Consider the following 72089-nt stretch of genomic DNA (forward strand, 5'->3'; position numbering starts at 1 on the left):
ATGAGGAGGTGATAGGACAGAGGGGGCAGAAATTATTGGGTGCAGGGTGTGGGGAAAATGGGTTACCATAGGTTGAGACCATGATAATTTCAGGTGTGGAGAATCTCTTGTAAGGATAACTCCCATCGTCCCAGTTCATAAAAGCTGGTGGTGTAGGGGAGGATTCAGATGGTGGAGTTGTGAAGCAGCCATTGAAATCAAGCATCTTGTGTTCAGCTCTTTATGCCACAGGGTGGTCTTCTTTGGTGGTGGCTGTTCATCCTGGCGGACAGCTGGTTGGTAGTCATACCAGTATAAAAAGCTGTGCAGTGATTGTAGCAGAGTATGTATGTGACATGGCTGCTTTTGCATGTGGCCTTGCCTTGCCTCTGATAAGGTAGAATAAGACTGTGACGGGAATAGAATAGGAAGTGCTGGGTGGGTAGATTGGGCAGAACTTGCACCTGGGTCTTCCATAGGGATATGATCCCTGTGGCAAGGGATTGGGATTGGGAGTGGCATAGGGATGGACTATGGTGTTATGGAGGTTGAGTGGCCGATGGAACAACACTTTAGATGAGATGGGAAGGATCTTGGGTAGGATTTCATTAATTTCAAGGCATGATGGTAGGTAATCGAAGCCCTGACAAAGGATTTGTTTCAGCTGATCCATTCCAGAGTGGTATTGGGTAACAAATGGAATACTCCTTTGCTGCTGGTTTTTGGTGGTGTTGGGATGATTGAGGGTGTGCAGATAATTGCACAGGAGATCTGTTTGGAAACTAAGTCTTGGGGTATAGTGCCTGTCTGTGAAGACCTTGGTGAGACCCTCATCATATTGGGCAGGGGAGTTCTCACTACAGATACCCTATCTCTGGGTGCTCAGGCTGTATGGGAGGGATTTTTTGCTATGGAAGGGATGACAGCTGTTGAAATGCAGGTACTGATGGTGGTTGGTAGGTCTAATATGGACAGGTGTGTGGATCACATCCAGGAATGTGGCATGCTAGATTGAGGAGGACCAGTTGAAGTGGATGGGAGAGAAGTTGTTGAGATTGTGAAGAAATGAGGATCTGAACCAGACTGGGTGTTTGGAAGGCTAGAAAGGTCTCCTCTAGATGGGTCATAAACAGGTTGACATAGGAGAGTGCCATGTGGGTGTTCATGGCTGTGCCACGGACGTTTTTTTTTTTTTTTTTTTTTTTTATACGTTCCCTTCAAAGGAGAAGTAGTTATGACTAAGGATAAAGTTAGTAAAGTGAATGAGGTAATGGATTTGGAGTCTTGAAGGATGTTGGGAAAGATAGTGTTCAATAGTGGTAAGACCATAAGCAAGAGGCACGTTGGTATATAAGGGAGTGACATCAACAGTGACAAGTACGTATCCAGGAGGTGAAGGGGTGGGGGTGGTAGAGAGTCGGTGAAGGAAGGGGATGGTGTCTTTGACATTGGAGGCCAGATTATGAGCAATTGGTTGCAGGTGTTGGTCAATGAGGGCCAAAATTTTGTCAATGGGGTCACAATAACTAGCTACAGTGTGGTGTCCAGGATTGTTGTGAATTTTGGGCAACATGTTAAAGGTGGGTGTGTGAGTCTCATAGGGGTGAGGAGGGAAATGGATTCTAGGGAGAGCTTCTGAGAAGGGCCTGAGACTTTAAGCAGGGATTGGAGGCTGTGTTGGACTTCTTGGATGTGATCACTGTAGCCATACACAATCTCAAAACAAATCCTGACCTTATCATCTAAACTGCAGACAAAGGGCTCTTCCACCACTGCCATTATGAATCTCGGTGACCACCTGGCTGTAGGCCTCTGCCAAGTATCTGACTCCTCCACCTTGAGAAGCTGAACTTTTGGGAAGATCTTGATAAGAAGACTAAAGCTTACTATTAGTTCCACATTCTCTTTAAACCACCAAACTAAATAATAATTTATTTAAACTATCAGCTCAATAGGGAATGCTTCACATTTTCACATGATGGAGTGACTTGTCATATAAACATTGCATATTGTGCTGGCACACCAATTAGTCCCTCATTTAAACTATCAGCTCAGTAGGAAATTTTTCAGTTTCACATGATAATGACTTGTCATAATAAATATTGCATGTTGTGATGGCACACCAAATAGCTGTCCTCTTAATTCTGCTTTATTTGTTAGAACTGAAATAAGGAAACTTTAGGATCATTTGTTCCAATATAGTCTTCCAGCAGATGTATAATTATCACTCTAGAATTACCTGATGAGGTTCTGTTTCTGTACTCTGCAAGTTATCCCATACTGTATAGCAAAGGGTACTGCTGGTTTCCTTCCCTGTTCTATTCACAAGTGATGCAAGGGAAGAACAAATGATGATAAAACTCCATATGAACTCCAATTTCTGTGATTTACTCATCATGCTAATTTTGTGAGTCATGTAGGAAGAAGCAATATGTTGCTGTACTCTCCTTAGAACATATACTTTCAGAATTTCGACAGTAAATCTCTCTGGGATGTTCATCTTCTCTCTTCTATTGTTTGCCATTGGAGTCTGTTGAGCTTACTAAATGATCCCAAGCTGAAACATGCTGCTATTCATTGGATTTTTCTATTAATCAAATGTGATAAGTGTTCCAGACTGATGAGCAAGTTTAAGAACTGGTCTAGCAAGTGTTTTGCAAGCCTCTTCTTTTGTGAATGAATTGCAATTTCTTAAGATTATTTCAATAAATCTCAGTCTGGTATCTCATTTGTTTCCCTTTAGGTCACTCTGGAATGTTACTTCTAGGTATTTTACACTTGTTATTGCTTCCAGTGTTTTATCACCAATAGTATATAATTGAAAAGTAAAGAATCTCTTTGCTTATTTATGCTCAATATGTTAGGTACATTTATTTACATTCAGGGTCAATTGCCAGTCCTGCATCAACTGTCAATCCTCTGCAACCTACTCACATACAGTAGTATTGTCTGCTAAAACCCTCATGAAGCTTCTAAAATTACCCATAGATCATTTATATATATTGTAAACAGTAATGGCCATATAACACTCCCTTGTGTTACTCCCAAAGTTACTTTTATGTCTGTAAGTTATGATTGTTAAGAGCAACATGAATTCTGTTTGCTCAGCAGCACTGAATCCAGCCGTATATCTGGTCCATTATTCTGTAAGCCCATATTTTGTTCACTAAACAGCAGTACTGAACTGCATCAAATGCCTTCCAGAAGTCAAGGAGCTTTGTATCAACTTATGCAATTGATTACGGCTCTCTTGGATGAAAAGGGCAAGATGAGTTTCCAAGATCTACGTTTGTAGAATCCATTTTGTGTGTGTGGGGGGGGGGGGGGGGGGGGGGGGGGGGCGGGTGGGCGCACGCGTGCGCGCTGCAAATGTGTGAGCATAAAACATATTTCATAATTCTACAACAGACAGCCTATCAGCGGTATAGGCTAATATATGTGCATTTCTCCAATTATACTTGTTGGAAATAGGAATAACATGCACTTTTTTCCAATCAGTTGTTGCCCTTTTTTCAATACTCTTACAGATATCTCATCTGGTCCAGGTGCCTTCCTACTGCTGATTGATTTTTCTACTACTTGACCACTTATCTCAGAATCTGCCACTTTGAAATTCATGCAATGATTGAGGAGGCGCCATATTGCAACCTTCTGTAGCGATACAATTTCATATGACCAAATTAAGTATTTCAGCTTTATTTATGGTATCTTCAGTTTCCAAGCCAGTATAGTTACTGGGCGACTGAATAGGAGATTTCAGTGCAGTTACTGACTTAAAAACCTAAAACTTCCTGGGATTATTAGCCACATCAGTTGACAAAGTTTTACTTTCACATATGTTGAATATTCCTTGTCTTGCTGTCACTATGTTCATTTTGTACTCATTCAGTTTTTCTTTGTGGCTAGAACACTGGACTCGCATTCGGGAGGACGACGGTTCAGTCCCGGGTCCGGTCATCCTAATTTAGGTTTTCCATGATTTTCCTAAATCGTTTCAGGCAAATGCCGGGATGGTTCCTTTGAAAGGGCATGGCCGACTTCCTTCCACGCCCTTCCCTAATCTGATGAGACTGATGACCTCGCTGTCTGGTCTCCTCCCCCAAAAATAACCCGTCTCCATTTTGCTTTGTCAACTAGATTTTGCGTCACCTAAACCTGTGATGGGGTATTCCTTGCTTTCTTAGCAATTTTCTAAACTGCTAATGAACCATAGCGAGTTTTTTCCATCACTCACAATCTAGCACATACTTGTAGTTATAAGGGGTATCATAGAATCCTTCAAATTTTATCAACTTGTGCTTCACCTCTTAACCTTGCAAGATGAACAGTGAATGCTGACTATTCAGAGGCTGTGCATTTTCTTTCCTGTCATTCTTGCTAAGCCAAAATATTTCCTACTATTGCTAGAATGACATAACACCTTTAGTTATTGATGCTGTAAGAGCCTTGTGATTGCTGATGTCCACCTCTAGATAACTCGTTCAAAAAGTTTGGGTCTTTTTAATAGGTGATGTAAGATGCCCTCATGTGACAGTTGTCACACTATCTACTCAAAATAATTTTCAGACAATGCACTCAGAAGAATCTCTGTCTCTACCTCAGTTTTAATTGTATAACTCTTCCATTCTGTAGTTGGATAATTATATCTATGACAATAGCATGATCAGGACAGTTACTTGTGTTATTCTTGAAGTTTTTTTAAACACTCTGCCACTACTGCTCCCGAGGCAAGTGGTGCATAAAAGCTACCAATTACCATTCGTAGCTCACCTTTGTTATTTACTTTTGGAGTCTCTACTAACCTCATTAGAAATTATCAAGTTCACTATGGCAATAAATACCCTACCACTACAGGTGTTTGTTGTATCCTGAAATACATTCCAATCAGGATTTAGGATTTTGTTGTGGGTCACTTCTGGTTTCCACCGGCTTTATTAAGAAATACTAATTCTGGGGTGCTGCCATGGATACTCCTCTGGTTTACTGTTACTATTCTTTTTACATTACTACTCTTTTTTCCACTCAACAATAACAAAAGTTCTTGTCCAGGCCACTACATTAAAGTTCTGAAAATAAATTATAACAAGACTAAAACAATGTATAACCAACATATTTTAAAGAAAAATAGTACAGATTAACAATGAAGTCTTAAAAGTAGTTGAGTTTTTGTATTTAGAGCAGTTGAGCACAACTCAATGAATGATGGAAGAAATAAGCAGAAGGGTAAACATGGATTGATGTGCATTTTGTAAACTAAATACCTTTCAACATTAAGCTTCCAATGTTTATGAAACAGCAAGCTTACAGTTGGTGTGTCAACTATTCTGACTTATGGCAGTTATTCATGTACTTTCATGTGAAAACTATTGAAAATGTATTTAGGGTTTCTGATTGAGTGGTAGAGACATGCATGTTGTGGATAATGAGGAGAGACAGGAAAACAATAAAATAAATCAGCAAACAAACTAAACAATGTGATTATGATTAATGAAAATGAAACGAGACTGGGCTGCGTATGTAGCCATGGAAGTGAACAATATATAAACAAATCAAGTTATTATCATATTAAACAAGTTAAGAAAAGACAGAGACAATCGTAATCATCTATTGGTAGGTGGGCAGACAACTAGAAAATATGGAGGAAATCATAATACATGATCATTTAAGTGTTCTGTCTGTCTGAGTAATTGAATACTTCATTTTGGTTTAAATTTTGTAAATATGTTTGCTGTGTAGCATACACATACAAATTTTTGCTTTTCAAAAATTTATATAGTTTCATGTAACTTCATTATATTTTCTAAATTTTCCACATCTAATGTTGGAACTGTACACACAGTATATCTTACAGCTTAAATATCATTTGTAGTCCATTTCTATACAAAAGAGTACTGGGTTGTTGAAGAGGGCATAAATGGTTTAAGAGCTATATTAAGATGGAAATGTACAGTGCAAGGGTGGAGGTTAATAACATTTAGTATTAATGTTTTAGGTAGTTCTGACATTGGCAATTAAACCAATGTAGAAGTGATTTTGTAAATGTTTCACCAGAGTGCACTAAAATTTGTAAGTGTCACCATCTAGCCAAAGATTCATGAATGGCCGGCCGGTGTGGCCGAGCGGTTCTAGGCGCTTCTGTCTGGAACCGCGCGACTGCTATGGTCGCAGGTTCGAATCCTGCCCCTCGGGCATGGATGTGTGTGATGTTCTTAGGTTAGTTAGGTTTATATAGTTCTAAGTTCTAGGGGACTGATGACCTCAGTTGTTAAGTCCCATAGTGCTCAGAGCCATTTGAACCATTAGCCATTCATGAATGAATAGAGGAGATACATGCCACAAAAATGTTCCATTACTAGAATGAGATTTTCACTCTGCAGCGGAGTGTGCGCTGATATGAAACTTCCTGGCAGATTAAAACTGCGTGCCCGACCGAGACTCGAACTCGGGACCTTTGCCTTTCGCGGGCAAGTACTCTACCAACTGAGCTACCGAAGCACGATTCACGCCCGGTACTCACAGCTTTACTTCTGCCAGTATCTCGTCTCCTATCTTCCAAACTTTACAGAAGCTCTCCTGCGAAACTTGCAGAACTAGCACTCCTGAAAGAAAGGATATAGCGGAGACATGGCTTAGCCACAGCCTGGGGGATGTTTCCAGAATGAGATTTTCACTCTGCAGCGGAGTGTGCACTGATATGAAACTTCCTGGCAGATTAAAACTGCGTGCCCGACCGAGACTCGAACTCGGGACCTTTGCCTTTCGCGGGCAAGTGCTCTACCAACTGAGCTACCGAAGCACGACTCACGCCCGGTACTCACAGCTTTACTTCTGCCAGTATCTCATCTCCTACCTTCTGCAAGTTTTGCAGGAGAGCTTCTGTAAAGTTTGGAAGGTAGGAGACGAGATACTGCAGAAGTGAAGCTGTGAGTACCGGGCGTGAGTCGTGCTTCGGTAGCTCAGTTGGTAGAGCACTTGCCCGCAAAAGGCAAAGGTCCCGAGTTCGAGTCTCGGTCGGGCACACAGTTTTAATCTGCCAGGAAGTTTCATGTTCCATTACTGTTATAAGGGGTGATCAATAAGTTTCAATCTGAGGGTGTTGCTGCAGTATATATTCAATGCAGCTCACCTCCTATGTGGTATACAGAGTGCTTCAAACCTTTTGGGTGAAATTGAAGCAGGTGACAGTGGGTCCACAACTGATCATACTGAGATAGGGAACCAATGGTTGGAAGTGCCTATTTGTGTTATAGACATAAACAGTGTACACTGACGTAGCTCATAGACTTCCAGTCTCAATACATGTATGGCAATGGCGCATGAAGGTCTGCTGCACTCTGTTGAAGACCCCTGGTGTGTGTTTTACCAGGAGACAGGCAGCTTGGACTCTAGCAAGTCTTTATCATTTTCTATGGGTGTTCCATACACCAATGTCTTGATATAAACCCAGAGGAAAAAGTGCAGAGATGTGAGATCTGATGATTGCACTGGCCTTGGGACAATGGTGAGAGTACATGTTCAGGTGCTCGCAGACATTAACATTGAAGTGGGCTGGTGCACCATCTTGTTGGAAATCCCATCCTTTAGTGGACAAGAAGGGATAGAGTCTCCAAGAATTGTAGCAGCACATCTCGCAGGAACACCAGGTAATGTGGACCAGTCAAATGGGAAGGCAGCAAATAAGGTCCCATTACGTGAGCTTGGACAATGCCTGGCCATACGATTATGACCACAACAGTTGAGTCCCATAGTGCTCAGAGCCAGAGCCTGCCCATACACTGACAGAGAATCATTGCTGGTGGTGATGTAGGCAGCATGGGGATTGTCCTCACTCCAGACATGGCTGTTGAAAACACCATCCTAGCTGAATGAGGCCTCATCCAAGTACAATAAAAACTGTACAAAGTTTGGCACTACAGCACTGCAGTGGATAATACATTGACAGATGTCAAAATGGGGCTAAAAACCTGTTACTCCCAGTGCTTGCTCATGTTCTTTATTTTAGGGGTGTAGTACTGTTCCTCCAGTACTCTCCTATGAAGTGCGCATTTCACAGGTAAATTCTCAGGTGCTTATTGCTGGGTGGTTGGCCACTCAATCCAATACTATCTCCTTAAGGTCTGGTGTTCACCCATGTCTGTAACAGGAACCTGGGCTGGCTCTATGTAGCTTGAATGACTCGTCTTTCATAAGTTGGTATCCACTAAACTTCCAGTTAGGATGACACCTGAAAGCATTCTCTGCACATTCTTGTTGCCTTACAGCCACTACATCCTGTCACACCATACATTAATCACGTCTGCCAACTGCTGTCTGTTTGGCGGTCAGGGGTGTATGCTGTTTATCAATAGTTACCTGTCCCAGTGTACAACAGACACCCAGGGTCTTAGCAAGAATGCAGCAGAACTGCAGGTGCTTTGAGACTGGGGTTCATCACCTTGAACAATTACTGTGAGCTATGTCGTTGTTATGTTGTGCACACTGTGTATGTCTGTAACACAATAAATATGCTTATCTGACCATTGGTTCCCTATCTTAATATAATATGTTGGGGAACCACTATTACCTGTTTCAGTTTGAAGCAAAAGTTTGAAACACCCTGTCTAAGCACCGACATATAGGTGAGATATTAGTGTGGCATTAGTGTTTTTCTGATATATGTGGTAAATGCGGTAATGTGAACTATGGTGACATTATTACCAAACGCATCCAAACAGGACCAATATGCTGTTTTCTTTTCTTGGCTGCAGAAAGACAAACACTGGAAGACATCCATCGGACTGGGACTGCATGTCTGTCGAAAATTAACATTGTGGAATGGTGCACCTACTTCTGTGCTGGTCATGATTTGACACAGGAGGCCAGTAGATCTGGGAGGCCAACATTATCCATTAGTACAGACAACAAGTAGGTAGTTGATGAGGCGATTAGAGCAGACCCATACAACTATTACACCTTGACCCATGCAGCTATCACACCTTCGGTCCCTTAAAAAAAAGCACTGAAGCGTCAACAATCCCTGTTGGATGAGTGTGTGTAGTAGGCAGTTACAGACTTCTTCACACAGCGGGACACGGGGTTTTACCAAAAGGGTATCTTTAACCTAGTGTGTTGGTATGATTGCCTCAATGCCATACCAATTCTGGGTCGTACAGCCTTTGAACAGAAACTTTTGATTGCCCTTTATGTTAGCAAGTTTCTTTTTGTGAGTGTATTGTGCCTGAGTTCTAGAGAGCTTCATTTTCTTGCAACTGACTGCAGTATACCGCGAGTTTGAAAACAGCACAATATGAATTCAGTGTGCAATTTATTAGGCTTAGGCTAGAATCTGGAACATGAGCTTGAAAATGGCCGACACTTAATTAGAGAAACCAATACAAAAATGACGCGTTTCTCGGATGTCTTTAATGTGGTATTATATCTTTTAAACAACATAGTTTCGTAATACACACACATAAATATGAAACCCAACAAAAGCGGTACGCTAGCTTCGCAAACCCTTTATGTGGAGGTGGTTCAGTTTCCTTGTATACGCCATTCACAGCACAAGAAGGTACGTTGCCCAAGACGCGACGCACACTAGCGACTGCGACGGGTCGCTATGTGACGTCAGAAGTTGCCTGCTGGCGCATGCGCAGTTCGAGTTTGGGATGCGACGCGCGACTGTTGCGACAGCTGCCGCAGCACTGCACCAGTGAGCAGTGTTGCGACGGAAGTCGCACGACACAAAGACGTACGGCTGCCAGAAAGATATCGAGCCAGTCAAGGAAAACTGAAATGAGCCACTCACAGGATGTGATGCTCTGTGAGCTGGTCTCGCAACATCCTTGCCTTTACGATTTGAAGAACCCTAAATATAGAGACACTATGTTCAGAGACAGAATTTGGGAAGAAATTGGTGCACAGTTGAAACTGGCAGGTGAGTGAAATATATAATATTTTCCCATTAATGCAAATTTTTCAGGCCTGTTATGAAAATCAGTATAATCCATGCAGATGTAGAATTAGAATGATGAAAATGAACTTGAAGGTCAATTTTCGCATTACTCTTTTTTGTGACGATAAAAATTGAAAACGGCAAGTACATTATAAAATGAACAATCTAAAGTACAACGAGAAAGTTACGTTTTACAATACCTCCACCTTGAAAGTAAACGGTAAATTGGTGTCTTGATGATACCTTCTAGTTGTGAAAAACCACCACCAGATTGTTGTACCGCTTTCTGTAATCAATAGATGTTCGTTTTTGAGGAAGGCGTTTCTCAACAGATTGCGCAAACAGTATGCTGCAATAAGTAATTTGTCACATTCACTTCAATTCATTGGTAGAAGATGGTGCTCAAAAAACTTGTGCCGAAAGTGCACTACTGTTTTACAAGGCCCTTCTGGTCTGACTCAGTTCACAATTGAAATTCGTCTTTTGTAAATCCTGGAGTCATCTTTTGAGTGCAGCTTGGCAAGATTAAATGTTCATGTCAACCATAACGATGTATGCTGTCAGAATATAAGAATATGGAAGTTCATTTGGATGGGAATAAAGATTCAGTCAGCTATGAAAGTTGCCTTAGCTTGTTCCAAAAGTTTCTGCATGGGAGAAACTGACAAGTATAATTTGGGGAAATTTTGTGAACAAGCACGGACATTATTTCTTCCACATTTCTGCCAATGTATACTGTAGACGTTCAGAATCAAAATTCTAGAAATGTTTAAGGTGTAACCCTATCTTATTGTCAAGAACTTGAAACAATGCAATGACGCTAGCGTGCGCTTATTGTTAATAAACACATCTTTCATTGGAATTTTAGGTGAAATGTGCAAAAACAGATGGAGGAATATTCGGGACTCGTATCAGAGAAATAAACGAGAAAGAAAGCTTGGAACAGGTTCAGATGCCTCAGCAAAACCAAGAAAATGGGTTCTGCTTGATCACTTGGCTTTAAGAAACCTACATTTCGTGGCATTTTAAATGAAATTGTCAAGAGCATATGGAGAAATATTAGTAACTCATACCGGAGAAATATGACATAAAATGGTTTCATTAGGTCCAAAATGTGTCAGCGAAACAAAACAAATGCATTCTCTATCGTGTGAAGACCACACGATTCTCGTTGCGCGTCGACAGAACTGGCGGCTAGTCGCGACGCTCCCGGAGATATATGAGCCCAAATCTCGGAAACGGAGATCGATATCTTTCTGATCTCAACTTTAAAAATAATTTCGATATGTTAGCTTCTTTTCATCGGCAACGATGTATGACCTAACGTGAACCATACGTAAAGTAGCCAGCGACCACATTTTTCACTATACGCAATTCAAATTTTATGCAGTAGGTTACTTGTAAATTAAGTACCGGAATAACTGTGACGAATATCCGAAAAATAGACACCTCATTATCAAGCTGTGATGTGAAACTGTAAGATACGCAAACATTAATTTTTTGTGCCTTTTACTTTCCTCACAATTAATAGAGAACTAATATACAGCGAAAAAAACACGCAAAACCGGAAGAGATACTTTTCAATTTTTTAAAGTAAAAGGAGAATCTGTATCGAAAAACTAACTCTGGGAGCCGATGTAACTTTGTTGCATTAACATACAGTATTTTTTACAGCAAGAAATTCGGAATTCTTATTTTTCTTATGTATTTGAATCCGCCGCCGCCGACCGGAGCTTGGGAAACAGCGACGACTCCAGTCGTGTTGCGGCCGTGTCGCCGTCTGCCAGGGTGGGAAAAGAGGAGGGGGCAGCGTCGCAGTCGCAGCCAACTGTCGCGTCTTGCACAACGTAACCGCCTGCGATGCGACGCGACGCGATGCAATGCGATGGAGCGTTCACATTGCACACGATACAGTGCGCGCGCGTTCGCGATCTGGCCAGCAATTCAGTAGTCTCGGCACGATGTCGTGTTTCCTCGACCCAGTAAATTATTTTTTATTAGAAAACAGTGCTCTGAGAATTCTACGCAGTCGTGAATGGGTGCATGAAATCAACAAGGAGAGGAGGGCTTTAGGAGAATTTCATCATTAGTACAGTGACTTGAGAAAAGATGAGGATAAATTTTGGAGTTGTTTCAGAATGAGTACAGAGACATTTGATTATATAGTGTCGTCTGTTTCAAATAGATTACAGAAGCAAAACACAAATTTCAGAATGGCTATTACCCCTGAAGAGAGAGTTATGACCACCATCCGGTAAGTACAATATTAAGTTTACAGCAATCTTTTATTATGAAAAATTTACAAATTGTGACAGATTCAAACTTTCTTTTAATAAATTTTGACATAGTTGACAATGAGAAGTAAAATACACCACAATTCACTCACTTAAGTATCAAAGTTTTCAGAATCCTGGTGGCTTGAAATAACAATGTCATCAGGTTGAATTTCAGAAATGACTATTTCATTCTGCGGATTTCCATCAATTACGGTTTCAACTGGATTTTCAGGTGCATAGGGTGACATCAACGAATGTGCAGTGGGAGTGGTTGATTGCTCCAATTCTTCCAAAAGAACCTGCATACTGGCTCTCAACTGAGCTGCTGGTGATAGTTTTCGAATTGCTGGTTGGTTTCATCAGGTGAAACACACTCTCTCTCTCTCTGTAAGAGCTGGTGAAAATGGTACGTCGTCGTTGTGTTGCGATGCTGTTCTTTTACTGTGATGAACATTAGTCTTCGTCTTCCGTGGCGTCATTATGTCAGTCAGGAAGGTCATTAGCTCGTACCACGGCCAATTGGATTGGAAAGGCGGCATGCCACCTTCGTGCCCTGAACGTTCAGCACGAGTTTTTTTGAGTTCAGAGCGGAAAGTGTCACGTAGGTTCTTCCATTTATTCTTCAGTACCTCGCCTGAAAATATAGACGTGAAATTCCAAAATGACAGAGCCAACAGTAGTGCTTCAAGAAGAGCGCGGAGTGTCAGAGAGGTCTTCAAAAACTATGTCAACAGTCATTAACGCAAATATATTTCATGTCGAAATTATCGAATACTGTAACTATTGTGAACGTCATTTCATTATCAAAATACTGTAATAGTATCTATACACAATTAAAATTAGAAAATAAACGAAGTTGTTTGTGTTACTTATTTCTGGGAGTCTTGTAGCTATTTATTTTACTTTTTTGTAGTTACTCTCTGTTCCACAATCTTCAACTATTTCATTCCATTCTTGACGAACAAAATCCCTATTGTGGTAATATTTATTTTTCTGGTCCCACAACACGGGGCGTTCACGCACACTGTTGATTAGTCTTTCGATGTCCACGGCAAGCAAGCAATTACTTCAGACGCAAGCGCAAACAAGCAATCGCTCCAAACACTCGCGCGAAACGCAAACTCGGTTGCGACTACAGCGGAGTCATCGCACCGCATCACAGCGCTCGGCCCTGCCTGCAGTCTAAATAAACGGGCACCGTTCTGTTGCCACTGTTAAACCAAGCCTGCCCATTGTCACGCGATTTCAGCACTTCATCGCTCCGCTCGGCTCGGCATCGCAACGCGGGCAGTGTAAATTTAGCCTTATGAACGCCGCATATTGAAGCAGTGCGCGATCTGCGCTTTCATCACTTGGGGGGGGGGGGGGGGGGGGGGGTGTCCTTGTAATACGTATCATGCACACGTGCTTTCATCTCATCTAACTGCAAATCCACTTCATGCAACAACGAGTAACTGAAATGTCACCATAAAACACACGTTCATATTCGCCTAAAGGCCCTGTGTCTGAATTTAATAATGCTGCATCCGAAAAGAAGGCAAAGTCTTCGAAGCGGTTTTTTTATATAGTCTACCAAAGACATAAAAAAAAATCTTGCGCAGTGTTTGAAATTTATTATGTCCGTAGCAAGAAACTTCTTTAATTACGACTCCTTTCAATCTGTGCTTTTCCTCCAACTCTTGTACTTTCATCCTTATTCCCGACGAGTCGTTGGCCTTCAGTGTTTCAAGAGTTTTTATAGCCATGTCAGTTTCTTGTTTTACTTCAACGGCTGAAGAACATCTGTTTTGCATAAATAATGGCAATACTTGGAGAACTTCTATGCGTAACTAATCTTTATACATATACATAAAAGGCGATGTCCTGACTCACCAAGACTCGTCATCGCCCATCACAAACTGCTACGGATAGGAACTTGAAATTTGGCCAGAGTATTGATCTTATACTGTAGGGGTCGTTTAAGAAGGGATTTTTTCCTCAATTCCGCCCCTAAGATGAGTGAAATAGGGGATGAAGGGTTTTTGAAAATTTAGATATTAAGGCAATTTTGAGCTAGACTTACGAAAATTTTTATTTGGTTTCTCGCTCAGAAATAAAGAAATACGTGTTTGTTCATTTTTGGAAATGTAACCCCTATGAAGATGAAATAGTGGGCGGAAGTTTTTTTTAAATAAAACCTTGTTAAAGAACTTCTGAAGTATTTTCAAAGCTACATCTAAGAAAATTGAAAATTGGTATTCGACTTATCAGTTACTAATAAAAAAAATACATGCTTAATTGTTTTTGGGAATTCAACCCCTAATGGCGTGAAATACTAAATGAAATGTTTTATGAAAATATTTATATGAAAATTTGAATTTGGCCTCCAAGCTAGAAATAAAAAAAAGTGTTTAACTCTTTTTGGAAATTCAACCAGTAACGGGGAGAAATAGGGAATGAAGGTTTTTGTAGAAATATTTCATTATAGAGACATTTTAAGATAAATCTATGAATATCTCTATTTTACTTCTCTGTTTGTACTAAAAAAAAAATATGCATTTCACTGCCTTTGGAAATATAACTCCTAGGGGTTGAAATAGGGGATGAAACGTTTTATGAAAATATTTCATTGTGAAAGCATTTTTAAAGTTAAATCTTTGAAAATTAGTGTTTGGCTTCTCTGTCGATAAAGGAAAAAAAAATACGTGTTTCATTGTTTTCAGAAATTCAACCCCTAAGGCTCATCATCACCCAGCCCAAACCACTAACTACAGAAACTTGAAATTTGGAGAGGATGAGGATCGTATACTGTGGGCATTGTTCGAAAATCCACTTCTAAGGGGGTGAAAAAGGGGTGAAAGGCTTTTTGAAAGTAAGTCGCTATTAAGTCAATTTTGAAACTAGAACTATGAAAACTGGTATTTGATTTCTCAGTCAGAAATTTTAAAAATAGGTATTTCAGCATATTTGGAGATTCAGCCATTAAGCAGGTAAAATAGTGGGTGAAAGTTTACTTTTGAAAATAAATTATTATTAAAGAAACTACTACAGCATTTTGAAGTTACATCTATAAAAATTGGTATCTTTTGACTTCTCAGTTAAAAAATTCGTGTTTTAGGGGATGAAAAGTTTTACGAAATTATTTCATTATGAAAGTACTTTCCAAGCTAATTCTATGAAAATTTTTATTTGGCTTCTCATTTAGAAATAAAAAAAATGTTTCACTGCTTTTCGAAATTCAACCCCTAGGGAATGAAAATTTTTAGGAAAATATTTGTTTATGGTAAATTAAAAGAATTTTAAAGTTAAATGTATGAAAATTGGTATTTCAATTTTCGGTTAGATATACTAAAATGTTAGAGAATGAAATCTTCTATGGAAATGTCTCCAAAAGAACGCAAAAGACATGATGTACAAAAATTTTGGGCTTCAGCTACTACAATCGCTTTTTGGTCAAGTACATTCGGACAAGAGCATGCTTCTACGGCCTTAATGAGCGTGAAAAGCTTACAAGGTGTTGTAATTTGTGAGCAACATAAAAATTCGGTTACAGGAAAACAAAAAAAATCTGTGCTACAATACATTGTACTCGAGCGAAGCAGTAGGCGCCAAGTTAACGTGGCCGGCACGAGAGTCCACAAGGTCACGGCAGCAGGGACTATGATCCGCCCGCCTCTCGGCTTTGTTGCCTTGTAGGTATCCTTAGCGGTGCGGTAGGTCAGAGCAGCTGAAAGCGCGTTACCGTGCTATATCGAGTCTTCACGTCTGATCTCAGTGCCTTACTGTCTTTCGAAAGGTGCTCTGACGTGTATTCGGTGGTGAACAAGAATGCAGGAGCAACGGCCTACTTGTAGTATTCATCCGGTCGGTGTGCGTAAAGGGCGGAAAGACATTCGTAAACAATCGAAAGTTGTTATATCGAATGTATTCAAGTTTTTTACTGATCTGGCCGACAATGAAGAAGCGATGAATAACTTAAATTTTGCGCAAATTCATAAACTTAGTGCTAAAGCGTGTGGTGTTTCCAAGTCTACTGTAGGCTGTATTAGCAAATCTGTGTCATCTGCAAAATCTCCAGACATGAGTGTTTCGATTCTCCAAGAAAGGGATACGAACGTGAACGGAAATCAACCGAATTTGACGATTTTAACAAAGAGCTCGTGCGTAGAACTGTACTTTGATATTACGACAGAGGAGTGTATCAAAAAATGTTCAAATGTGTGTGAAATCTTATGGGACTTAACTGCTAAGGTCGTCAGTCCCTAAGCTCACACACTACTTAACCTAAATTATCGAAAGGACAAACACACACACCTATGCCCGAGGGAGGACTCGAACCTCCCCCGGGAGAGTATCCATATGCTAAATTACTTGGGCCCAGAGACAGTTCTTCGTCTTCGCCACTCCCTTGGTGTAATGACGGACGGAAATTGTTAATGAAACCCAGAGTTGCCAACCCCAGAAGATAAAATTATGGCATTTTGTATTTAAAATTATCGTTTTTTTTATCTAAAATGATGGTACATAGATAATCTTAAAAAAACAAAAACAATAATGCTGATAATATGACATACACAACATTTGTTTTCAATCGCAAATGGCAAAGTCTTCTCATCTTTTAAAATTTTTATCCATAAAACCTCCTAATTACGAATCAAAACGTCTCTAATCGCGATGCTAAGTACTAAAAATACGTTCAGAACCAGATCTCGGAAGTGTCCAAAGCATCACAGATTTTATGCAAGGAAAATTCGCTAACCCCGATCGAAAAGTAGCACTGCGTATGTAATATAATTAAAAATAATAATATAATTAAACTCACCCTAATAAGCATCGTTGTCGAACTCCACATCGGCGTCACTATCCCGATGAGATTCCTTGTTCTTAGCATAAATGTTCGACGTGTTCATTGATGCAATCATTGCACTGGTTGGTTCGAACTGTACACAATTCTTCACACGCTGGGCAGTGAGCATTACTGCGCCGACTGTACCCGAATGTAACTTATTTCTCAATGGTGTCTTCACTAGATTCATTTTTGAAAAGACCCACTCACAATCACCACTAGAATATGGTAAAACTAATATATCTAGCACAAAGATTCCTATTTGGAGGAACTCTTGGTTACCATGAAGGTCTCTAGCTTTCTTTATGAACACCCAAAATTCGTCCACCTCTTTAGACCGTAGATTTTCGGGAAATTCTACATGTGGCAATGCTCTCAACTGATCATCAATCATTTGCGTAAGCCTTTTGTCTTTTGGAGAAATCCTCTGAACCGACTTTATAAGTGGAACAAGCGTTGACGGCCTTGCAGCAATTTTTGACAATGCTATTTCTGGCGTTACCCAATTCAACATTTTTAGATCAGAATTGCTGAAATTATACCGCTTTTCTTTCTCACAACAAGATACTATAAGAAACTGTTGCACTCTGTAGTAGAAATCAGTCACTTTAGATTTTTGTGAGATGTTTTCAGATTGGCTCATGAAATCCATCACGCCTACACCTAAATACATTTGCGTCTAAGGCACAAGTTGGGCTGGGTTTGCTGGATATATGTCTGTCAAATCAGTTTTATTGATATAATCAGGAGACATATAGCAGAGAAGGATTTCTTTGTACGTTTTGCACATTCTATCATGCAAAGAGCAAATTACTAATTTCTCGCTTTGAAAATATTGATTCAGAGACACAAATTTCGGTAGAATCCACTCGAGAAATATAAAAAATACACGTACAAAGTTGTCCCTGAATGCCTTTGCTAACTGTTCAGCTGTATACAGGCTTTCTTCTTCCCACTTGCAAGTGAAAAATAATTACAATGCATTCCATTGTTCTAGAATACGTGAAACAACAGTTAACAAAGATAACCATCTTGTTTGACACGGATGCAGTATCTTGTGAGGTTCGACATCACAAAACTGTTGGTATTCCACAAAACGGGCTATTCTTTTTGAACTATGCTTAAAGAATGAATATGTATCCCTTGCTGTGTCTTCACATAGTCTTGGTAATTGTTTGCAAGCCTCACTTGCACACAGGTGCAATGAACGATAAATACCAGGAAAATCTCTAATTATTCGACTAGCAACAGAATTATCTTTCCCCATCATTGTGTTGCACCCATCCGAAGCAAATCCTACTAAATTTTCAGGAGGAATATTATGTACTTACAAGGCTTTACGTACGAGATCTTTCAAACGATTAGCAGTGGCACCTTCATGAGCGGCCTCTGCATTTTTCTCGTCAAACAGCTGTAACAACTGCCAAAATTTAGTGTGTATTTTGGAGCTATCTTCGTCAAAATACCGCACACAAATACACAAATTTTTCGTAGCGGAAATGTCGGTAGATTCGTCAATTATGAAACTGAACTTTTGTCTCAGTAAAACTCATTCAGTTCATGCAAATGACGTTTACCTATGACATTCTTTATCACCCCTGTGGCTTTTGTTCTACGCAACTGCAAGTCCTCAACTATTTTAGAATCGGGAAAGGCGCATTTAATTACATCTGTTGAGTGATTGGCTGTATTAATAGAGATGTTATGTTCTGCCAAAAATCCACATAGCAATATTTCAGCCCTCTTGCCCTGCTTATCAAATGTATCAGACGATTTTGATTGTGATGAAAAGTCAAGTTTCTTTAGTAGAGGCCCAACACATTTTACGGCACTTACGTGTTTTTTCCCTTTTTGCGTGATTTTTCACTACAGTCAACTCAGCACTGAATTCACATCTACAAACTTTACACCGAGCTTTATATGCATCATCACTAACAGGATGTAGCCAATCCTTGGAAGATAAATCAGTCAACCATTCCTTTCTGAACTTTTGTTTCAAACGTTTTAATTTCAACTCACCACGCAGCCTCAATTTCTTCTGTGGGATCCGCGAAGAATCTACATCACTGTTATCACTTTCCATTATTTATATTTGAGTACACTACTACAGTATTTATTTAAAGAACACGACACTTTAATTTCCCTTAAGAACAGAAAATTAATATTCTTTTAAGAGCACAAAGACAACTACCCGTGCATCCAAGTCCCAATTTCACCAGCAACTGATGACGATGGCCTAGCCCTAATAGCCCATATTGTTGTGAAACAATATTTGTTAGGCGGTAAGGGTATTCCCCGGAAGCGAATATACAGTGTTAAGAGTCGTTGGACTGTTGTGGGGAGTGGACGACAGAAAAAGAGGAAATTGCTTATATTGAATGGAGTATGGACTTAAATATATGGAAACAGATTATTAACGTATGAAACTACTAGAAATATAAAATTATTTTCATTTTAAATCTTCACAAAATTATTGTAGATTCCGCAATTATCAGCAATGTATTATCGTATATCGCGATAATTTATCGTATGGTTGGCAACGCTGATGGAACCCAGAGACATTGCAGGAGTAAGAGTGAAGTTTTGCGTGCTGAAGACACCAGGCCTATTGTGAACTTGGATGAAACTTGAGTTTCACAGAATCACATCAATAAGTATATATGGCACACTCCAAAGGGAACGGCGTTTTGAAAGTGCCTACTGGTAGAGGTGGCCGATTAATCATTGCCCATGTTGGTTCATTAACCACAGGCTTCATACCAGAGGTCAAACTTGTTTTTCGTGGTGGGAAAAGTTCTTGCCAATCCGATTACCATTCAGAAATAAATGAAGAAGTTTTTAATAATTGGTTTATTCCACTGTTGTCTGCGCTGGAAGAAGGATCAATTATCGTGATGGATAACGCCAGCTACGACTCCATTCAGGTAGAAAAGCTGCCACATTCGAATTGGCGCAAGGCAAATATTATAGAGTGGTTAAAGAGAAAGAATGTTGCATTTCAGTCGATGAAATGTAAGCTGAACTTCTGTCTGAGGAAGAAATCGTAGGTGCCAAAAGACTTACGAATTAGATCAGTTGGCGAACGAAATGAGACACCAAGTGGTACGTCTACCACCTTATCACTGCCAGTGTAATCCCACTGAATTGATATGGGCCCAAGTAAAGCGAGAAGTAGCGAAAAGAAATAGTACTTTCAAACTTGCTGGTGTCGAGAAGCTAACACACGAAGCTCTTGACAATGATACTCAGCAAGACTGGGAGAGGTGCATAAAACAAGCAGAAACATTGCAAGAAACTGATTTCTTGAACCAGGGTTTCAGGGACACCATAATGGAATCTGTGATGATACATCTGGCTGAAACAAGCGACAGTGAATCTGAAGACACGGAACCGGAAGATTCTTCAGTTTAAGTAAGTGCCGGCTATGTAAAAAGCTGACTTGGTTGAAATGTTTGTCTATTCATTTTAGTTATAGAGGGCATATTGCCACTGTCTCTCCCTTACAGTAGACATCTGATAAATTTATCACAAGTGGTGGGATTAGTTCACTCGACAGTAACTGTAAATTAAAATAAGATTGTCAATTCTGAATTAATTAACAACAGTTTTCCTGAAAACGTGTATCGAGTGTCTTTACATTCAGATATAATCTTACTGCGTTCAGTTTACTTGTACATTCGAAATTTAACTCCTTTTTTTCATAGAAGGATTTACTGGCTGTTTCGTAGTAAGGATAATGCAGTTAATAAAATGACAAAACGTTGTGGTGCTTCTATATCGACTGTATATATAATCAGTGCAGTAACATCAGAACAGTCCCAGACCTATTCTGATTCTCTGAGAGGAGCATAGAAATCTATATTTGACAACTTTTAAAAAAAGCTGGAACATAGAATTGTATTGCTTTAGTATGACAGAGGATAGTATCCGATGGCTAGAAGAATACAGGTTAATGTCCATGATAAAATTGATTATTCTGGCCAGTCACTTCAATGCACTGTCTTCTCTTCTCACTTCGTTTCTAATTCAGAAACTGCCAAGCAGTAGTGGTTGACCAAGACAGACGCAGCAACAGGAAAGTAACCGCTGTTGTAACGAGTTCCTAACCAGGAGCGAATTTTATTATATCATCTGTGTGCTTTAATAGTTTCGTTTCTTGAGTTTCTGCCTGTAAATTTAATATCTAATAGCCATAGTTCTCGCGTTTTCGTTTGCGTCGGAAAGTAAACCGATTTTGTGACATATTGCAAGTTCCTAATCAGGGGCCAATTATTTAGTTTCACCTGAGTGCTTCGGTAGTTAGGTTTTTTAATATCTCCTCATTACTAGACACAGTTCGTGCGTTTTCGTCAGGGTCTACAGTAGAGTTACGCATAATGTGCTGATAGTCCGTTTATCTGCATAGTTTAGTTTTCCATGGTCTTTAGTATGGACAGGGACTGCAATTGTTGTGTGCAGATGCGAGCCGAGTTGGTGACACTTCACACTCAGCTTCAGGCTGTGATGGCTTCAGTTACACAGCTTGAGGCTGCACTGGATAGGCACCATTGTTGTGGGCCGGCCGTGGGGATCCAACAGACGTCCAGCATGTCAGCGTCCTCCGATAGGTCCTCACCGGTGGCCAACCAAGTTACTGCTCGCACTGAGGCTGGCCCCTCACCTGTGGTTGAGTGGGAGGTCGCCCCGGGGTGAAGCAGGCAGTAAAAGACTTCCAAGGCGGCCACACATAAGGCCTTCCCAGTTTGTCTGACAATCAAGTTCCAGGTGCTGTCTGTGGCTGACACTGTTGCTGAGCCAGATGCTGTCGCCTGTCCTGTTTCACAGGAAACCTCTTAGCGTGCAAGATCTTGGGCAATTGCAGAGGGTGGGATTATTGGTAGTTGGGAGCTCCAACGTTAGGCGCGTTATGGGGCCCCTTAGTGATTTGGCTGACAAGAATGTGCACTCCATGTGCATACCGAGTGGTGTCATTCCCAATGTGGAAAGGGTCCTCCCGGATGCCATGAAGAACACAGAATGCAGCCAATTGCAACTGGTTTCGAGTGGCTAACAGAAGTGGTAAAGGCTGCCAGTCATGCTTGAAAGATGAAAGCAGAGCTGACCATTTGCAGCACAGTCAACAGGACCGATTGCGGACCTCTGGTACAGAGCCGAGTGGATGGTCTGAATCAGAGGCTCAGACAGTTCCGCAACTGTGTAGGCTGCAGATTCCTCTACTTGCGCCAAAGGGTGGTTGGGTTTCGGGTTCTGCTGATAGGTCAGGTGCTCACAATACGCAGGAGGCGGCTACAGGGGTAGCAGGTGCTATGTGGCGTGGACTGGGCGGTTTTTTAGGTTAGAGGTGCACGGAAAAACACAAGAAGGGCTTCAGTCACAAAGAGTGCAGGCTGAACACAGGAAGAACGTAGATACAGGAACCATTGGTATAACAGTTGTAAATTGTAGCTGTGTTGGGAAAGTACCAGAGCTCCAAGCGCTAATAGAAAGCACTGATATAAGCTCAGCCGAAATTTTTGCGAAGAACCAAACGGGGTTCCGAAAGGATAGGCCAAACACGGCTGGCGGTGGCGTGTTTGTTGCTGTCAGAAGTAGTTTAACTTGTCGCGAAATTGAAGTAGATAGCCGGCTGAAGTGGCCGAGCGGTTCTAGGCGCTACAGTCTGGAACCGCGTGACCGCTACGGTCGCAGATTCGAATCCTGCCTCGGGCATGGATGTGTGTGCTGTCCTTAGGCTGGTCAGGTTTAAGTAGTTCTAAGTTCTAGGGGACTGATGACCACAGTAGTTAAGTCCCATAGTGCTCAGAGCCAAATTGAAGTAGATACTTCCTGTAAGTTAGTATGGGCAGAAGTCATTGTTGGCAACCGGAAAAAAATAATAATTGGATCCTTTTACCGACCTCCCAATTCAGATGATACAGTAGCTGAAAGGTTCAAAGAAAACTTGAGTTTGATTTCAAACACGTATCCGATTCATACGATAATAGTTGGTGGTGACTTTAATTTACCCTCGACATGTTGTCGAAAATACATGTTTAATTCCAGAGGTACGCATAAAATATCATCCGAAATTGTGCTAAACGCATTCTCTCAAAATTATTTCGAGCAGTTAATCCATGAGCCCACGGGAATAGGAAACGGTTGTGAAAACCCACTTGACTCTTAGCAACAAATAATTCTGAGTTAATAACGAGCATCAAAACCGATTCTGGGATTAGTGAACACAGGGTTGTCGTAGCGAGATTGAATGTTGTATTACCGAAATCCTCGAAAAATAAGCGAAAAATATACCTATTCAAAAAAACAGATACAAATTCACTTGACGCCTTTCTGAGAGACAATCTCCACTCATTCCAAATTAATAATATAAGTGTAGACCAGATGTGGCTTAAATTAAAAAAAAATAGTGTCGGCAGCAATTCAGACATTTATACCAAAAAAATTAACAAACGACGGAGATGATCCTTGTTGGTACAAAAAAAAAAAAAAAAAAAAGGTTATAACACTGTTGCAGAAACAGAGAAACAAACATGCTAAATTTAAACAGACGCAAAATCCACAAGATTGGCGATCTTTTATAGAAGCTCGAAATTCAGTGCGGACTTCAATGCGAGATGCTTATAACATTTCCACAACGAAACTTTGTGTCGAAACTTGGCAGAAAATCCAAAGAGATTCTGGTCGTATGTGAAGTATGTTAGCGACAAGAAACAATTAATGCCTTCTCTGCGCGATAGCAATGGAGAAACTATCGAAGACAGTGCTGCCAAAGCAGAGTTACCAAATACAGCTTTCCAAAATGCCTTCACAAAAGAAGACGAAGTAAATATTTCAGAATTCGAATCGAGAACAGCTGCCAACATGAGTAACGTAGAAGTAAATACCATTGGAGTAGTAAGCAATCACTTAATAAAAGCAAGTCTTCTGGTCCAGACTATATACCATTTATGTTCCTTTCGGAGTATGCTGATGCATTAACTCCATACTTAACAATCATATACAACCGTTCGCTCGACGAAATTTCCGTTCCCAAAGACTGGGAAGTTGCACAGGTCACACCAATATTCAAGAAAGTGAGTAGGAGTAATCCACTAAATTACTACAGGCCCATATTGTTAACATCGATATGCAGCAGGATTCTGGAACATATGTTGTGTTCGAACATTATGAATTACCTCGAAGAAAACGGTCTATTGACACACAGTCGCCGGCCGTTGTGGCCGAGCGGTTCTAGGCGCTACAGTCTCGAACTGCGCGACCACTATGGTCTCAGGTTTGAATCCTGCCTCGGGCATGGATGTGTGTGATGGCCTTAGGTTAGTTAGGTTTAAGTAGTTCTAAGTTCTAGGGGACTGATGACCTCAGAAGTTAAGTCCCATAGTGCTCAGAGCCATTTGAACCATTTTTACATACAGTAAACATAGGCTTAGAAAACATCGTTCCTGTGATACACAGCTAGCTCTTTATTCACATGAAGTGTTGAGTGCTATTGTCAAGGGATTTCAGATCGATTCCGTATTTCTGGATTTCCGAAAGGCTTTTGACACTGTACCACACAAGCGACTCGTTGTGAAATTGCGTGCTTATGGAATATCGTTTCAGTTATGTGACTGGACGTGTGATTTTCTGTCAGAGAGGTCACAGTTCGTAGTAACTGAAAGTCATCGAGTAAAACAGAAGCAATTTCTGGCGTTCCCCAAAGTAGTGTTATAGGCCCTTTTCTGTTCCTTATCTATATAAACGATTTGGGAGACAATCTGAGCAGCTGTCTTAGGTTGTTTGCAGATGACGCTGTTAGTTTATCGACTAATGAAGTCATCAGAAGATGAAAACAAACTGCAAAACGATTTAGACAAGATATCTGAATGGAGTGAAAAGTGGTATTTGACCCTAAATAACGAAAAGTGTGAGGTCATCCACATGGGTGCTAAAAGGATCTCGTTAAACTTCGGTTACACAATAAATCAGTCTAATCTAAAAGCCGCAAATTCAACTAAATACCTAGGTATTACAATTACGAACAACTTAAATTGGAAGGAACACATAGAAAATGTTTTGGGGAAGGCTAACCAAAAACTGCGTTTTATTGGCAGGACACTTAGAAAATGTAACAGACCTACTAAGGAGACTAGGACACTACGCTTGTCCGTCTTCTTTTAGAATACTGCTGTGCGGTGTGGGATCCTTACCAGATAGGACTGATGGAGTACATCGAAAAAGTTCAAAGAAAGGCAGCACGTTTGGTATTATCACGAAATATGGGAGAGAGTGTCACAGAAATGATACAGGATTTGGGATAGACGTCATTAAAAGAAAGGCTTTTTTCGTTGCGACGGAATCTTCTCACGAAATTACATCACCAACTTTCTCCTCCGAATGCGAATATATTTTGTTGACACCGACCTACATAGGGAGGAACGATCACCACTTTAAAATAAGGGAAATCGAAGCTCGTACGGAAAGACATAGTTGTTCATTCTTTCCGCGCGCTATACAAGACTGGAAGAATAGAGAATTGTGAAGGTGGTTCGATGAACCCTCTGCTAGGCACTTGAATGTGATTTGCAGAGTGTCCATGTAGACGTAGAAGTAGATGTAATGGTGGACGAAATTTCTATAACAAGGCAGGGACATTGCATAGTAAGAACGAGGTTTTTGTGCACCAATCACGTATTGCGTGCTGAGATTAATAGGCTTACAGCAAATTTAGATAAAACTTGGGTTTCACAAAACCTCTCGAACAAATATTTTGCTCGACTTCAGTGAAAATATTTGCTTCAAAATAACTACAGATACTTTTGCGTAGCGTATATTGGCGTTTTGAGTGATAGATGCAATGACAAAGTATATGTATTATTAGCCTGTAAAATATTTTCGGAAAGTAGGGAATATTCTCGGTCATATTAACGCCAGCCTTCCGAGTAAAACTCTTGGCTACGGCCTACAATGACTCGCACACTGCTGCGCGCGGAATATCGCTGAAGTAGTTTGCCTCTGTACGAGATACGATACCATAATTATGTCTGAAATGTTACCAAAAATAATATTGTAGTTTTCTTAGCAACTTTCTCGCGGGAGGTTTCTTCGCAGTCCTACAGAGCGAAAATTCATCAGCGACTACATTTTTCGCTACGCAGTCAGCACAGTTTCACATCTCTTACAATATTTTATTTTTTATCTCAGAGTACTTTTATGTTTCCGAAATAAAAGACGCAGCATATGCATCTGTAAACTTTAAGGATTTTCATATTTTTGTTCAGTCAAATTACATTCGTGATTCTGTTGCTACCACAGGTTGAAGTAAAAAATTATTTTCCTCCAAAATTTCTTGAAACGTTAGTTTTCATTTTTATCCTAGCAGCTAGTGAGAATTTTCTTTTGGAAAGTACTCCATCATATTCTAGACTAAAAATAGAGTTGCCCAATATTTTATTAATTTTTACCAACATTTGAAACTATCACTATTAGAAAAAACTGGCAATGCTATAAGATGGCGAGATGACCTTGAAGACCTATTTTCGTGCCGGCCACTATAATTTTGTTATAAGCTACCACTTTGTGAGATGTTTAAGCAGCCCTTCAAATTTAATTTCTCGCACGTTGATTGGGAAATGATGAAGCAACCCAACGAATACGAGAAACATGGCCTAGTTTTAACAGCCTCTGAATTTTGAGATTGTGAGAACATGCAAAATATAATGAATCTAAAATAGTCTGTATATGGTATGTCACATCATTCTTAACATCATGGACAGCTAGTTGCGTTTTGTGGTTCAAGCAATGCACAACAGTGAAATCATTGTGTAAATGATAACGCAATAGAGTGGCTACACTTTTGTAACGTGCAAGTATTGTTGATGCACCATCTGTTATGTACCTACAAAATGGTTTGCAATACATAGTATTTGATGTTATAATTTTTCAAGAGCTGATAACAGTGCACTGAAAATACCTCTTTTCATTTCCTACTTTTTAACTCAACAATATAAAAAAATTGCAAGCAACTCTCATATAGGACAAACAAACATGTATTATTAAACAAGTTTTATTGAAAATCGTGATACTTTCGTCCATCATCGTCCGTTTGTATCCGAGTATACAGGGTGAACGTTAATAAAACCGACAAACTGCAGAGACAGATTCCTGACTGGAATTGGAGGAAAAAAGGTCCTATGATTATGTGCCCGGAAATGGTCAGTGTGCATGCAACGACAACAAATCGTCCTGGAACACAGTAAAGATCTGCATTGCTTCCACGTCACAATAGCTGTTTAAGTGCCCTCCATGGGACACAATGAAAACGTTCCTATGTCGCGCCATGAATTACCGCACCCTTTCGCACATTCCGGGCTCTCTCCGAATAGTGCAAGGTGTCGTGAACATGCCGTTGAAGGTTCTGCACACCAGGAATTGTTTCGGCAAATTCAACGCTTTTCAGATGCCCCCAGAGGCGGTTTAAATCCAATGATCTAGTAGGCCGTTCTAGAAGGCATCTGCGTCCTATCCAACAAGATGTTGTTGAGGTGTCAGTGAACTGTAATACGGTAGTGTGGTGGTGCTCCATCATGCATAAACCACGTAATCTGTCGTATTGCCAAAAGGACATTCTCAAGCAGCCCTGGCAGGAAGTCCAGGTACATTTCTCTATCGAGGCATTGTAGAATAATAAGTGGTTCAGAAATGTGGTCGCCAAGAATCCCTGCCCACACATTGATGCTGAACAAATGCTGATCAGACGCCTTATCCATTCCCTGAGGGTTGTCTATAGCCCACAGATGACTACTATGCAGGTTGATGGTGCCAGTTATGGTAAAGGTTACTTTGTCAGTAACAAGGACTGATGACAGAAATTCCACAATTGTGATGGTCTGGTGCAAAAACCATCTACAAAATCCTTCCTGAAGAGGGAAATCAGCTGCTGATAATCATTGCACTTGTTGCAGGTGATACAGATAGCAGCAGTTGCTGTGCTGGTTACACTTAGTCATACTCTGGCTTATACCATGTTGGTGGGCCACTTGCCGGGAGTTTGTACTAGGGGTTGTCCCAATGTCCCATAAACCCAGTCCTTCAAACCTAGTGTATGCACCGTCTATCGCCTCCCTGCATCTTCATCAGTCTGAAGGGACCCATAATCATACAAATTCCCAAAAAAGGCTTGAAATGTTGAGAGATGTTGTAGGTGTCCGCGAAGATACCTGTTTTGGTACAACCATGCTGCCCCTCGACCATTTCCATCTACTTGGCCGTACACAAACACCATCTCAGCTTGTTCCCAACATGAGTATCGGACAATTCTGTTGCCTACATACACTGTACCAATCACACAGCATGACACACAATGAACACACGGAATGTGGTCAAAGGAACTTACATTCTTCAGCACCATCCATCATGACAATGATGCATTTCCAGGCACATGTTTATAGGACCTTTTCCCCTCCATTTCTAGTCAGGAATCCATCCCTGCAGTTTTTCAGTGTTATTAATGTTCATACTGTATAAGGAAGTGAGCAAGATTATTTTTCATTTCTTCTCCAATAAACATAATGCTATTTCTGCATGATTGGTAAGAATGAAACATATGACCAACTGATAAACAATTAAACTTCTGTAGTTCGATAACTGAGGATATGATTTGAATGATGATTTCTGCTTAGCTATTATATGCAGATCTGAACAATGAAGGAATTGTGATTACTTTTTCTTGACGTTTGGATTCCCCACAATATTTCATTTTCACTTGTATATTTTTCTGTGTTTTGCTTTTCTTTGCTATGCATGTTTCCTACACATTTCATGTTTGATTTGTGCTGTGCATGATCACCGATCCCATTATTTAGTTTTTTTTCATTATTTAAAGAGACCAGACATTTTTTGAACGGGACAGCACCGTTTTTAAACTGTCATCCCAATAGATTTTGTTGTGATGCCTCTTTGCCCAGTTTTGTTGGAAAGCAAAGTTTATTTTTTATTATTAGTATTCTGCTACCTAATATTTAAATCTTCGTGTCCATAACTGGTAAAATGGAAATTACGTTGTTGGACAAAATTAATTACGAAAAATAAATCATCTAAATGGCCACACTGCGCTTCACTCCGACAATTCGATCCCATTCTCTCAGGGACAGTGAGAGTGTGATGTGCATTGTTTCGTCACTTCCCTGAGAGATTCAAGATGTCAAAACGAAAGTGTGTGTTCACTGCAGCGTTGCAAGAAAAGTAAGTAGCTCAGCCGACGGTATAGGACTTGAAGTTAATAGAGAATTTTAAATTAACTCGCGATGATTATGCATAAATCAACAAACACTAAGTCGTTTTATTATACTTTACCTTCTATCGCAGGTGCACAAGGAAACGTGTCCAATCCTGATGTTCACTTCACCACTTGCAACACTGAGTTTTGTGTATATCTTGGAAGAAAGAAGGACAGTGAGCATCATCCACATTCATGTAAACGTAAAAAGGCAGAAATCGCTGCTGTGTCATCCGGAAGTGCAGCTTCATTTTTCCGATCAAATTCAGCAAGAGAACATGAATTGCACTTGGCTGCATTTGAAGGAACCTAGTCTTACCATATGGTTGAAGAAAACCATAATTTTAACTCAAATGACTATGCTTCGAAATTAGTAAAATTTGGTTTGAACAGAAATTCTTGTGGTCTCATGAAAACTGAAGATATTGTTGTAGAGTATTTGACCCTCAGTCTTGTGAATTGTTTGAAAAGGAGTTGTAGGCAATCAGTTATGTTACAATGATTACAGGTGTTTCTAATCACGGCAAGAAAAAGATCTTTCCTATTATGATTAGATACTCTTTATTACTACAGGGTGTCCATGTCCGAATTTTACTTGGAACTTGATGAACGTCCCGGCGAAACAGCAGATATTGTTACCCATGACCTGACTGATGTGCTTGCAAAAAACAACCTCGATATTAAGATAACCGCATTCTGTGGTGATAATATCAATAATGAAACTTCCTGGCAGATTAAAACTCTGTGCCGGACCGCGACTCGAACTCGGAACCTTTGGTTTTCGCGGCAAGGTCCCGAGTTCGAGTCTCGGTCCGGCACACAGCTTTAATCTGCCAGGAAGTTTCATATCAGCGCACACTCCGCTGCAGAGTGAAAATCTCATTCTGGAAACATCCCCCAGGCTGTGGCTAAGCCATGTCTCTGCAATATCCTTTCTTTCAGGAGTGCTAGTTCTGCAAGGGTCGCAGGAGAGCTTCTGTAAAGTTTGGAAGGTAGGAGACGAGGTACTGGCGGAAGTAAAGCTGTGAGACGGGGCGTGAGTCGTGCTTGGATAGCTAAGTTGGTAGAGCACTTACCCGCGAAAGGCAAAGGTCTCGAGTTCGAGTCTCGGTCCGGCACACAGTTTTAATCTGCCAGGAAGTTTCATATCAGCGCACACTCCGCTGCAGAGTGAAAATCTCATTCTGGTAATATCAATAATAACTTTGATGGGGTAGCACACAAAAGGAACACCATCTCTAATGACCTCGTTGTCCACGGGCCGTTAAACACTAACCTCCTCCTCCTCATCCTCCATAAAGGAACAAGAAATATTTTTCACAAACTTGAAATGGTACTGAATTGTGAAATCCTTGGGGTTGGATGTGCAGCACATATAGTGCACAACACAATTATGACTACTGCAGACTGTTAACATACTGATTTAAAATGGTTGTTTGCAGAATGTACTATCATTTTCACACATACGCCATGCAAATAGAATAACTGAAAGATTTCTGCAGCTTTACTGAGATTGAGTACAGGAAATTATTAGGTTATAGTAACAGTAGATGATTATTGTTAATGTCAGCACCTGGAAGAGTTCTTCAGGGAGAAATATCCAGAGACAGTAAAATCCTTTCTTGAAAATACGTTGGCAAAAGTTGTTGTTGTTTTTTTCCATAACTTTCCACAAGGAAGTTCTCCAGGTAGAAGGCGAGCTTACAGAAGGTGTTAAAGTAGCAATGGGTCAGTTTAAGTTGAAAGAACATACGACTGAGAAAAAGGAGAACAGTTTTATCCCACATGTTTTAAAATGTATTTTGCATGAATTATAAGAGGAAAATGAGTTGAAGGTAGAGGATTTCCAAAACAGTATGGTTCATGTATTGAATTTCTAAAAGTGTGGATGGACAGATTTGAAGTATATGAGAAATCTATAGAAAATCTTGTTTAAAATGGGATAAAATGGAGGATGTTATAAGTATGCCAGTGATTACAAATGCATCTGGTGGATCAAAAAATATCGATGATAATGCCATTTTTAGCGCATTAGTTTATGTTAAGCAATTTGCTACTGGAGACAAAATTGATCAGTCGAATGATGAGGGAAAAGAATTTCATTTGAACTGGATAGAAATGATTCAGTGTCTCACCTCTCAAAAGTTATCATTCAGCAACTTTACTAATGTGGTAGAATTTCGATTATCACTACCAGGTACTAATACACCTGTAGAGAGAATTTATGCAAGCATGAACAAAATAAGGACATCAGAAAAAAAGCAATTGAACGGTGAAATGCTGAAGCATAGTTGCTTACCAAAATAAATTTCAAATACAGCTGCCTTGAGTTTTTCAATTGCTTGAGGTAGAATGAGAAACTTCTGAAGAAAATTCATTCTCCAAAAAAATATGTCCAATAACAAGTTTTATGAGTACATGATGACTGTTTTGATGTTCATGTTTATAGTAACAGTAATATTACACATACTATTTTGTAGATTGTAATAATATTGCATTTGTCATAATGAATACATTGAGTACTCTCATAAACATATGTTGTTTATTAATAATAAATACGTAAATAAAGTTTTCGATTTTCTAATTGCATTACCATAAAGGCCTAAGGTTAACGATCATTTAAAAAAAGTCAGTTATGAAGCGTCCTGTTTCCATCTTCAGCAAATATTGTCACATTGTGTTTTTAGCAGAAACACCAGCTTAAAAACACGTTATTGATATGCACATGTTCTACATTTTCCACCTTAAGTTTACAAACTTTTGAATAGACAGCCATGGTCTAGTCTGTAGTTTTGAAAATGCGATAAAACAGTACAGTTTCCCACCAAAATTTCAAGCCTGCTGTTACTCCCATTCATTTATTATTATTTCTTATTTGTTAAGTATCCATTCATCAAATAATTCAAATTTGGTAGTGTGGTAAACAATTTTAAATAAATGTTACATAACAGTAACATTGATTCACTAACATAAATAATATAAGCAGATGATACATTATAGCAAGTCATTAAAATACAATACATTAATATTAGGTTGGTTGGTTGGTTTGGGGAAGGAGACCAGACAGCGAGGTCATCGGCCTCTTCGGATTAGGGAAGGACAGGGGAGGAAGTCGGCCGTGCCCTGTGAAAGGAACCATCCCGGCATTTGCCTGGAGCGATTTAGGGAAATCACAGAAAACCTAAATCAGGATGGCCAGACGCGTGATTGAACCGTCGTCCTCCCGAATGCGAGTCCAGTGTCTAACATTAATATTAGTACAACCTTATATATAGTATAATAGATAAAAAAGTAGTTTCAGATACATAATAAAAGAAAGGAAATAGTTTAAATTTATGTTAACGGATATTTATTTACAGGATAATATACCTGTCTAGTAAATATGTTTTCAAAGTCACTTTGCTTTCTGTTTCTTTTATTTCCTTGATGGGTGGCGAAGTTTATTGTCAGTCCGCTATGGTCCATTTTGTCTGAGAGTCGTGCTTGCACGTTCACTGTGAGAATCCGATTTTTGCCTGGTGTCATGTGCATGGACTGCTTGATTTGTACATACTAAGTAGTTTTTAGTTTCTGAAATTTTCTTCATGTATGTAATTATCTCGAGAATGTACAGGCATGGTAGTGATACTATCTAGAGTGTTTTAAAAAGGGGCTTGCAAGAATTTCTCGGTGTGGCTATAAACAGCTTTTTCTTATTGCTGACCTCTACGGTCGCAGGTTCGAATCCTGCCTTGGGCATGGATGTGTGTGATGTCCTTAGGTTAGTTAGGTTTAAGTAGTTCTAAGTTCTAGGGGACTGATGACCTCAGAAGTTAAGTCCCATAGTGCTCAGAGCCATTTTTCTTATTGCCAAATTTGACCCAAAATTTATTCCATTCACAGCAGTGATTCTGCTTGTGTATAATACACATTTTTAGTGTTTCTTTTGTTGTACATTTAGCAAGTATTTTTATGCCATAGCATATTGAGCTAAACTTCTTGCTGATGTATTTGATGTGTGTGTCCTACTTCATGTTGTCCTGAACCCATAATCCCAGAAATGTTGTTGAGTTAACAGTTTCTAATTTTTTTAAAAATGGATTTATAGTGGGAGTTAATGATGCTTATTATGTGTATTATGAAGGTGCATTGCAACAGTTTTCTCTGTGTTAACAATAAGTTATTTGTGGTGAACAATTTTTCAATGTGTGTGGTGCAATTTTGTATTTCATATTGTAGTTCAGCAGCAGTTATGTCCTTTAGCAATACATTTGTGTCATCTGCAAATTTTATATATTTTTTGGATGATTCAGGGTCATTGATAAATATCAAGAACCACACTGGGTCTAAGATAGAACCATGGGGCACAGTATTTCCTTTTCATTTGTTGAAAACAAAAAGGTATGTGACGCAGTGAAGTCTCACTGAGAGTATGGCCACTGTGTGGCTGGCATGTGTGGCATACAATGTCCTGGAATGTGTGAGTGATGCTGCTGCTGTTATTGGTGCCTTCTGACAGATGTCCTGGCGAGATGCGGGCAAGGTGGTGGTGTTTGGCACCGACTCTGGGCTGCTGAAGGCTGTGTTTGGAGTTTCAGTGTGTGTTGTGGGGCTACTGAAACAGGGCTGCCTGCGGCTCCATTTGGTGACTGGCATCTGGCTCAGCATTAGGTGCCACACGCTCAGTGTTGGGCTCCACGTCCTGAGAAGTGGGAGTGGAAGGGAAAGCAAAAGCAATTGAGGTGGCTGCAACTGGGTCTCAGGTGGCAACCAATGGTTCAGTAATGCTGGCAGAGATGGTGTCTGTGGCAGTATCATAAGTGGATGAAATGACACTGTGATGCACAGAAGTCTCTAATTCGCCATTGCACCATGCAAGCATTGTTCATAGCGAAACCATATGGTCTTGAAGCTGCTGGACATAAGCTGGGACACAAGTAGCAGCGGGGAGAGACTGTGGATTGATAGAGTCGTATGGTAGAGCTAAGGGCTGCCCATATACCATGTCAGTGCCAGGCACCGCCAAGTCAGACTTGTGGGCCACCCACAAATCTAACAGAGCCAGTGGCAGATTGGCAAACCATTTTGCATTGTAGGAGATAAGGGTGAATTTTAATGTACAATGAAATATTCTGCCATGCCGTTGGTTGCAAAGTGATAACTGGTAGTAAAATGAACAAGGGTGGTGCAAGCCTCATACCGGGTTATTCATCAACAGCAAGCAAATATGTGCACGCTGTCAGATGTTATGTGGCGGGAGAAACAAATGTGAAATCTAGGCATTGATGAATGCTGCAGCAACCATTTCATCCAAAATGTCCAGGATGGTGATGGCTTCTTGTCAGCATGTAAAATGGTCTATCATTGTGAGAAGACAGATGCAGTAATCTGAGACATTGACGATGTCAAGGTGAACATGGAATACACGAATGCCCACTTCAGTACACTTGCACAGCACACAGCCAAGGACCAAGTGGGCATTCCTATTGGACACTGCAGCAGAAGAGAAGTTACTGGACGAGGGCAGTTGATGCCGGGGCATGCCAGCCAATGCAGGCAGTCGAAAAGTAATTTACAGCAGGCGGAGGAAGGTAGGGGTGGATGCAATCTTTGGATCCATCGGTGTGCACAGGGTCAAGAAGGATGTCACATCAAATGTGCAGGTCTGTGCCAGGGACACGTTGGAGTTGGGGACAAGGTCAATGGTATCAGTGGACTGGCATGGATTTGATAATCTTATGGATGACTGAGGGCGCAGGAGTGGCTGAGGCAGTTGTTGATACTGTTATTGTTGCTGATTACATGGCGTATACTGGTAGAAAACTGAGCCACATACTCCTGTTGTCAGAACATGTTTCTGACAAAAGCCTGTCGTAAGAGGGCTGTGGTCAGAAAGGGTGACCCTCAATAGAAGTGAGGAAATACTTCACTGCCTCATAGATAGCGAGTAATTCCCATTCATGTGTAGCTCATTTGCACTGGGGCTCTGATAGCATAACTGAAAAGAGGGTCAGCGGCTGCCAAGTGTCCCCACACCAACTGCAGAATGACTTGTACTGGCGATGATAGCGAGGGGGATGGAAGGGTGGAGGTGTGCCAGTAGAGCAGCATTGGAGGTCGCACATGGTGCTCTTGAAACTGGTTATCAGAGGTGGGGCCCACAGCATGGGTTCATTACGCTTCATTCAGTCACCTTGCAGTGTGGCAGTGAGAAGTCCCTAAACACAGGTATTTTTTTTAAGGAAGCAACAAAAACATTTAGCTATGCCTAGGAATCTGGAAAGCTCCTTATGCATTGTGGACATGGAAATTCGGAGATTGCATGGGCTTTCTTGGGCAGGGGTTGTGAACCAGAAACAGAAATAATGTGCCCTAAGAATACAATCTCAGCAACTATGAAAATTCCTTTTTCTAGATTGAGAATGACCACTGCTCTTTGTAGGTGGGTGAAAATCTCTGAGTAGCTTGTGGTGTACCATCTTCTGGAACTGACTTCAGTAAAGACATTACATGTACGTTGAAAAATACTCATGCCTCATTCACAAGATGAATTGAACCAAGGATGGAATATTGAGTAGCATGTGTCTGAGCTTGCAGAAAAAAACGTCATTGGAAAAACTATATGGCAAACTTTGTCATATTTCTGGCTAGTACCGTTAAATTGAATGCACACGCTAACATTTTGCTTGATGTGTGTCTCTCAATGTGTGTAACAACTAATATTTTATTCGTTTGTGTTTGAAAATACATTTATTATTGTAAAATTTAAAATAATATTCATTTGTTTGTGTAAAAGTAGTGTCATTTCCTGGGTAGTACGATATTAAGATTTTTTATATCATTTCGTTGTCACTGTAGACCTGTATCATGCTCAAGGAGAGGCTGTTGTTTGGTGGCCAGTATCCTTTTCCTATAACACAAATTGCACGCATATATTAACTGGTTTCTTTATTCATAAGAATAGAAAGTTAACTTAATTCCAGATCGTCATTGTGGCACAAGCTCTCTGTGATCGTCCATGTTAGCCTCACTACTGGTAAAGTACGAAGTCCGCTATGTACTACTATGATTGCTAAGTGCTGCCTGTCTCTGAGTTAGCGGCAGAGCTAACTGATACTGTGATTCCCACTGTGCTGTGACTGATGACCCTGGAACTTACTCGGTGCAATAGACTGTGTCAGACTCGAACAGACTCCAACTGACTCGCCCTCAGGTCCGAGGCGGCTATCTAAATACTGGTGGCCGAGAGGGCGTTGGCGGCTTGTTTCCTGTGAGTCTGTTTTTGGCCTCTGTCGATGTTCGCACAACATCTATGCCACGTGGTGTGCTTGTGCCAGCTTACATCAGCACATTCCTCCACCCTGAAATGCCTCACCATTGTCATGCAGTGAGGCTGCTAACGACAGTGGGGAGGAAGGCAGGACGCTGCATGTAGAGATGAGCCAGGGGCCATAGCCGTGGAAGATGGTGTTCGCCTGACTGTATGCTGCCATCTAGCTTTTGAGGCAATGGGAACATCCTCCAGAAAACTGCTGCAAGGACACACGTCCAGGCCTGAGGTCGTGTGCTGGGGCGATGACGGCGGCAATGGTGATGGTGGGTCCAAGCGAGAGAGAACGGGGGGGGGGGGGGGGGGGCGGGCGAGGGCACCACATTCACCACATTCATATTCATCCGCTTCTCCTGCGATGCCCTGGTGGCACCAGCAGGAAACAGCAAAGGCCTCGCGGTCCTGTGAAGCCATGAAACTGGGATAAGAAAAGCAGCAGGATCACAGAGCAAATGACATAGGCGAAGTTGGTTCTGGTGGTTGTGCTGCAAACCATCGGGACCTGCACTTAATTACATACATGAGCCAATGCATTCCTGGATCATTCCTCTTTCCCAGCGCCCACGGTTGCCATAAACCCTGAAAAGAACACGCTCACGCCGCGCAAAGCGATATTTGCGGACTATTGGCGGCGCTACATGCTGCAAGTGGGTGTAGCAAGCATACCAGTGTCCGATGGCGGCAGCCGTGCAGAAGTTCTGCCTGTGATGGTCTGTCCCATGGGTGGGAGCGATAGGAGACGAGAAAGAGTTGTAACGCCCTTTCCCATGTGTGGCTGGTGCGAAGCTTGGCAGTCAGTTGCTTAAAAGTGCGTACTTAGCATTCTGCTTCTCTGTTGGACTGCTGGTGAAATGGAGCGTTTGTTAGATTATGAATGCCATCGCGTTCACAAAACTGTTCAAAGTCACGTGAACTGAACTGTGGTCCGTTGTCCGACACAAGTACTTCTGGCACACCTTCGATGCAAAATATGAAGGACAACACTTAAAAGGTGCTACGTGATGTGGTGGAAGCCATAGGCAGCGCAAATGGGAAATTGCTAAAAGAGTCTACCACTATGAGCCAAGGAGTGTTCCAAAATGGTCATGCAAAGTCAGTGTGCACTCGTTGCCATGGCAATTGAGTCTTAGTCCAAGCTGAGAATGTCAGTGGCGGAGCGATTCCCTGCCAAGTACAGTGCCGTCGCGCTAAGTGCTTAGTGCAAACAATTCTCCAATGTCATTGATGGAGCAATCGCAACACATCCTTTTGCAACACTTTCGGAACAAGCGGACGGGATTGTCTACTGTCATTCTGAACTAGCATCACAGCCTGCTGAACTGAAAGGCTATGCCGACGCGCAAAATATTGTCACACAACTAAGTTTGGATACTGTTCAATGAACGAGGCCACGCCATACAAATGTAATGCAACAAAATCTGGAGGTCTGGGTCTGCTTCCGTGGCCCGTGCAATTTTCTGTAGCGCAAGGGAAGAGTTTCCAGCAATTCAGGCTCCTGCGCATCGATTTGGCAACAACATGCGGCAGATGCAAGAAAATCAGTGTCTTGGCCAATCGGAAGGCGAGATGCGGTTTCGGAATTTCCATGCTTTGCTGCAGGTCTGTACATAGTTTCATTCCGATAGTGCGAAAGCAACTAAACCAGTGTGGCAATCTGTGAACAGTGCGTTTAGGAACCGACCTTGACGGATGAAACAAGGAGTGCAAAAGCTTGTGATCTGTCACTAAATAGAACTTGCGACCATACAAATAGTGATGGAATTTTGTCACACCATACACAATAGCAAGAACCTCTCTTTGTGTTTGAGAATAATTACACTGAGTTTGGGTTAACAACTCTGAGGCAAATCAACAGGTCTGTCTTGTGTACCAATTCTCTGTGAAAGCACAGCGCCGATCTCTGTAAGAAGAAACGTCGACTGCAAAACTACTGGCTTGGCAGGGCCAAAATGCACTAAACATCTGTCAGTAAGCAAGGCATTTTTGAATTTCTGAAATGCGTTCTGACACCCTTGCGTCCACACAAAAGGTACACTTTTACGATGCAGTACATCATCTTGCCTAGTACTCACTGCAGTTCAGATAGATTGCGAGGAATAGGTAGGTCACGGATTGCAAGTAAATGAGACTGGAGGGGGTGAACACCCTGACTGTTTGTCACATGACCTAAGTACTGTAGTTCAGTTTGAAAAAAGTCACACTTTTCGAGACTTGTGTCCTGCTTCTGACAACACTCGAAAAAGAGCACGCAAATTGGCAATGTGTTCCTCCGTTGTACGACCTGAGACGACAGTATCGTCAAGGTAATTTGAACAAAATGGCACTTTTGCAGTCACATGTTCCAAATAACGTTGAAAAACGGTGGGTGCGGTAGCACTGCCGCAGGGCAAATGCAAAATATACTTGAACAGTCCTCAGTGTGTATTCACAATGAACACTTTCTGTGATTCTTTATCCAATTGAATTTGCAAATAGACATCACGCAAATCTGTCTTAGAAAAGTAACGCCCTGCACCAAGCCTGTCCATGAGTTCCTCGGGGCACGGTAATGGATAAGTATCAAATACTGTCTGTAAGTTGACTGTTGACTTGAAGTCAAGACAAATGCGAATGCGACCAGAAGGCTTAGGCAGCAAAACTAGTGCACTTGCCCATTGACTAGCCTGAATGGGAGCAATTACATCATAATCTTTCAATTCTTTCAATTCACTGACTACTTTGTCTCTTAAAGCAATTGGAATGAGGCAGACCCGGAAAAACTTGGGCTATCTATACATTGTCATTCAATGTAACATGCACTACAAAGTTATTAGCTTTTCCCATTCATTCGAAAAATGGTTCAGGAAGTTCTTTAAGCAAGCTAGCTACACTGTCTTTTGGTTCAAAAGCAGACACTGAAAGTACATTGTCTTGGATGCTAAGTCCAAACAATTGAAAGGCATCTAAACCGAAAATGTTCTCAATGTCTCTTGATTTCAACACAGTAAAATTCACTGTCCTAGTGTGAGATTTGTAAGTGGCAGGCAAACTATACTGTCCAAGCACTGGAATTTTCTGTCTGTTGTAGGCAGTGGGGTGCTTTAGAAAGGTGTGGTTAGTCTAACTGTTCGTCGTTGCACGATTAAGCAAAGTAGCTGACCCGCCTGTGTCTAACTTAAAGTTCACACGACGACCAACAATTCGTAATGAGACAAATAGTTCGTTAGAACGTCGTTGCACAGCAGTAGGACGAGAAGGAGGCACAACCTTAATCTTGTCATAACCTTTTGTAGGTTTGGAAAACATAACGTACTACTATGGTTGCTAAGTGCTGCCTGTCTCTGAGTTAGCGGCGGAGCTAAGTGCTACTGTGATTCCCGCTGTGCTGCGACTGATGACACTGGAACTTACTCGGTGCGATAGACTGTATCAGACTCGAAAAGACTTCAACTGACCTGCCCTCGTGTCTGCGGCGACTATGTAAACCACAGAACACCAATATAGTAGAAGTGCAAAGACCACATTATTATACGGAAACACAGAACGACACCAGCGCTACTTGTGGCCTGGCTGTGAACTTCAATACGAAAAAATATGGCGCGAAAATCTCTTATGTTTATTTCTAAATACGCGAATTGGAGGACAATATTTTTCATTTAATCTTTGAATGTGAGCCGCATAGTGCAGTAATAAAGGTTTTTGAGATTTTGCAAAGTAATATATAAAAGAAATCTCAATCAAAAACAAACGTTAACTACTCGTAGCTGCAGTTTATGTTGTGAAAATTTTCGTAAATTACGTCACCTTTTGACTGTGAAATTTTTTTGTAAAACTCAATATTGCGATTTTGGCCGTGTGGCCATTATCATGTGGAAATAAACGAGCTTTAGCGCATGGCAGACAAAAATCATCTGACATTGCATGCATATATAAATGATTTTTACGTTTCCACATATCCTAAAGCACATTATGTCCACTCGCATGCTCGAAAGTGGAATAGTAGGTTACACAAATAAATAACTACACAGCTAATGGATAACCAAGAGGTCATTTACAAAAAAATCTGTGCTACAAACCAAGGATGTACTGTAAAGTCTACAAAATCCGATTTATTATTTGTTCTGTTGATTGTTATTTATGGATATTCAGTCATCTGAAATTGAACTTCTGCACAGTTCAAATAAATTTATGAAACACACAAAATACTACTTTACAAAACCGAAAAACAAATTGGGAGCAGAGCAGGTAGACACTCCATGAGTGTAGCCAAAATGTTTTTGCCAATGAGATATACAAAGAAGATGAACTGCAACACAACATTTTTTTTTCTTTTTTCCCCCCAACTTGGCTGTTATTTTGGCAACACCCATCATGTTTAAATAATGAAAGAAGACACTGGTACAACATTTATTTTTAACATTTTTATTTATTTACTTCGTCTTTGAAAACACTGTTTGGTACACTACTGAAAATTAACAAAAATTCCCCTTGACAGCACTTTATTCATTATACTTTTAGAATCCAATCATCACATCTAGAAAGTGTTAAGTTATGTGCCTGCTGAATTACGAGATTTTGTCATAACAAGTCAAACGCGTGATTTTTATACAAGAACATTTGTATATGTATAGGGAGCTTACTCTCATTGTACACATAATTAACAAAATACAAAGTCTTTTAACATGATTTGAACTTCTTTTTAAGTTGTTGCATACACAATTTCCTCTTGTTTGTAAATTTCTTTTCTTTCACATACTTGTATATTATAAATGGAATACTTGTCTTCAAAAGTCTCTCTTCAATGTCATGTTTATTACAAATTGTTGTATGAGACAAAACAAATGTTTTTTTAAAATTATCATGTAGTTTTGTTGTGTGACTATTTAGATACTCATGGAGTGCCCTTAGGAAAATCATGACTCTTTCACTTGCATATTTCAAATGAGAATGCTCCTCACTATTCTCTTTAAATGAGGTAAACAAATGATTTTCAGTCACAACAGAGGAGTAGAGACTGGTATTACATGTTTCACAATCATCTGGTACATCTATGGCTTTTAGTGCATAGCCTGCTACATAGGCTAAGGATTGTTGATCTTCTACAGACTCGATGATACCATCTGAGTAAGAATAAATTTGCTCAGGTGTATCAGTGTCTTTCATCTCACATTCACTTAAATGTCCACTCCTACCACTAGCTGCCAAAAAGTGACACAAACTGCTCAAGGGAGTGTAATCATCATTTTCACAGTTACTTACACTCATGGCTTTGAAAGGCAAAGTCATATGATTGACAACACAAGTCTTCAGAGCTTGTGCAAACTGAAAACAAGTTGGGTTTGTATTAGCAATACCATGTTGTCTTATACAACAAAAGAAATTTTCTAAAGCATCTTGATTGAATGCCTTTAAATTTAAGTACTTAAAGCCAACCACTTTCAAGGTCTTCCACAAGAAAATAATAGACTGTAATGCAATCTGCCAACCTTTTATGAAGCTAAACATATTAGTCTTGTTTCTTCCCGTTTTTAAATCTATTATTTGCCACCTGCCTATTTCCCTCAATATGCTATACCACATTTCTAAATGTGGCGAATTTTCGGATAAAGCACACCTAAATTGTTTTCCATCCCTGAGATATTGCTCATTACTGTTGAGTGAATCAAAGAGATTATCTACCTTTTCCACAAACTCAGCTGTGTGTATAGCTTCAGATGGTAATGTGTGAGTAGAAACGTATGTTTCAATTGCAGCTGCAACAGTATGGCTCATTAGTGCAGCAGCAACTTTTACCTTCATTTTGACATGGGAATCAGAAAAGTTAAAGTGTTGTGCTTTTAATTTGGGCAGAGCTTTGAACCGTTTTTTTTAATCCAAAAAGAACACTGTACTGATGTACTCAAACTTTGCTGCTGTGTGAGGTTCAAATTGAATCTTATTATCTATCAAAGCATTTCTAGTGTTTTTGAGCAGATGTGGTTGCTTAAGGGCCTTTTGGTTTGTTGCATTCTGGTCACATACAGTACAAACCACTTTGAACCCAATATTCTGTGGTTCACTTATGATGTGAACAATGAGTGATTTCAAATGGGTGTAGTGGAAAGTGGTTGCAGTAAAGTAATATGCTAGAACTTGTTTCCAAGTTCTGTGAATGCCTTTCAGCATAAAAACCAATGCTTGATTAGCAGCCACAGGTGAACTTCCTAAATGACCCAAGTCCTGAGACCCATAGATTAGCTGTTTGTGTGCATCATAGTACATACCATCATCCAGAGACATTTCATCAAAAAGTAGAGCACAATACTTGTCATTTTCATGCATATTACTTACTTCCCTTGCTAAAAAGTTTAATAAAGCTGGATTAAGTCCTGTATCAAATGGTATGTGGGAAAGCCCCCCCCCCCCCCGAGCATCCTGACAGATGGAAGGGAGAAGTATGTGGCCAAATATCTGTACAACCGGGGACTACGCTTATAAATAGATAAAGCAAATGCCTTATCTTGTATAGACCACCGTACTGCTGTGGGCTGCATATTGGCATTTCTTAACTGACTATTAATAAAAGTTTTAGTCACATCATTCAACTCTTCTTCAATTAACTGAAATTTCCTGTCATCATACAACTCTTTTAGAATTTTCAATTTATTCCTCTCATTCTGTAGCTGTTTTTTCAATTTACACACTCTGGAAACTGTAATTCTATGCAATTTATGCATTTTGTGTTTTCTTGGAGTTAAATCACGTTTAGAAACGCCAGATCCCATTACACCTGCACTACTTTCAACATCATAAACAGGTGAGGATAAAAAGCTGTACTCACCATCATCTATGCTCTGTAAAGGGGGACTGCTTCATTGTATTACTATAGATTTTGCATTGTGACCTGTCTCTTGCACACTTATATTTGCACCCGATGTGGTGAAACCGCCACCACCACCACCAGTGTAACACAGGTGGGTGGGGGGAGGATGATACAACACCAATTCCATGTGCTTTGGTATAACACCAGGATTTAGCCTGTGTCTAGTAAAGTTAACAAAATCTGCTTCATAGAAATAATCCTCACACACATAATAATAACTACAGTTGACACCTTCATCTATATTACAGATCAATTTCCACCTCTTTAAAGTCTCACTTTTTGATGCAGCTGGAAATTTATAGAAATGTTTATTCTTGTGTTTGGAATTTATTTTTACATAATAACTACTCCTGCATCCAGGAAACTTGCACGAGTATTTCAATTTCAATCTCAAACTGGATTCTTCTCTTCCTGTATGATCCATCCTCATGTGTCTGAAATGTTATTCAAACCAAAAATTAGGAACGAGAAAAAAGATCAGGTATGGTTTACATTGATTAATGTTAAAGAAAACTCAATGTGAAATTAATTTCACTATCAAATATCATATTAGCTTATGTCTAAATGCAGCTCTCCTGTATTGAAGTATTGACAACTGCTATCATTGCTTGTAATCTGATGTGTTATTGCTACAAAATAGTGAAAACACGAAACAAATTCTCATTTCTACTATGGATATGCACATCACTCTATATATAACTGCGTGAGCGTAGTTGCACTACATTCTATATTCAACACTACTTCGCTAAACGGTGCTAACAGGCGGTAGAAACACTGCTTATTGTGCCATTTCAATATATTTCAGCATCTAGATACCATGGTAGATACCAAATTCAGCTGTACATTATCAGTAACAGTTACAGCTGTAAATCTGTATTACATTGTGTTGAGCATTAAAGTGCGAGAAGATTTCTACTGCATTGGATATTGCCACAATAATACATGTAAATGTTCAACTGCTTGGAGGACCTGCTTTGTGCGACTTCAAAACAAATGTCTTATTATGTGAGAACACAACCTTTGTCGATACAACAGCAACAAACACTTTTTACCTGGATAGAGTGTTATGTACTGTACAGAATATTTACTGTCGAAAACGGGAAATAGAACACACTCAAGGCATTACGAATCAATTGTAACACGTCCAATATTTGGTATGTAGTAAACGGCACAATAAATGGTACTTATTATGACACTTCGTGGCAAAAAGGAAGATGAATCAAAGCCAGAATTATATTCCATTACAGGATTCGGAAAGTTGAATACAAACTATGTCAAAAGCTGCTAGCATGGGATTCTCTATGAAATACAAGGAAATATTAATAGAAATAAGAAATATACTTACCCTTTAAGTAAACCGAGCAACGGAAATTGTATTTCTTTGCAGGAACAAATATACAAGAGTCCACAGAACGTAATGTGATGATACAACCTCGTGTTGTATATGAAACAAAAGTAAAAGAGTAAATACTGAATCATCACACCATCAAATATTACGAATGCATCCAAAAATTAAGCAGAATAATAGCAACATACTTACACTGCAATTTAAACGAAAAATCATGATCACGTTGCTACGATACCAAAACAATTATGGAAGACTACGTCATCCAATAGGAACACGAGACTATAAATTGCTAAATTAAACTTGCAGCGCTCCAAGTGGCCTGGGACCAAACCAACGTCGTGTTACCGGAAATCCCTATTTGAGTTTCACCCCCCTGATGTAAACGCTGGCAGCCGAGAGGGTGTTGGCGTTGCATTTCCTGCGAGTCTGTTTGTAGCCTCTGTCGGTCTTTGTGCAACCTCTACGTCGCATAGTGTGCCTGCACCAACTTACAAGATTAGTGGAGTATTCCCATTGTTGGGCGCCCTTATGGCGCATGATACTGATTTTGTTAATACAGGTTTTACTAAAAAGAAGTGATAAATTCTTAACATCTAATGAAGATATGAGTAACAGTCATAATAACTTTCAGATTTTGCTTCAACTTTCACTCGTATGGGACTGCATATGCTGAGTACATTACCTACTAGCTGCTAGAGCGCGGAAATTTTACGTCACGTAGAGTAAATGATATTCAATGAGCTTAACAAAATAAAATGTATGTTGTCTACATATTATCGCATCAGATAGCTGAGAGAAACAATAGAGCTCGTGTTTCAAAGTATTTGTAGCCCCTGATGTGTGGAAAAAGACTCACATGTTAGTAGTAATCCCACAGCTGTGTAAGGACATTTAATAAAAATATTGAAAATAATTCTGCTCAGAGTTCATTTAAAAAGTGAAGACATTAAAATTACGATTTGCAGTTTTAACCTATGTGTTGAAAGCAAAGACAGTATTCACCAAGTATTTTTCAGGCTATTCTGGCAGTCATAACAAACCACACCAGAGTAAAAAGCCTTTATTTTTTTATATAAAATATGACATTTCAGTCTTTGATCGCTATTTTTTATTTTCAATGACCGGTTTCAGGCTAGCTGCCCATATTCAGACGATACATTGCAGTTACAGAGTAATATGTCAGTACAGAACTATTATTTCCAATAGTTCTGTACTGACAGATTACTCTGTAACTGCAATGTATGATCTGAAGATGGGCAGCTAACCTGAAACCGGTCATTGAAAATAAAAAATAGCGATCAAAGACTGAAATGCCATATTTTTAGTCAAAGAATGATAGCGGCAATGCCAATAAGACAATCATGTCTAGTTTTGATAAACTTTTTTTTTATTGTTTCACACTGCATAACATGGAGCTTCGATAAATAAACATCATTGGATATATGTGTATGTAGATGTATATAATCTGTACAATTTGTTAATCGATTTGTGTTTTTATTTTTCGTGTACTTGAGAAAACAATTAACTAAGATTGACATCAAGTATGTGCTTGAGATGCACAGTGCATTGAACGATATGTGAAGAAAGCTTAATCGTAAAACTTACATGACAATAATAATGCGCAGAATCTACTCAAAGTAACGACTTATGAGCATGTACTGTGAAAGTTCAGCATGCCTAGCAGTTAGCATGCGGTGCATGCCTCATTAATTTCTCAATAATCAATTTTAACTGGTAGTAGCAGTTGATGCGGGACTCACTCAAAAGCACCAGCTTTGAGTACAGTATTCAACTGTCGCAATAAATTCTGCATGTAGCCAGACAATTTCTGTGTACATTTTTGTTTCGTATTAAGTTCTTTTATATATGACTTTTATCCATTGTGGATGTGGAACACTGCGACTGTGGTGTGAAAAGGTTTTCAGAAATTACTGCAACCAGTCGCCTTTTATGTAGATGTATTTTATTTAACCATGACCGGTTTCGAGCTGCCTAGCAACTCATCATCATCAGATGGTATATACATTTAGTGCTTTTTTGTACCCAATGTGTGGGTGGTTGAGTATCTGTGGAGATAAATCTTTCTGCAGGTATATATATATCTCTTTTAGGACGTATTTTTGAAACCATTGTGTCTTGTTTTTTCACAATTTCACAAGTTAAAACTTTCACTAGATGTATATTACTTTTATGAGGCACTGTTGGAAACATATATCTTGTTTTTCGTAAACATCGCTGAACACACTTAGCCACAGATACGAATACAGGATTTACACATTATAAACATTGGCTTGTTTATAATGTGTAAATCCTGTATTCGTATCTGTGGTTAAGTATGTTCAGCGATGTTTACGAAAAACAAGATATATGTTTCCAACAGTGCCTCATAAAAGTAATATACATCTAGTGAAAGTTTTAACTTGTGAAATTGTGAAAAACAAGACACAATGGTTTCAAAAATACGTCCTAAAAGAGATATATATATACCTGCAGAAAGATTTATCTCCACAGATACTCAACCACCCACACATTGAGTACAAAAAAGCACTAAATGTATATACCATCTGATGATGAGTTGCTAGGCAGCTCGAAACCGGTCATGGTTAAATAAAATACATCTACATAAAAGGCGACTGGTTGCAGTAATTTCTGAAAACCTTTTATATATATATTACGTCATTTGTGTATCCTATGTGTACAGTACGATCTCATTAGAGAAAAATGGTTAGGCCAAAACGTGAAGATGAGACTTAACATTCAGGAAATACCTCACACACACTCACATAATATTCATCACATGGATAGCCAAATTATGAACAAAATTATGACTGCTGAAATCCCATCTTGGGAAACGCAAGTCACAGAAGAGACAGTACTCCTGACCCTGGCAAAGGGTTAGCAGAGAGAAAAAACATACCAACTACGTCCTATAGCAGCGGGACTGTTATGAATATTACAATGCAGAGAACAGCGACAATTGGTCTCCTGCACGCAGCAATAACTGACTTGATTTCCGTTCTGTGATATTCCAGAAACTCGAATTGTCAGAAAAGGGAAGACAGGAAAACCAGACGATTTTTTTAAAAGTAAAAGACAGGAGAGACTAGTAATGAGGCAAAAGCAACTTCTTGCCGAGTTTGAGAAAGAAAGGGTGCTATAAAAGGAAAGATACGAAAAGTTAGCAAGGTAAGAAACGGAAAGGAATGGAAAACAGGCACTTACGGAGAAGGAATTGGTCAGGAAAATAAATGAAGCTTTAGTCGAGCTACACGCTCGTGGGAAAGCTATCAAAGATCACATTAAGGAGGACTCAAAGAGTATTCGAAAGGAAATAAGTACACTGCAAACAAAGTGTAAGGATCTACCGCCAACGGTAGAATAGCCGAGTGCCGATGTAGCTGACGTGTGTCTAGCTCAAAACACACAAGACGAAAAGGTAAAATCGTAACCAAATTGGTGTATGAAATCACTGCTGATACATTGCAAACCACAAAAGAAGAGGTGAAAGCAGAAACAGAAAATGTAGCTGTGGTAGCTACCTTTGCCAAGGAAAAGAACTGCCAAGATTTGTAGACTGAACTTTCGAGCATATGAGGCATTATTCAGTCCACATTCTCTTTGTGGTAATGAACTAGGCAAGATCGAGTTGTGGAAATTGAGAAACAAGTAAACAGTGACAGTAAGATATAACATGAGCATGTGTCTCCTATTGTAACACCGTATGGGAAAACACCCTTAGTTCAACCAGCATTCGAATCCATGCACAGATGATATAATGGACAATACAGCCCAGTGGTTCCAGAAGCAAGTAGGAGTGTAACTGTTGCTGAACCACGTATAATAACCTTAACCACTTTAATGCAGGAGGAAAGCCTGATAAAATATAGAGTTTCATACTTTCAATGAAGATGGAAAGACTGTTCACCCAGTTATGTTCCTAAAGAACTTTTTAGGAGCGTTTTTCCCAGGTCGTCGACAGAAAGGCAAAATATTGTCTATGCTGTCTCATATAATTGGAGGTGCCTCAGTCTGGGCTCTTCAGGTTGCAGAAAACTGCAATACATTTGCCTTTGAAAGATGGTCCTAGGTCGTATGTGATCAAACTGTGTACAGGAGAGACTGGAAAAACTTGTATACAGCCCATAGGCGTTTAACCCAAAACACAACAACCTAAGAAAGTATTTCGAAAAACGTATTAATGTGACAAGATATTGAGATGAAACTACTTCCAATAGGGATGTGTTCTTGATACCAAAAGGACGTTTATCCTTATCAATTAGGGGCAAACGAGTACATGTGTAGGATACAAACTTAGAACCCTTCTTGTCAGTCATCGATTCCTTGGGTCTAATTCAGAAAGATGCAAAGAAATCGACTGAGAGTAATGAGTCGAAAAGTTTTAATGAAATCATAGTAATAACCATGGATATAATAATAATAATAATAATAATGGAATCATAATAACCATTGTAACGCTGGGAATCGAAGGAACAATGATTTCAGATACAGCAATGCCTGTCGTAGCCAAGATTCCCAAAACAGTCCTAATGATAACAATAGGTCGCAATTCAATAGTGACAACTACAATAACAATAACAATAACAGCAGTTACCAGAACGGTAACACAAACTTTAGCCCAAAACGAAAGAATGATAATGGGCTCAATTGAAATCATAGCAAAGATATGAGAATTTAAAATGGTTCATGACAGAATCAGGGCCCTGGTGGATGGAATACGAACCCAGGACCACAGCCACAAAAAAAAAACATACCTGTCAACCAAATGACTGAATTCGTTGCCTGGCACTAGTCATCAACAGCATTGGCCCTCTTCACAGTACAATGTACAATAGAATCAGCCACAAACGCGTAGTGTAAGCATTGTGGAGGTAACAGTTGTAGGGCCAAGGGCTGCCACCCCACTCTCCATTGTTGCCAGATGTATCCAAGAAGGAGATGGCGCTTGTAGACTTGGCAACAATATATGACATCATCCAAAATGGCGGCCGTGACGTCAGCTGATGATGCAAGTACTGTTATCCAAGGTGGCGGATTTTGGCAGGAAGATAGGTCACTTGGGCTACCTCCACTAACCTAAGTCACCCAACTGCCACCTCTTCCTAGAAACTGGAGGGGAAAAGGACTCGGCCAGTGCTAGATAAGTTTTATTTTGCAGGCAGTCTTTATTTAAACAATTTAAGGCAGTACCTCCATCCAGAGTGTTCACAATGGGGATATACACAGACATACAGTTAACAGAGCAAACGCTTTCCAAATGTGGAGGTGACTGGGTACAATTGAGTACAGTGCTATACTATGCCTCCCGATCAGTGCATTTGGGCTACGTGTTGGCAGATGTGCTACATTTACAAGCAATTTTAGAACACAGAACGAGAGGTTATGTCATGACCACATGGCTGGAACTGACATAAAATCAATAGAAATGCGAAAAATGATGGGGGGATAGGTATAAATTGACAGAATATACACCGAAATGTGGGGAAATTGAGGAAGTACTAACGTATCTTCTGGCTGGAGCAGAACAATTTGTACATGGGAACAAGTATGTGGCACCAAGAGGAATCCGAGACAACTTCAACATGGAAGCAAAGGGAACCAGGGAAGCAGTCAATTTTTTTCGATCGAAGCAGCATTATACTTTATGTCTATTGAGGTACTAGTGATACACACGAGTTGACTACTGTATTTGACGCTTTTCAGGAAGACAAGCTTACATGTATCTGCATTAAAGGATGACAGAGAGTGGACGAGGTGATCGAGTGAGATGGGGACGTATCGAGGTACAATTTAATGGTAGACTGATGATGCATTCTAGAGAGGGAGAAGTTTCTGTAGGTCAATTTTCCCACTGTTCTGTCAGGATACATCAGCTGTGTGACATAGTCTGCGTTCGACACACATACAGCCACGTGTTTTGTATGTGATTTAAAGCACTGTCTACTTGCGATCATTAATGGTAAATCTGCCTGTCATCAGAGGACTTCCATCTTATTGTGTGATGAAACGTGACACATTCCTCTAAACGAACTATGACTTATGTGATGTACTCCATCCCCCTGTCGCATCATGGGTGTAGAATCCAGACTTCAGCTTCATAACTAAGTTAGCAGTAGGTGGTTGTGAGGCACTACAATCCCCGTGTATACATTTGCTTGACAGATGTGCTGTTTACAGAGTTAGTGACAGAATGACTTGTAATTTTCACATGTCGGACACTGCTGCTATGCATTTATCTGTTTCCTTGTAAGAGGTATTCCCCATTACTAACGATAATTTTATAGGGACTGATGCAGCATAGTATAATTTCTGAAGTGTGATCGGATGTGAACAGTGGACGCTATACATCTCTGGAAAGCTATATTGTACTCGTATCACACAGAGCCAGTGTTTTAAGGAGGTAGATTTTTCATTTACGTTTCGATAACACAGTTTATCGTAGAGAAAGCGGGAAGAAGGATGTATGTCATATGCTTGAAATATATTTCTTACATGTAATATCAACAGTGGTACATCCCATATGACTGACAGGTCGGATGCGCAGGCGATCTAACATTATAGCCCGTTTTAAGTGCGGAACGTTGTAGCCTTAGGGGTGCGTGTGTTTATGTTTTCTCTTACCAATACCTTCCAGGTACTGATCCTAGGCTCTGGAATAATACTTTAGAGTTGATAGCTTGGTTGATTTACATAAAAATGTAAGTAAGCTGTAAGTAGCAGGAGACGCCCCCTGTGGCCCCGTCTCATTGTTTGAAGCATTGTTTTTTTTCTGCTCTGACACGCTTTGTACACTGCCAAACATTCTGCTTTTCTGCCATGATTTTGAGGTCTGTGTCAGGTTCTAAACTGACATTAAGATGTTCTGATCCACAGCCTCTCACAGACAACAAGGACATCACACCAAAGTACCGTTATCTAAGACTTCGCACTGTGACGCGATTGACGTAATTCAAGATGACTGCTGTGACGTCAGCTGATGACGCAGGTACCGGTACCCAAGATGGCTGCAAAGTGCCACACCCCCCTGTCAACCCCCCTGGCGGGGTAGTTTGATTTTTGGAGGGAAGATAGGTCAATTGGGCTACCTCTAGACGTCGCACGGTGTAAATCATATTGTTACTGCTGTTACCATAACACACCGCACCCACTGGATGATTTTAAATAAAAGTCATTTACAACATAAGGAAATTGGTGTGGGTTTCCAAACTACATTTAAACTCATCAGTCCCACTGACGGAATAGCTGATTGCTCTGCATGCTTTTCTACTGCTTCCTCATATTGCAATCATGTACGCGATCACTGTTTCAGTGCAAGACATCCCCAGAAGGTGTCACCCCTCCACAAAACTCTTTCTCCAACTCAAACAAGAGATGACAGACAATCATTATGTGGTAACCAACAGCGTACCAGTGGAAGGATGGGATGGCAGAGACACCCCTGATATAATGAAATAATAAGCATTATAGTTGATTGTGGAAACAATTTTACCAATTTTACAGTAATTTCAACACCGACCAGTCATGAGACAGCATGTTTCCCAGTTTCAGTATCATAGCTAATCCATCTCCGCCCCACTTTGCGAGTATCATTTCGACTGTGGGTAGATGACTGTGCAGCGCGTCCATGCACTGTTAATTCTCGAACACATCGGTCGTCAAAGTATATCAGACAGCACCCTACATATTTCTAACGCTTCGAACATAGTGCTTAATTTACGATCTATCTCTATGCTGATGGGAGTAACAGAGCATTCTCGCAGTCTTAGCGTAAAATTAGAGACTGAAAGACACCCCTCACACTGTCTTTGACGAACCTGCCCTGCAGCACCGTTACCGATTTAACCTGCAATCGACCAGAAGCAGACCGCCACATTCCACGTCTTGTGAATGAATGGAGCATGCCGAGTCCTCGCCCATCCAAGTGCACAAGATTTCTCGAGATGCGCCCATGCTGAGGAGGGTAGCGCTCCTTATCGATGTATAGTAACAGATTTGAAAGTGTTGTGATGTGATAGCAGCGGCGAAGAAGAACAAGAAACGAGTGTATTTTATCCGCAATGGAGCTCTAGACGGATGGAGTTAGAGGGAACTGACACCATGCAGCATGCAGACCTGTCCATAAATCCGTAAGTGTATGATGGGGAAGACTCTCTTCTGAACAGCATGTGGCAATGCCTGTCAGCTATGCTCGATAATGATCACGTCTGGGGAGTCTGGTGGCCAGCATAGGTGTTTAAACTCAGAAGATTGTTCGTGGAGCCACTCTGTAGCAATTCTGGACGTGTGGGCTGTCACATTGTCCTGCTGGAATTGCCCAAATACGTCGGAATGCATAATGGACATGAATGAATGCAGGTGATCAGACAGGATACTTACGTGTCACCTGTCAGAATGGTACCTAGACGTATCAGGGGTTCCATATGACTCCAACTGTACACGCTCCACACCATTACATAACCTCCACCATATTTGAACAGACCCATGCTGACACATAGGGATTCATGAGTTTGTCTCCATACCTGTACACGTCCATCCACTCGATACAATTTGAAACGAGACTCGCCAGACTAGACAACATGTTTCCAGTCATCAACAGTCCAAAGTCCAGTGGTGACGGCCCCAGGCGAGGTGTAAAGCTTAGTGCAGTATAGTCGTCAAAGGTACATGAGTGGACCTTCGGCTCCGAAAGCCCATATCGATGATGTTTTGTTGAATGGTTCGCACTCTGACCCTTGCTGATGGCCCAGCACTGAGATGTGTAGCAATGTGTGGAAGGGTTGCACTTTGTCACATCGAACGATTCTCTTCAGTTGTAGTTGGTCCTGTTCTTGCAGGATCTTTTTCCAGCTGCAGCGATGTAGAGACCTGATGTTTTACTGGATTCCTGATATTTACTCATGAAATGGCCATACAGGAAAATCCCCACTTCAGCGCTACCTGGGAAATGATGTGTCCCATCGCTCGTCCGCCCACTATAACACCACATACAAACTCACTTAAATCTTGATAACCTGCGATTGTAGCAGCCGTAACGGATCTGACTACTACATCATACATTTGTTGTCTTATATAGGCGTTGCCGACCGCAAGGCCGTATTCTGCCTGTTTACATATCTCTGTATTTGAATATGTATGCCTATACCAGTTTCTCTGTGCCTCAGTGTATATTATCGTGTCCACTGATGTGGCGTATTCCGAAATCATATTCCTATAGTGATAATGTCCAATAGGACAATCTGGTGTGTAGCAGCTTACACAATAGCATGAAGCTTAATGACTGATGGTCGCAAAAGACTTTCACATGCTTGCCATATACATAATAATGGTACTTTCAAGCCCACATTACTGCGAGAGTCTCAAGTTCCACAACAGAATATGCTTTTTCGCATACTGTCAACAGTCAGCTCACTAAATCAATTGTCCTTATTTTAGTCTTGCCTGACGATTTGGACATTTGAAATAGATGCAACCCAGGCCACGGGTTCAGGCATCCGTTGCAAGACAAAATTGTCAAATCCAGATGTTTTAATATTTTTGAATTCAGTAATATGTGCTTGATTTTGTCAAATGCTGCTGCATCTATCGGACCTGTACCAATGTGCATTCTTTTTTAGTAATTCCAGTAAAGCATCATTATTCAGTTACTGTACTGGTACAAAACGCCTGCAGAAAGAGGCTAATCCTAGAAAGGCTACTAATTATCTTTTGATATGGGATAGGGGAAGTTCTCTAGTGCATCCACCTTGCCTGCTTCCGATACTATTCCCCTAGGTGAAGAGATGTGTCCCAGAAACTTGATTTCCCTGCATACAAATTTTATTTTTACAGGTTAGCCATCACATCTGCACTTATATACTTGCTTAACACTCACTCCACAAGCTCTAGATGTTTTTGCCAAATACTTGTGGCAATGAGTAAGTTGTCCACATATTCCATGACTCTGTCTAAGAGTTTCTTCCTAACACCATACTGACTGTGTTGAATGTGGCGGCAAAAAGTGTGTTCGCCATGACGTCGGGACCTAGTACACAGTACCACCACCAGAGAGTGCTGTCGTCTGTCTGGTTATATAATCCAAGATGGTGGGGGGAAAACGACTGTTCCTGTGCTGAACACAAGTTTTTATTTTGCAGACAGTGTCTCCACCATGAGATTTAAACTCCAACTGACCTAGTACACGATACTGCCACCAATAGTCCAAGACCATGTAATCCAATACGGTGGTCTGGGGTGGGGGAAAATGGCGCGAAATGACTCAGCCTGCGCTGGGCTGCTGGATAGAGTAATGAAGGAGTCTACTTTATTTATTTTGGAACAATTTATTTAGGGATGGAGTATATTTATCACACTGATACAAAACACATGCTTGGGGTCACATGATACAGACAGCAGCTCTGTAAACTACTCCTAAATAACGCTCTGGAGACACGCAAACTCCTCCTAAATTACCGAAATAATTTCAGTACAGACATGCAGACTACTCCTAAATAATGCAGTACACAGATGTGCAGACACGAAATAAACTTGTAAACTGCCAAAATAATGCATAGCACAGCCTACAGGCCCACTCGCAAAATAATGCAACAGGCACGCAAACAACGTATGCAGACACCCCCTGTAGACCACACAGGAGGCTACCTGCAGCCCCTGCCAAGTGACACGGCCATCTGCTGACAAACAACATGCAGATGCCTGCATGCATGAGGTGGCGACATTGCTTTCATAATTGATACCTGAGAAACTCCTCTTGAAATACATGTTCACCTAGGCGCCACTGCTGACACGACCAGGCAGGAGCGCAGGCCCTCGAGGGGCGCGCGCCGTTAAAGCCACGAGCCGCTGCCGGACGCAGGTGAAAGTTGCCTCTATTTTTTGGGTATACAGCCGGTGTTATACTGGCGTCGCAGAACTCCAAGGCAAGATGCCTCCGGGCAGCACGTGTCTTTACCATTGATGACAGAGTGGTACAGGCCGCTTTGTTCCTAGCGTGACATGGGAGACGCATCTAACCATGCTTAACTGCAAATAGCGCAGAATAACATCGAATGCACTCTTCCCAGCGGTTCTAACTTGATAGTCGGCCACGGTGGCTGAGTGGTTGTAGGCGCTTCAGTCTTGAACCGTGCGACTGCTACAGTCACAGGTACAAATCCTGCCTCAGTCATGGATGTGTGTGATGTCCTTAGGTTAGTTAGGTTTAAGTAGTTCTAACTTCTAGGGGACTGATGACCTCAGACGTTAAGTCCCATAGTGCTTAGAGCCATTTGAACTATTTTCCTACCATGATACCCCAGTCCATCATGTGTTACCCTTTCTGCTTTCAACACACACAAACGTTCTCACCACTATGTAGAGGTTACTATATCCCAGAATAAAGAATATGAATTAATCGACCATTATGATTGGCTCTTACCGAATTTACCCGCCGTATTACTGATGCCATTGGTATCGAAGCACCATTTACCTATTCTTTCTTTATGGAGATGGGATTTTCAGTGGTAAAATTATTTTGCACAGATCGCTAAATTGCGTTGACAGTTAAACCCACAAAGTTGTCTGCAGATCATCAAATACATATGAGACTCACAAGAATATTGGAAGCCAAGAACGTATTTACCAGTGTAACAACAATTAAATATTACGATTGCTGCTACAGTCAGACACCGATCGATGTACGGCTAATGACTTCTCTTGATGGCTGTGCTTCTGGAACGAATCTCAATGTCTATAGCACACACAATTTTCCACATAAAAAAACTTCTCTCATACCTTCACAGTTATCGATGTGCTGAATCTATACATCCCTCATGATAGGACACACAATCATCCTCTCGAGCCGGCCGGTGTGGCCGTGCGGTTCAAGGCACTTCAGTCTGGAACCGCGTGACCGCTATGGTCGCAGGTTCGAATCCTGCCTTGGGCATGGATGTGTGTGATGTCCTTAGGTTAGTTAGGTTTAAGTAGTTCTAAGTTCTAGGGGACTGACGGCCACAGATGTTAAGTCCCATAGTGCTCAGAGCCAATCATCCTCTCTAGTCATACCACAATATAAACCAGAGTAGCTTTACAATACAATATACACACATTCTACATACCATAAGCCACAGTAACTTTACAATGCAATATATACATATTTTACACAAACAGTGCAGTTATCTTTTATATCTGTACAAAACCAGAAAAAAATTATGGTGTGCCTACATGCACTACGGCTATATATCACGATGCTCCTCAGTCCTAGGGAAGCACGCCCACCTTTTCCTTCTTTCTACAGACGTGACAATCAGCAGCAATGAACTATTTTACACTGATCGTCATATTGCACTGACAACTAAACCTCACAAAGTGCCATATATATCGTCAAATACGGAAAGACTCTTATTCAATTACACCACTTTCCCACTGAGGACAGGAGCTTGAATATTAGAGTGTGAAACGGATCTCCAACCCAGAAATATTTCACCGCATACTGTGTCGATGTAGTAAACATACAATTCATATCCTCCGCCATACAAAATCATCCCTCTAACATCAGAAAGCTGTCAGTGGATCGAAGTCACTCTCAGAACTATTGTACAAAGACTGGCTCGTTCCCCTCCCCCTTGGTACAAATGCATTATTGTTTCTGGTCTGGACCTGCCTGCTTGCTTGCATTTCTACACCCATCTCCAGACTCTGGGATTACAAGAACATATCTAATTTCGCATGGTTCGCACACAGTAGCATCCTACCGGTCGCTCACGCAACATAATTCCGAAGATATAAAGTGGGAATTATTTCTATACAAATCCGAAACTTTAGCTAGGTGGAGCGTGCTCTAGACCACTGAGTAACTAGAAACAAACAGACGAAAAATGATATTTCCAACTGCGAATACCAATCTCGGTGACGTAACAGATTCGAAATCATCCCTATAATTTACAAAGTCAACTAAGGTGTTTCTCATGTCTAGAGAACCGGAAAACATGTCTTCAACATGCTAGATGCACACCCCACAATCGATCTTCTCTCAACTAAATAAAGGCGCAAAATGTGCAGAAGCAGTCAACTGAACAATTTACAAATCATTCATCCTAAGAAATCGCTCACATATATATTTCATCCCTGTACTTACAACTAAATGCTACGATCGCGGTCTCAATTGAACAACATTCGCAATGAGTGAAGTATTAGAAATACACCCTGTTGACGCCTATGGCTCTGGAAGTAGAAATATCAATACCATTCTTATGACTTGACATTCTCTTCCCTTTGCTATCACAGTACTAGACGTCATATCCACACCTTCCTTATGAATGGAGATAGCTATTTCCTTTGTATATGTCAGAACACAAACACATACTTATAAGCCTGATGCTCAAGGTGAAACTATCATGCACCCCCTACTACTATGTATAATACTTCATCAATAACTTATTACCTATAATACAATATAATACTGAGAGAAAATCAGCGACAGGTGGACATGTCTCATAAGTTTTTCTTTTGAGTTATACCGCTAAGTCTTAGGGAGCCGTAATCATCTCATACGTTAAGAAACAGAATCACAACAACTAATGTATGTTACTGTCACAAGCGGTCTTGGTTCCAGGGGTGCACACAAGTATCCATATTAAAAGCTATACTTGCTTTATAAATCCACGTATGGCATTACCTACGAATCACGTGGGTTTTCCAGACAAATACAAAGACGGTGATCATCTTACAAACCGCCAGATGTTAAAAAACCCGATCCCAACAACTACTCTATATTACTGTCACAAGCGGTCTTGGTTCTATAGATGCATAGAAGTATCAATGTTAAAAGCTATACCCACATTACAAATCGAAGTATGGCATAACCTCTGAATGAGGTGCCTTTTTGCACAGTCAAATACTATGACGACCATCGCAGGAGTATATAGTATCAGACCGACACATTGCTGACGGTGCAACCTCGTAAAAAAATTACTCAATTTATTAAGTGATTCGGCTGAGGAACGTGGTATGAAACCGGTATATGCGAATCCTTCACACCACCGCAGCTCGATATTTCTACAGTATTTGTAGCGCATTCTGTCTCGATCCCTTGTCAGAGGTTTGGTGACATATCCACTGGTCTATAGGCGATGGTTGATTGAGAAGGAACACAAACAGTGGTAGATGGTGTGCTGATTGAGGTCGTAAGAAAATGTACACTAACTTCTTAGATCTCTAGTGTTACGCTATCCTGCTATCCTCTAGAAATGACATCCATGATTTTGAATTAGGTCTTTCCATTCAAGCACATATTTGCGTTGGATCCTATTGACAATGTCTTTAATGATTACAACCACTACTCAATCATATTTCTGGCACTCCCATATCTCGAAACGAGACACCTTTTCCAAACCTAGCTGCTACAGTGAAATTCCAACGTGGTTTTAGTCAGCCCCAACACATCTTGCAACTGCTCCAATTTCTACAGCTTAGCGCATGTGATCGTTCCAATTTAAGTCGGAACTGAGCAGAAGTCGGAGAAAGACATATCCACCACATTCTGCAACCCATGTTGAAACAGAACGAACGGTGTTAGTGCAACAGGGCCGTGTTTTGACCATTCGGTGGAAATGCACGCAATGTGGTACGACTCCAAACTAGATACAGATACTACAGACCGAAGCAGATCAGCGTCTATTCAAATCTATCGGCCCAACGTGCTATCATCGTTATTCTCTACCCCCAAACAGACAAAAATAAAGAACTATAGAAGCTCCACTAACTTCATCCGATATAGAACTCACCTACGCACCATTGCTTGTGCGATGATACAAAGCCGCGGTGGGGCTCCAGCACGGAGAGGGAGATTTCGCAACGCTCCCCAGAATAGCGCGGAGTGCAGCCCTCCAAGCATTCCTAACGGTATACGCTGTCCCTCACCGAATTTACACTTCAAACTGCTGCTGCTACTGCTGCCTGTGTGGCACGATCCTATTAAATATACAGGCACTGCAGAGGCCGCTTTAAAGTTTGATCACTTATACTCTAGGCGAATGATCGTATCCCACAGACTATACTAAGTCGCAAAAGACGCTCCCTCTGGTCCTGTTTAGTTGTTTGAAACACTGTTTTCTAACACGCCTTTGGACAATGCCAAACATTTCGTTTTTCTGCCACGACTTCGAGGCCTGTGCCAGGTTCTAAACTGACATTAAGAACTTCTGACCCACGGCCTTTCTCAGGAAACTAGACACTGCACAGTGTAAATCATGTTCTTACGGCGGATACCATAACACGCCACACATTGGCTGATTTTAAATAAAAGACAGTTACAACATAAGGAAATCGGAATCGTTTGCTTGAATTGTGTCGAGTTTCCAAACTACTGTCCGAAGATGATTCACGAGCTCTACATTTAGACTCGTCTCTCACACTGACGGAGTAGCTGATAACTCTACGTTCTATTTCTACTGATTCCTCATATTTCAGTCATGTACACGATCGCTAAAACTCTCTCTCCAACTCAAACAAGCGATGTCAGTCAATCATTATGTGGTAACCAATAGTGGACCAGTGGACAGATGGGATGGAAAAGACAACATCTATGTACTCTAATAATAAACATCACAGTTGATAGTGCGAACAATTTTAGCAACTTTACACTAATTCCAACACCAACCAATAATGTGACAGCATGTTTCCCAATTTCAGTATCATAGCTAAAGCACCCCTTCCCCATTTTACGAGTATCATTGCGAATGTAGATAGTACGCCCATTCAATATTAATTCTCGAGCACAAACATCATCAAAGTATATCAGACAATGTTTCTAACTCCCCAAGCAAAGTGCATAATTTATGCTGATGAGAGTCACAGAGCATTCTCGCTGTATTAGGGTAAAATTAGATGGTGAAAGACACTCTTGCACTGTCATTGACCAGCCCACCCTACAGCACCGCTACCGATTTAATCTGCATCCGACCAGAAATAGGTCACTACATTCCACGTCTCGTGAATGAATGGAGCTTACCAAGTCACCACCCATCCAAGTGTACAAGTTTTCTCGAGATGCGCCCATGTCGAGGAGCTTAACACTCCTTATCGATGTATAGTAACAGATTTGAAAGTGTGATGTAAAAGCAGATGGTTAAGAAGAACAAGAAACGAATGGTTTTTATGTGCGATGGAGTTCCAGATGGATGGAGTTACGTAAATCAACCAAGATGTCAAGTCTAAAGTATTGTTCTAGAGTCTGGGATCGACACCTGGGAGGTACGGGTAAAAAAGAACATAAACACACGTACTCCTAAGGCTACAGTGTTCCGCATTTAGAACGGGCTATAATGTTAGATCGCCTGCGCTTCCGACCTATCAGTCGTATGGAATGTAGCGCTGTTGATATTCCAAGTAAGAAATATATTTCAAGCATATGACATACATCCTTCTTCCCGGTTTCTCTACGATAAACTAAGGCATCGATCCGTAAAACGACAAAACAACTTCCTTAAAACACTGGCTGTGCGTGATACATGCACAATATAACTTTCCAGAGATGTATAGCGTCCACTGTTCACATCCGATCACAGTCCAGGAATTATACGATGCCTGCATCAGGTCTATATAAAATGATCATTAGTAGCGGGGGATACCTCCTACAAGGAAACAGACAAACGCATAGCAGCAGCGTCCGACATGTGAAAATTACAAGTCATTCCGTTACTATCTCTGTAAACAGCACATCTGCCAGGTAAATGTGTACACGGAGATTACAGCGCCTCACACGCACCTATCGCTAAATTAGTTGCGACGCTGAAGTCTCGATTTTACACCCAAGATGCGAAAGGGAGGATGGAGTACGTCGCATAAATCAAAGTTCATTTAGAGGAATGTGTCAAGCTCCATCACACATGAGATGGAAGTCCTCTGATGACGGACAGGTTTACCGTTAAGGATCGCAAGTAGACAGTGCTTTAAACCACATACAGAACACGTGGCTGTATACGAGTAGAACACACGCTATGTCACGTGACTGATGCATCTGGACAGAACAGTGGAAAAATTAACCTGCAGCAACTTCACCTTCTCTAGAATGCATTAGTGATCCATTAAACCGTACCTCGTTACAACTCCATCTCAGTAGTCAACTCGCGTGTATCACTGATACCTCAAAAGACATACAGTATAATGCTGCCTCGATGGAAAAAAAATGACTGCCTCCGTGATTCTCTTCGTTTAGATGTCGACGTTTTCTCGGATTCCTCTTGTTGCTGCATACTTGTTCCCATGTAAAAATTGTTCCGCGCGAACCGATAGATAAGCAAGTACTTCCTCAATTTTATTCCGAGGATGCTCCGTCAGCGACCTGTTGGTCTGAAACTGTATACTCCTGCGATCGCCGTCAATGTATTTTTCTGGGCAAAAAGGCATCTCATTCAGAGGTTATATCATACCTCAATTTGTAAAGCGGGAATAGCCTTTAACATTGATACTTCTATGCATCTATAGAACCAAGACCGCTTGTGACAGTAACATAGAGTAGTTGTTGGGGTCGGGTTTTTTAACATCTGACGGTTTTTAAGACTATCACCGTCTTTGTATGTGCCTGGAAAACCTATGTGATTCGTACGTAATGCCATACGTGGATTTATAAAGCAAGTATAGCTTTTAATATGCATACTTGTGTGCACCTGTAGAGCCAAGACCGCTTGTGACAGTAACACACAGTAGTTGTTGTGATCGGACTTTTTAACATATGAGACGATTACAGCTCTCTAAGACTCAGTGGTATCACTCAGAAGAAAAATTTATGGGAGATGTCCACCCATCGCTCATTTTCTCACAGTATTATATTGTATTGTAGGTAATCAGTTACTGATGAAGTATTATACATAGTAGTAGGGGGTGCATGATAGTTTCACCTTGAGCATCAGGCTTATAAGTATGTGTTTGTGTTCTGACATATACAAAGGAAATAGCTATCTCCATTCATAAGGAAGGTGTGGATATGACGTCTAGTACTGTGATAGCAAAGGGAAGAGAATGTCAAGTCATAAGAATGGTATTGATATTTCTATTTCCAGAGCCATAGGCGTCAACAGGGTGTATTTCTGATACTTCACTCATTGCGAATGTTGTTCAATTGAGACCGCGATCGTAGCATTTAGTTGTAAGTACAGGGATGAAATATATATGTGAGCGATTTCTTAGGATGAATGATTTGTAAATTGTTCAGTTGACTGCTTCTGCACATTTTGCGCCTTTATTTAGTTGAGAGAAGATCGATTGTGGGGTGTGCATCTAGCATGTTGAAGACATGTTTTCCGGTTCTCTAGACATGAGAAACACCTTAGTTGACTTTGTAAATTATAGGGATGATTTCGAATCTGTTACGTCACCGAGATTGGTATTCGCAGTTGGAAATATCATTTTTCGTCTGTTTGTTTCTAGTTACTCAGTGGTCTAGAGCACGCTCCACCTAGCTAAAGTTTCGGATTTGTATAGAAATAATTCCCACTTTATATCTTCGGAATTATGTTGCGTGAGCGACCGGTAGGATACTACTGTGTGCGAACCATGCGAAATTAGGTATGTTCTTGTAATCCCAGAGTCTGGAGATGGGTGTAGAAATGCAAGCAAGCAGGCAGGTCCAGACCAGAAACAATAATGCATTTGTACCAAGGGGGAGGGGAACGAGCCAGTCTTTGTACAATAGTTCTGAGAGTGACTTCGATCCACTGACAGCTTTCTGATGTTAGAGGGATGATTTTGTATGGCGGAGGATATGAATTGTATGTTTACTACATCGACACAGTATGCGGTGAAATATTTCTGGGTTGGAGATCCGTTTCACACTCTAATATTCAAGCTCCTGTCCTCAGTGGGAAAGTGGTGTAATTGAATAAGAGTCTTTCCGTATTTGACAATATGAATGGCACTTTGTGAGGTTTAGTTGTCAGTGAATATGGCGATTACTGTAAAATAGTTTATTGCTGCTGATTGCCACGTCTGTAGGAAGAAAGAAAAGATGGACAGTGCCTCCCTACGACTGAGGAGCATCGTGACATATAGCCGGGGTTAGTGTAGGTATACCACAATTTTTTCGAGTGCTGTACAGATATAAAAGATAAGTGCACTGTTTGTGTAAAAAGTGTACATATTGCATTGCAAAGTTAGTCTGAGAGGATGACTGCATGTCCTATCATGAGGGATGTATAGATTTAGCACATCAATATCTGTGAAGGTATGAGAAAATTGTGTGTGCTATAGATACTGAGATTCGTTCCAGAAGCAGAGCCATCAAGAGGAGACATTACCTGTACATCGATTGGTGTCGGACTGTAGCAGCAATTGTAATATTTAATTGTTGTTACACCGGTAAATATGTTCTTCGCTTCAAATATTTTTGTGAGTCTCGTATGTATTTGATGATCTGTAGTCTACTTTGATGGTTTAACTGTCAATGCAATCTAGTGATCTGTGCAAAATAATTTTACCACTGCAAGTCCAGTCTGCAGAAAGAATGTAAAGGTGGAGTGTGCTTCAATACCAACAACATCAGCAATTCAGTGGGTAAATTCCATAAGAGCCAATCATAATGCTCGATTCATTCACATCCTTTGAGCTGGGATATAGTAATCTCTACATAGCGGTGGCAGCGTTTGTGTGTATTGAAAGCAGGAAGGGTAACACATGATGGACTGGGTTATCACGTTAGGACCGCTGGGAAGAGTGCATTCGATGTTATTCTGTGCTCTTTGTAGCTAAGCACATTTTTACACATACCTCTCATGTCGCGCTAGGAACAATGCGCCCTGTGCTACTCTGTCATCAATGGTAAAGACATGTGCTGCCCGGAGGCGTCTCGCATATGAGACTGGCGTGAGCGTGCCTTGGAGTTCTGCGACGCCAATATAACACTGGCTGTATACCCAAAAAATAGAGGCAACTTTCTCCTGCGTCTGGCAGCGGCTCGTGGCTGTGACAGCGCGTGCCCCTCAAGTGCCTGCACTCCCGCCCGGTTGTGTCAGCAGTGGTGCCTAGGTTAACTTCGCAGGGCTGCAGGTAGTCTCCTGTGTAGTCTACAGGGAGTGGCGGATGGTGTCTGCATACGTTGTTTGCATGTCTGTTGCATTATTCTGCGAGTGGGCCTGTAGGCTGTGCTATGCATTATTTCGACAGTTTACAAGTTGATTTCGTGTCTGCACATCTGTGTACTGCATTATTTAGGAGGAATCTGCATGTCTGTACTGAAATTATTTCGGTAATCTAGGAGGAGATTGCGTGTCTGCAGAGCATTATTTAGGAGGAGTTTACAGACCTGCTGTCTGTATCATGTGACCCCAAGCATGTGTTTTGTATCAGTGTGATAAATATACTCCATCCCTAAATAAATTGTTCCAAAATAAATAAAGTGGACTCCTTCCTTACTCTATCCAGCAGCCCAGTGCAGGCTGAATCATTTTTGCACCATTTTCCCCCACCCCAGACCACCATATTGGATTACATCAGAGGAGGGATGACAGCACCCTCTGGTGGCAATACTGTGTACTAGGTCAGTTGGAGTTTAGATCTCGTGGTGGAGACACTGTCTGCAAAATAAAAACTTACATTCAGCACAGGTAGAGTCATTTACCCCCCCCCCATTTCTCCCCCACCATCTTGGATTACATCACCAGACGGACGACAGCGCTCTCTGATGGTGGTACTGTGTACTAGGTCCAGACCTCCTGTTGAACAGACTGTTTGCCAGTGAACACACTCTTTGCCGCCATCTTGGGTAGCAGTACTTGCGTCATGAGCTGATGTCATGGCTGCCATGTTGGATTACGTCATGTAATGGACGCCAGCGCCCTCTGTTGGTGGTACTATATACGAGGTCAGTTGGAGTGTGGACCTACTGGCGAACACACCGGATGGTGGTGCTGTCTCCAATTGTTTAAATAAAGACTGGCGCATGATTTCGACAGTTGACGATTAGCAATCATGTTTGCAGAGTCTTTTAGATGGATTATTATTTTGACAATTTAGGAGTTGTTTGACTCTCTGGACGTAAATGTACTGCATTATTTACTAGTGGTTTGCATGTCTGTAGGCTATGCAATGCGTTATTTTGACAGTTTACAATTAGCAAGTGTGTGTGTAGAGCATTATACATGAGTTATTTAGAAGTAGTCTGGAGGTCTGTATGGTGTGTGGCATGTCAGAGCACGTGTTCTGTATCACTGTGATAAATATACTCCATCCCTAAATAAATTGTTCCAAAATAAATACAGTACACTCCTTCCTCTCTGTAGCAGCCCAGTGTGCAGGCTCAGTCCTTTTCCCACCAATCCCTAGGATGAGGTGGCGATTGGGTGACTTAAATTAGTGAGGGTGACCTTTTTTTCACACCATTTTCATAGCTTAGTATAGATAGACGAATTCATCTTTTTTTATCACCAAAATTCAAACTTGGTGCCAATTCCTAGGAAGATATGGTGGGTGGATGACTTAGGTTAGTGGAGGTAGCCCAAGTTACCTATGTTCCTGCGATTTTCTTAGCTTAGTACAGAAACCCCAAGTGACATTTCCTTACTGCCAAAATTCAAACTTGGCACAAGTTCCTAGGATGAGGTGGCAGTCGGGTGACAGGTTAGTGGAGGTAATCCAAGTGAACTTTCTTTCCTGCCATTTTCTTAGGTTAGTAGAGGTTGCATTGTCCTGATGGAATTTGAACTTCCCACCAGGGGGTGCGGCAGGGGGCGTGGCACTTTCCCGCCATATGGGATACATCTGGCAACAATGCAGGGTGGCTGAGAACCAGCATTGTGTTTGGGTGACGTCATGGCCGCGATCTTGGATGACATTAAGCGCTGTTGCCAAGCCTACATGCTGCCATCTTGGATGACGTCATCGCTGCCATCCTGGATACATCTGGCAACAATGCAGAGTGGCTCAGAACTGGCCTTGCCCCAATACTATGGTTGTTCAGATTGCTGTACATACCTGTACCTCTAATACCCAGTAGCATGTCCTCTTGCATTGATGCCTGCCTGTATTTATCGTGGCATACTATCCACAAGTACATCAAGGCTCTGTTGGTCCAGATTGTCCCACTCCTCAACGGCGATTCAGCGTAGATCCCTCAGAGCGGTTGGTGGGTCATGTTGTCCATAAGCAGCCCTTTTCAATCCATCCCAGGCATGTTTGATAGGGTTCATGTCTGGAGAATATGCTCGTCACTCTAGTCGAGAGATGTCATTATCCTGAAGGAAGACATTCACAAGATGTGCATGATGGGGGCGCAAAAAGTCGTCCATGAAGACGAATGTCTCGCCAATATGCTGCCGATAAGGTTACAATATCGGTGGGGGGATGTCATTCTCGTATCGTAAAGCCATTACAGCGCCTTCCATGACCACCAACGGCGTACGTCGGCCTCACATAATGCCACCCCAAAACAGCAGGGAACCTCCACCTTGTTGCACTCGCTAGACAGTGTGTCTAAGGCCTTCAGCCTGACTGGGTTGCCTCCAAACACGTCTCCGACTGTTGTCTGGTTGAAGGCATATGTGACACACATCGATGAAAAGAACGTGATGCCAATCCTGAGCGGTCTATTCGGCATATTGTTGGGCCCATCTATACTGCACTGCACGGTTTCGTGGTTGCAAAGATGGACCTGTCCATGGACTTCGAGAATGAAGTTGCTCGTCATGCAGCCTATTGCTCACAGTTTGAGTCGTAACACAACGTCCTGTGGCTGCACAAAAACCATTATTCAACACGGTGGCGTTATTGTCAGGGTTCTTCCGAGCCATAGTCCGTAGGTAGAGGTCATCCATTGCAGTAGTAGCCCCTGGGCGGCCTGAGCGAGGCATGTCATCGACAGTTCCTGTCTCTCTGTATCTAATCCATGCCCGAACAAAATCGCTTTGGTTCACTCGAGATGCGTGGACACTTCCCTTGTTGAGAGTCCTTCCTGGCACAAAGTAACAATGTGGACGCGATCGAACGGCGGTATTGACCGTCTAGGTATGGGTGAACTACAGACAACACAAGCCGTGTGCCGCCTTCCTGGTGGAAAGACTGGAACTGATCGGCTGTTGGACCCCCTCCATCTAATAGGCACTGCTCATGCACGGTTGTTTACATCTTTGAGTGGGTTTAGTGACATCTCTGAACAGTCAAAGGGACTGTGTCTGTGATACAATATCCACTGTCAACGACTATCTTCAGGAGTTATGGGAATTGGGGTGATGCAAAACTTTTTTTGATTTGTGTATAATGAATGGTAGTTTTCTCTTATTTACATAGGTATTGTCTTTTGCTCATTTTAGAGCTGCATTTTCTTTTACGTTTTCGTTTGTCATTCTCAACACATAGTAAGTGGCCACTGTTGTGAAAGAGAACAAGATCATGTAAACACCCTAAATTTTGATACCTTGCAGATTTACTGGTTCTTTTTCTTTGAACGCTGTTAAACACAGATATGGTAATCTGAAATACATGGTACTTAAATCTGCTGTGCTATGCGACATTGCTACTCCTGTTGACTCTGTGAAATATGGCATCAGGGCCAGGAGCACATTTTCAGTTGTGCACGCTTTAAGGAGCTTTTGCGGATGCACAACTGGTTTGCTGTAACAGCGTGATCCATCAGATACATAAGGGTTTGATAAACAAAGCGCACAATTCATGGCGTGAAAAACTACCCATTACCACTCAATTACAAGTTTATGTCAGTGCCACTAGGTGGTAGCACACTGTAACAGACCTTTATCCCCTTTCCCTTGATATAAAGCCTGTTAGACGGTAGCACTATCTTCAGATATGCCAGTTCACTCACTATATAGTAAAATTAGATCAGATATTAATATATATTAGCGTTATACAGATAGGAAACCTGTTTTGTGGGTTTCTGTGTGAGTTATGGTATATTACGTTTTGATTCTACTCAACTGACCGTGTTGGTTGAAATTACTACTTGAATTTAATCATTTCCACAAACGGCAGTTTGTGTTTGAGGTTGGTTGCTTACATTGCGGGAATCGATTTTCGTGTTCAGTGCCCAAGTGGAGCAATATTAAGTTCTTACAGAAAAGAAAATTACCAGGAAAAGTTAGATGCAAAGGAACTAAGGTCTCACAGAGAAGTGTACAATAAGTGTAAATGGTTGGTGTGCAATGTAAGAATGTCTGATTTTCAGTCAGGAAATTAGTTCAGGGACTAACATAGTAATTAGGGATCTTATACATTTGACCAAAAAATAAAAAAAGCATGTGAACTCCCATTTACACAAAAATGCGAAACAAATAGTAGCGATAGCTGACACATTATTTCGTTCTTGCTCTAAACTATACTTAATTATGTACAAAACAATATAATTACACAAAACAATTCTTTCTTTTGTCAGGCAAATTATGTATATTATTAGTATTGGCAGTGGCTTCAGTTGTATAAATTTGTTCATGACCATAACTATTATACACAAGATGCTATTTCACACTCTCAAATTTATCTGGATCTAAAGATTTGTGAACAGACGGAATGTATACTCTCAAGCCACCACTGCAAACAGTCACTTCATCAGTATCAAAATAATAGGTGATATAAAGAATAAAGGTTGCAAATACAGATTTTTCACTGATTCTATATTGCAGTGTATAATGTGCCTTGATGTAGAACCGTTCTCAGCCTAGAGACCATGAGTGCCGAGTGATGACACAGGATGACGAGTAGTACCAGCCCAGGAAGTAGGACCCAAACAATGATTTGTCGATCCAGACTGACACATAGCATTGTAGGGTGTCCAGGATGCCATTCAGATAGGCGTCAGGTGTTCAACAAGTTCAGGAATCATGGAACAATTACACAATAGAATCAGTGATACCTCAGCACAATGAACAATGATTGTGCTGAAAGAGAAACATTAGGCATAAAAATACAGAATTCTCATTCTCGACATTAAGTTTTGAAATACGCAGTTACAATGGGTTATGTATTTATTTTCAAGATCGGGTAAGTTTTTTGCCAAGAGACTTTACTGTTCTTGAAGTTAAGTGTCTTATATTGTTTAATACTTTTCGTTGCGGTGTAACCATGCAAGTTCTGTAATTGTTGTATAACACAATGCATTCTCTATCATCTCAGTTCACAACAAATGTTCATAACATACAGTATGTATTAGCATCCATGTTATTTGTTCTCCTTACTTTCATTGACACTTTATGTTATTTGAAATTCTGCAACGGCGCTACTTGAACGTCAGTCAGATCGACTAACAAGTCTCTGGTGCGTAAGTAGTGCGTCATCCCGCTCTGCATTAGTGCCAGTTTTATTCAAGATAGCGGATCCAAGATGGCGGCCATAGATTTGGCAATGTCACAGTGACGTCATGGCGGAAGTTCCAATTTTGGTGGTAAAATAGGTCATTTAGGTTACCTCCACTAACCTGACCCCACCCTCTTTCCATCCCCCTCCCTCCTTCCCTCCTCCATCTGAAATTGGCGGGAATAGGACTCAGTATGTGCTGGGCTGCTGGATAGGACAGCTGAAAGTTTTTATTTTGTATGCATTGTCCATTTAAACAGATTGAGATGGCATAGACAGTAGCTCCATCCAGTGTGTTCACCTTGAGGTTCAGAGTCCAACTGAACTAGTTCACAACACCACCACCACCAGAGGGCACTGTTAGCCTTCCACCTCTCCCCTCCTGTGACTTAATCCAAGATGGTAGTCTGGGGAAAATGGCAGAAAATTCGCTCAGTCTGTGTCTACCTGCTGGAATGGGAGGATGGACATAATTCCCTACCGTGTGTACTATGTGTTCAATGGATGAGATGTCTGTCCTGGAGAAAGAGGAGTTTGACATGTACATTAGCTGTAATCCTGCAAATTCGGACTGTGTCCATAGTCACCTGCATGATGTTTGGAAAACAATGATATTTGATGAACGTATGGACAAGACAAATATACTTCATCAAATAATGAAGAAGCAGCAGGATGGAGATAAGTTACACTTCACAACTGTTGCTGATAACTATGTGTGCTGTAAATGTAGATCATTCAATGGAAGTCCAGTCAGTCTTCCAAAGAGCCACCCACTCCGGCATAAGCGTCCATGTGTACAATTGAGGCAATGCTGGTGATGAGAAGGGATGAATTTAATAACTGTACTACAGGCAAGCTCACAGCTGACTGTACCCACAGCATCCTACACAATGAATAGGGAGAAAAGATAATGGATGAGTGTGTGGTGAATACTTTCCGACAATTAATGGGAATGCAGTATGATGGCATGAAGATGGATTTCAGTGCTCGCACATATAGATGCTTGTGCTGGAACTGCCTACTTTTTTTGAAACCATACTTCGCTCTATTCCACAATTAACCATAGATTTTTACCATGTTTGGAGACCAACTGGCCTAGTTACAACACTGCCACCAGAGGGCGCTGTGTGACCTCCCCCACTCCCCTCCCGTGACATAATCCAAGATGTCTGTCCAGAAAAAAAGGGCAGAAACCAATAGGAATGCTGAATCCGGTCACACGATAGGCTTTGGCCAATAGGATGGCAGTATCTGGTGACATCATCAGAGGGGATATAGAGCAGGCTGAGCAGCTCTGTCGCCTCATTCTCACTCAGTCAACCATCAGCAGCGTAGCAGAAGAAGAAGAAGAACCATGCACCATCAGCAGCAGCAGTCGAGGTCAAGCACGGCGCTGCAGAACAGGAAGGAATGGAAACGTAAGTACTTCATATCACAGCTTTGTCTGTAGTTAGTATTATTATTATTATTATTATTATTATTATTATTATTATTATTATTACTGGTTGCTTCGTATCTTGGTCTGTATGTAATGCTTTCTCCTCCTCTTTGTTTAACAGTAGTCTTTGACATGTTGAAGCCTACAGGGGCGAACACCAACATGTCGCCCTTTGCTGAGTCCTTACCCACAGCAACCTCAGCCACCATTTTGTCGAGACCTGCACCATCCTCTGCACCTGCAGCGGCAACAAACTCCAGCATGTCCAAACATGTAGCACCCATATGGGATCCTGTAGTGCACATAGCCCATTTGCTGGAGCAGGACAAGAAGCTGTTATTGTCTATCCCAACCATCGATTTGGGTGATGAGGACGCCGGGTCTGTTCCTAACGTTTCGAATACTGCTGGTGGTCCTAAACTACAGCATGATGGAGGTCAGTATTGGTCGCTGACATATGACCCATCAGAACATAACTATGGTAGTGCAGGGACAGAGTGCAGATGCTGTGGATAAGAAGGTTCCACACATAGCCCTCTTGCTGGAGCAGGACATGAAGCAGTTTCTGTGACACTCATCAGTTTGTATGATGAGGACAT

At 41.0% G+C, this 72089-nt stretch overlaps 1 long non-coding RNA gene and 2 other non-coding genes across 3 annotated transcripts; 1 reads left to right on the forward strand and 2 right to left on the reverse strand.

Annotated features, from left to right (window-relative positions):
- Positions 1-6698: 6698 nt before the first annotated feature.
- On the reverse strand, positions 6699-6775 carry Trnas-cga (transfer RNA serine (anticodon CGA)). Its single transcript has one exon. It is a non-coding gene; the product is annotated as a tRNA-Ser (tRNA).
- Positions 6776-6923: 148 nt separating this feature from the next.
- Trnal-caa (transfer RNA leucine (anticodon CAA)) lies at positions 6924-6998 on the forward strand. The gene has a single exon. It is a non-coding gene; the product is annotated as a tRNA-Leu (tRNA).
- A 36514-nt stretch (positions 6999-43512) lies between these two features.
- On the reverse strand, positions 43513-44875 carry LOC126455719 (uncharacterized). The gene is made up of 3 exons (XR_007585358.1): positions 44763-44875; positions 43694-43851; positions 43513-43572 (listed from the first exon to the last, which is right to left on the reverse strand). It is a non-coding gene; the product is annotated as an uncharacterized LOC126455719 (long non-coding RNA).
- Positions 44876-72089: the final 27214 nt, after the last annotated feature.

The sequence above is a fragment of the Schistocerca serialis genome, chromosome 2 (genome assembly GCF_023864345.2).
Source record: "Schistocerca serialis cubense isolate TAMUIC-IGC-003099 chromosome 2, iqSchSeri2.2, whole genome shotgun sequence".
NCBI lineage: Eukaryota > Metazoa > Arthropoda > Insecta > Orthoptera > Acrididae > Schistocerca > Schistocerca serialis.